The sequence below is a fragment of the Zingiber officinale genome, chromosome 6B (genome assembly GCF_018446385.1).
Source record: "Zingiber officinale cultivar Zhangliang chromosome 6B, Zo_v1.1, whole genome shotgun sequence".
In the NCBI taxonomy this organism is placed as follows: Eukaryota; Viridiplantae; Streptophyta; class Magnoliopsida; order Zingiberales; family Zingiberaceae; genus Zingiber; species Zingiber officinale.
This window is the reverse complement of record NC_055996.1, coordinates 60,503,510-60,575,598: the sequence shown is the minus strand read 5'-3', so window position 1 is coordinate 60,575,598 and position 72,089 is coordinate 60,503,510. Positions and strand designations below refer to the sequence as shown.

The 72,089-nt window shown below is 38.1% G+C and overlaps 4 protein-coding genes and 1 pseudogene across 4 annotated transcripts; all 5 read left to right on the top strand.

Annotated features, from left to right (window-relative positions):
• The first annotated feature begins 19,065 nt into the window (after positions 1-19,065).
• Positions 19,066-24,985, top strand: LOC121992517 (O-fucosyltransferase 10-like). The gene is made up of 10 exons (XM_042546962.1): positions 19,066-19,547; positions 20,753-20,831; positions 21,489-21,556; positions 21,659-21,747; positions 22,954-23,151; positions 23,430-23,634; positions 23,715-23,879; positions 24,118-24,285; positions 24,387-24,577; positions 24,669-24,985. The coding sequence occupies exons 1-10, from the start codon at positions 19,233-19,235 to the stop codon at positions 24,814-24,816; spliced, it is 1,626 nt and encodes a 541-aa protein (XP_042402896.1). The 5' UTR covers positions 19,066-19,232; the 3' UTR covers positions 24,817-24,985.
• A 1,859-nt stretch (positions 24,986-26,844) lies between these two features.
• Positions 26,845-27,917, top strand: LOC121990220 (myb-related protein 308-like). The gene is made up of 3 exons (XM_042544402.1): positions 26,845-27,030; positions 27,157-27,286; positions 27,483-27,917. The coding sequence occupies exons 1-3, from the start codon at positions 26,898-26,900 to the stop codon at positions 27,859-27,861; spliced, it is 642 nt and encodes a 213-aa protein (XP_042400336.1). The 5' UTR covers positions 26,845-26,897; the 3' UTR covers positions 27,862-27,917.
• Positions 27,918-29,235: 1,318 nt separating this feature from the next.
• LOC121991025 lies at positions 29,236-36,284 on the top strand (annotated as a pseudogene).
• Positions 36,285-59,822: 23,538 nt separating this feature from the next.
• LOC121991024 lies at positions 59,823-60,224 on the top strand. Its single transcript, XM_042545053.1, has one exon. It carries the CDS (start codon positions 59,823-59,825, stop codon positions 60,222-60,224), a length of 402 nt encoding a protein of 133 aa, XP_042400987.1.
• Positions 60,225-60,521: 297 nt separating this feature from the next.
• Positions 60,522-62,227, top strand: LOC121991023. Its single transcript, XM_042545052.1, has 4 exons — positions 60,522-60,745; positions 61,231-61,689; positions 61,738-61,874; positions 62,031-62,227. Exons 1-4 carry the CDS (start codon positions 60,522-60,524, stop codon positions 62,225-62,227), a joined length of 1,017 nt encoding a protein of 338 aa, XP_042400986.1.
• The last annotated feature ends 9,862 nt before the right edge of the window (positions 62,228-72,089 follow it).

The following is a 72,089-nucleotide window of genomic DNA, read 5'->3' as shown; positions in this document are numbered from 1 at the left end:
TCACGTGCCTGGCTTCACTCACCAGGACTTCCCTTCTGCCTAGCTTCACTCACTAGGACTTCCCATCTGCCTAGCTTCACTCACTAGGACTTCCCATCTGCCTAGCTTCACTCACCAGGACTTTCACCTAGCTTCACTCACTAGGGTTTCCCATTTGCCTGGCTTCACTCACTATGATTTTCATACTGCCTAGCTTCACTCACTAGGTCTTTTCACCTGGCTTCACTCACCAGGACTTTTCAGTCAAGTATTCAGTCAGTTTTGACTTGCATGACTCTTCTTCACATCTAACTGGCCAACTTTGACCAACGAAGAATTATACCAACAATCTCCCCAAATAAAGGATTGCACCTGCAATCTCCATGTATTGTCAAATACCAAAACTCAAACATCAAGACTCAAGCTTGAGCCAACTCAAGCTTAGTCAACCAGATCAACCTTGACCTAGGGAATATTGCACCAACAGATTCTTTCTTAAAAATTTTCTAAAAAGAATTATATTAATTCTTTCTTAAAAAGTTTTTTTAAAAAGAATTATGTTAATTCTTTTCTAGAGATTTTTCTAAATAAAAATCTATTACTTTTTCTCCTTTTTTATCTAGCGCAAAGGGCTATAAAAGGAGAGGAGGTTGGGCCACAATCAACAATTCAATTAAGAATTGATAAGTTTCTCTCCTTTCCCTTAAGGTCGACACCCATTTTTTCTTTTCTTTCCGCTAGGGTCAGCACCCCACTTCTTTTCTTCTTCCCTCTTCTTCCCTCTAGGGTCGGCGCCCCATCTTCTCTTGGTGGTCGGAGCTTGGAGGAAAAGAAAATGAATAGACGAAGCAACATGGTGGCCGGCGGTTTAGAGGAGAAGAAGAAGGAGGAGGCATTCCTTTCTTTGCATCTTTTGGTGGTAGGCGGCTTGGAAACAAAAGGGGTTCAGGTGTTTTTGTCTTGGTAGATCGTCGCCCACACGACGTCCAAGAAGAGGAGAGGAATACAATAGAAGATCAAGAGGTCTTTGTCTACGAAGAAAGGTACAACTAGTTATTTTTCCGTAGCACAACTAGTTTTGTTTTCTTTGTATGGATCTTGAAATACCAACACAAGAGGCTAGCGATTTCGTGTTTTCATTTTTGTGCTTCGATTTTGTGTTTCGATCTTGTGCTTTGATTGAGGTCTCTGTAGTTAACCTAAGGTTACTGTGAGAAGTTTAAATATCCAATTTATTTGAAAGGCTTTGTCTAGGAAATGGTGGATGATCCCATAACCAAGAAGGCCTAGTGCCTCGCCAATGACCTGGAAGCCAATCCTTGAAATAAATATTTAATCAACTTCTGTAATATGGTTTAACTTCTGAATAACATAAGGGTTGAACTTGGAGTAAAAATGTTAAGTTTCGTTTCCAATCCAAGTTTAACTTTGAAGAACGAACATGGAGTAAAAATGTTATGTTTCGTTTCCAATCCAAGTTTAACTTCTAAAGAGCACATGGGTTGCTAGGAAAAGTTCTGTGTTTGTACAAATTTTTGTACAGGGGAAACATAACGGTATTCCGAGTAGCACCCAACAATCATAGGTAGCACTTTTCCATCCTAAGAATGAGAGGGGAACTAGTCCAAGTGCTCACGCAAACTTTCATAATTTCGTTGTCCCATTGAACTACGATCTTGGGATCTCAATCAACAAGGTTGGGTTAACACTATGAATGTTCTTGTTTGTAGATGTTTAATCTCATTGCTCTTGATGTGCGGTATATTTGATCTCTATTCAAACATTTTGTAAATGGATTCACCAAGTTATCTTTTGATTTGACATAATCGATAGAGATAACTCCGTTAAAGATCAACTGCCTAATGGTATTGTGTCATCGGCGAATATGTCGTGACTTACCATTATACAAGCTAGTTTGTGCCCTTGCAATTGTTAGGATCTTGGATGGCTAGAGGGGGGTGAATAGCCTCTTCAAAAGCTAAAACTTAAAGATAAAACTCACACGAGTGGTTAGCGCAGCGGAAAACAAGTTAAGAACAGAATAAGAATAAGAGAAGAAACAAAGCAAACCACAGTGACTCAAGTGTTTACGAGGTTCGGGGATAACTTGCCCCTACTCCTCGGTGTCCGTAAGGTGGACAAGCCGATCTTCGGTAGATCAACCCCGGTGAACACCCGGCTATGAACTTTCTCCTTCTCGGTGGAGTGACCTCTCAACAAAGTCTCAACAGGTATGTAGAATATAGCACAAGACTTACTGAGCTTGGTGACTTAGGAGAATGAAAATTAAGCTTACAGTCACGCGAAGGTCAGTGAAACAGAGAGCAAGTCGAGACAGCCGCTTCTCAGCCCCGAGCGTCAAAGCTTTTGCACTGATCGACAGAGAGTGTTTTTTTTCTTCCCCAAGAGAACTTCTTCTTAACCCTCTCTTCAACCAGCCTTTTATGTCTCTGCCATCTCTGCCTTTCGCCCGCAACGGATCCCTGCCAAACTACAGCAAATCTCTGCATCCAGCCATAGCATCGCCAATCACGCTTCTTTCTCATCTGATCATCTGAGCTCACACCAATGGAATTCTGGTCTTCACTGGTGTCTCTGAGCTCCACCCAATCACCATGAGTTGAGCTGATCGATGCCAGATCACCGCCAGATCGCAGCCACGACTTTGCTGCTTTAACAGGTTTACAGTGGAACATAGCAAAAGTTTCTCTGGTATCCTCTACTAATGAAGCTCAATTTGAAATCAACCAATTGCAAATTACCAGTAACCTGCACCTCAAAATCTTGCAGCAGATGGTTAGAAATATTTAGGCAAAAGCAACTTTGAATCAGAAAGAAACAGAGAAAGTGCATGCAAAACAGACTATAGTATGGATCGGTCTGCAGACCGATCCATACGTTCAAATTTCTTTTTCGATCGTTACTGATCGGTCTGCGGACCGATCAGGAACTAACCTGATCGGTCCTCAGACCGATCAGGTGTCGCGATCAAGCCGATCGGTCTCCGGACCGATCGGGCATCAATCGACCGGTCCCGAGACCGGTCGACGATCTGATAACATCTTGCGGTATGCTCGAGTTCTCACCGATCGGTCGGCGGACCGATCAGTATACTGAGTGTTTCTTGATCGGTCCGTAGACCGATCAGAACAGAAACTGAGCTTTGGATCGGTCTGCCGACCGATCACCCGTGCCACCTGGATCGGTCATCGGACCGATCCAGGTGATTTAAGAGGCAAGCTTCCAAGCTTGCTACCCTTAATCCTGACGGTCTAGACCGAGCTACCGAGCTCTTCTCCGACTATACATGCCAAGTTTCCATACTTGGACTTTATACCGGATGTCCGATCACCCTTGATCCATCTGGATTTTCCTGGCTTCACTCACCAGGACTTTCCAATTGCCTGGCTTCACTCACCAGGACTTTCCAATTGCCTGGCTTCACTCACCAGGACTTTCCAATTGCCTGGCTTCACTCACCAGGACTTTCCAATTGCCTGGCTTCACTCACCAGGACTTCTCCAATTGCCTGGCTTCACTCACCAGGACTTCTCCAATGCCAAGCTCCTTGCTCGGACTTTTCCCAATCAGATTAATCAGGTCAACCAAGTCAACCCTGATTTGTCTGAGTTAATTCAATATCTGATTGAAACTTAAATCAGTGTCAACATCAAAACAACATCCAGGTCAGACTGTATCAACAATCTCCCCCTTTTTGTTGTTTGACAACACGATTTAAGTTTAGATCAGAAATGCTTTCATATCCATAATTTAGGGAAATCGGGATCCTCCCCCTAAGACGGATATATCTCAAATATCTTCTCCCCCTTTTTCATATTGAGTTTACAATTCGTCTCTAAACTTCAAATACTCTCTCCCCCTTTGTCAAACACCGAAAAGGTATATATATAAAAAAAAATATGAGGACTGACAAACACCTCCCCCTTAAACCCATATCATAATCCACAAAAAGAAGTAAGATATGATAGAACTCAAGCAATGTCATATACATAGCATGAAAAAGATATCATAGGAGTACAAAACGCATGAAAATAAACATAATGTCTAAAGTAGCAACCATCCAGGACAGGCAATCAACATCGTATCTAGAACAAAGTAGCACAATCAACAATCAATCACATAATCAAAATCAACTCGCATCCTCATCATGAGGAGCAGTGTCATCAGCAACAGGATAAGAGAATCCCTGAGGGGGCACGCCGCTGCCTGAAGATGGATCGTCTGTAGAAGGCTGAGGTGGTGGGTGGCTGGCCATCCATCCCATAAACGCCTGATGAGTAGCCAGCTGATGTCTCTGTAGGGTCTCAAAGCGTCGGTCAATGTGGAGACGTAGACCAACGAACTCAGCAGCCACCATCTCCTCGTGGCGATCAAATCGGTCCTCCAACTCCGCGATCTGCCAGCGCAGATCAGGGTCCGCCTCGCCAATGTCAGCAGGAGGAGCAGCTGCAACCTGTCGTGGTAACTCACCTAAAGCTCTCCCATCCTTCCACTGAACCTCCCCATTTCGCCCTATGATTCCAGACTTGGAAAATGCTCGTTTCCCAAGTCGGCAATCCTGCCTGATCATTTTGATTATTCTACCCTTAGAGACATCAACCTGAAGGGTCTCAAGCCAATCAGTAATTATATGCCCATAAGGCATATAAATAGTGAAGCCGCTAGGCTGAGAATATGATATGATCGAGGAGTAGATGCTTGACATGATATCAAAATCGAGACGCCGACGCAAACCATAAAGCATAAGACAATGATATGGTCGGATCTCAGATAGTGGTTTAGATGTGATAGGTAGAAGGCAGTTCGTGACAATTTTAAAAAGAATGTAGTCTTGAGGAGATAATCTCAAGGCTGCAAAAGTAGGGAAGTCAACATCTAGCTCATCTAGCCCTAGTCTAGGCTGTCTGAAGAAGTACTCATAGATTTCGTCAGATGAGATATCAAACGGTGGAGGTAACTCTTCTGGTAAGTCAGGAAATATCGAAAAGACATCACCGGAACACCTCCGACAATCGAGATACTCAAAGAAAGATGAGATACTGAAATCAAGAGTCCGCCTAGCAACTCTTGTTTTAAAACCTTGATCATTAGTCTCATGAAGGTTATTATAGAACTCAGAGACCAAGTCATAGTTGATATCCCGTTCCAAGTAGACTAGAGTATCGAGTTTGTAGTATGCTAAGATTTCGGACACTTGTGGGCAAAATTCGTCCATGAATTTTCTATCCACGGACCTACAAGGGAGTAATTTGAATGTCCTTTGTTGAAAAGCTTCCTCAGTCCGGCGGTTTGGGAATCTACTGGAACTAGCCGGTTGGGGTCGGGAAGAAGCAGCAGGAGTTTTGGATTTGGATGTCTTAGTTGGTTCCTTAGAGGTTCCCTCACCATCAGTGGGTTTCTTCCTAAGGGGACACAATGGGGTGAAATGGGGAGCACCGGAGCCACCGACAATTAAGAACCGAGACAACAAAATAACAAATTAGTGAGAAACATAATGCTGCCAAGTTTTAGAAAGGTAAGAAGTTACCTTGGGGCCATTTGAACCTTAGTATAGGGCGAGGGCTGGAGCTTCGGCGTGCAAAGAGAAGAGAAGGAGTGAACTGGTGGGAAGAGTCGGCTAGGGTTCGTGTGAATGAGGGAAAGAAGAATCGGGGGTTTTAAGGGTTAAGATGGGTGTACAGTGAAGAAAAGATCGGACGGTTGTCCGATCAGAAGGTTTCGGAAGCCCACAGATCGGTCACCAGACCGATCAGGGAACCTCCTGATCGGTCAGTAGACCGATCAGGAAGTGCGAAGCTGATCGATCCTCGGACCGATCAGGGAACTACCTGATCGGTCCGTAGACCGATCAGAGATCGAACAGTAAGCCCAAGTTAGAACCACTGATCGGTCCATGGACCGATCAGAAGAACCCTATGCGTATCAGATTATCCTGATCGGTCCCTGGACCGATCAGTGAGCCGCACAAACATACCCTGATCGGTCCCTGGACCGATCAGATTACAGACAGTAAGATTGGGAAGTTTTTGGATCGGTCTGTCGACCGATCCATCTTCTCCTGATCGGGCTGTAGCCCGATCAGTGTCTGATACTGAAATTTTCAGTGATTCCAGTAACCGAAATCCTTAGATATGTTTGATAGGTCGTAGAAGTTTCTCCAGTAAAACTGTCAAACTCAATATCTAGAACCCTGAGAATCTACAATCATAACTATGTCCTAACGATGGGCTCTTATGGTGTGAATTTGTTTATAATTTGAGACTTTCATATTCTGACTACAAACACTGAGATTTCAGACAAGTTTCAAGTTTGTCAAAATAGGTCTTAGTTCCTAATACTTCTTTATTAACTTGTCCTAACATCAATCAAAGTCATGAAATGTATCAAGCAAAAAGTATCAACCAAACACATTAACTATGTTAGACAATTTCTAGACAAAAGTCCAACCAAGATTTCTTGGTTGGAATGTATGAGTAAGATCTAGGAACCAAATACACATGAATTGTGTAATGGTGTTCCCCAAACTCAATTAATGTCTCTTCAACCTAATTATTCAAGGGATGCATGATACATTTTGAATAATTTGGTTGATCCTAGCATCTCACCCCATTTCTAGCAAACAAAAACATTTTGTTAAACCTTATAGTGTATGTGAGATGTTCCCAAGTTGCCCAAATTTTTGTCCCAATTACTCTTGTCATTTTAATAGTCCTTATTGTTCATGGTGAAACTCTAATGACCTAAGGGGCCAAACACATTCCCAACTCCCTCCTTAAATGACTAAATTCATTTTCCGGAAGGGGTTTGGTGAAAATATCAGCTAGGTTTGACTTTGACTCAACATATGTGAGTGCAATGTCTCCCCTAGCTACATGATCTCTAATGAAGTGATGACGCACTTCAATGTGTTTTGTCCTTGAATGATGGACTGGATTTTTAGTTAGGTTAATCGTGCTAATGTTATCACATAGCACTTGTACACCCTTGTAAGAAAATCCATAATCCTCTAAGGTGTGTATCATCCACAACAATTGCGATACACTCTCTCCCATGGCAATATATTCAGCCTCGGTCGTGGAGAGAGCAACACAATGTTGCTTCCGACTTGACCAACTAACTAAAGATGACCCTAAAAATTGGCAACCCCCACTCGTACTTTTCCGATCCAATTTGCACCCAGCATAATCGGAATCGGTATAACCTATCAAGTCAAAAGACTCGGTACGAGGATACCAAAGACCTACTCTTATTGTGCCCTTAAGATATCTCAAAATTCTTTTGACTGCAATTAAATGAGATTCCTTTGCACAGACTTGATACCTAGCGCACATGCCCACAGCAAAAAGTATATCGGGTCTACTGGCTGTGAGATATAGAAGACTAATCATGCTTCTATATTGCGTTAGATCAACTGGTTTTCCACTCTCATCATTGTCAAGGCGAGTGTTTGTCGCCATTGGAGTGGACACTTCCTTAGAGTCACTCATATTGAATTTTCTGAGCATCTCTTGAGTGTATTTTGCTTGATGGACATAAATACCATCTCTAGTTTGTTTGATTTCGAGTCCAAGGAAGAAAGTCAATTCTCCCACTAGACTCATCTCAAACTCACTCTCCATGTGAGTGATGAACTCATTTAAATAGCCCTTGTTGTTTGAGCCACAAATTATGTCATCGACATATACTTGGGCTACAAAAATATTTTCACCATCTCTACGTAGAAATAGTGTTGGGTCTATTTGTCCTCTAACAAAGCCCTTCTCTAGTAGATATGTTGACAACCTTTCGTACCAAGCTCGTGGTGCTTGTTTAAGCCCATAAAGTGCTTTCTTGAGCTTGTACACGTGATTTGGAGATTCGGTATTCACAAATCCCGGTGGTTGTTCAACATAAACTTCTTCCTTAATGAGACCATTTAAGAAGGCCGATTTTACATCCATTTGATAGAGCTTGAAACCTCTATGTGCAGCAAAAGCTAGCATTAAGCGAATGGACTCTAATCGGGCCACTGGAGCATATGTCTCATCATAATCAAGGCCTTCAACTTGACTATAGCCCTTGGCTACAAGTCTTGCCTTGTTCCTAACTACATCTCCCTTTTGGTTCAATTTGTTCTTGAAGACCCATTTGGTTCCAATAATGGTGGTCTTCTTAGGTCTGGGAACCAAGTCCCATACTTGGCTCCTTTCAAATTGACCTAATTCGTCTTGCATAGCTATGATCCACTCAGGATCATGCAATGCCTCATCAATTAATCTAGGTTCAATTTCTGAGATCAAAGCGACCTCATTGGACTCATTTCTAAAGAATGACCTAGTCCTAACCCCTTGATGGATGTCTCCCACAATCTGGTCTTGGGGGTGACTAATGTCTAACCTAGACTGCCTTGGTGCTGATGGTGCCTCATGAGTGGTCTCACTTGGCACAGACAAGGACTCAATATCAGGCAATGGATCCACCTGAGTTCTTTGTTGTCCTTGCTCATCATTATCAGAGTCAATTTCGACTCTTTCGATGTTTTGGTCATTCAAACTTAGCCTTCTAAGTTCGAATTGAATTTGTTCTACATCCCTTGATTGATCATTTAAATTAGGGATTTCTTCAACAGCTACATCAGAGGACTCTTCAATCAATTTAGTCCTACTGTTGTAGACTCGATAGGCTTTGCTGGTGAGTGAATACCCGACCAGTATCCCTTCATCAGCCTTAGCCGTGAACTTCCCAAGATGATCCTTTGTGTTCAAGATAAACACCTTACAACCAAACACCCTAAGATGTTTAATTGTAGGTGGTTTCCCAAACCAAAGTTCATGAGGGGTCTTTCCTAAAAATCTGTGTATTAGGACTCGATTTTGCACATAGCAAGTTGTACTCACACATAAGTAGCTCGGCAAAGAGTACTCATTGAGCATGCTTCGTGCAGCCTCCTGAGGACTCGGTTCTTTCTCTCCACAACCCCATTTTGCTGTGGGGTCCTTGGAGTAGAGAACTCATGTCTATAACCCTTCTCTTGACAAAAATCTAAAAACCTATGGTTTTGGAATTCACCACCATGATCACTCCTAATGGTTTTAATTGTGGTTGATTTTTCATTTTCCGTTCTTCTACAAAAAGAAATGAAAATATCTATGATTTGGTCCTTATGTTTCAAAAAGAAGGTCCAAGTATATCTAGTGAAATCATCAATAATCACAAGACAATATCTACTTCCATTCAAAGATATTACACTACTGCAATCAAATAGGTCCATGTGCAATAAGTCTAACGGAGTAGAAGTACTTACAATGCTTTTACCTTTATGAACCGCTTTTGTTTGCTTACCCTTTTGACATGCATCACATAGTTTGTTCTTTTGATATTTGATGCTTGGTAAGCCTCGCACTAATCCTTTGTTTGCTAGCTTCCGGATGTTCTTCATGTTTACATGTGCCAACCTTCTATGCCATAGCCAAGACTCTTCTTCTTTTGACATGAAACACTTAATCAAAGCATTAGTAGCACTTTTAAATGATACTTGATAAATATTGTCTACCCTTGTGCCTACTAGTACTGTGTCAAGTGTGTCAATGTTTTTAACCAAACATTGACTTGAATGAAATTCAATTGTGTAACCCGTATCACACAATTGACTGACACTTAGGAGATTAAAAGTCATTCCCTTGACTAGAAGGACATTCTTGATATGAAGACATTCGGATATATGAATGTCTCCAACTCCTATTACCTTAAGACTACCATTGTTACCAAAGGACACATTACCTCTACTTTTGTTTTGAAGAGAAGCAAATAGAGATTTGTCCCCGGTCATGTGCTTGGAGCATCCACTATCAACAAACCAAGTTGATAGGTGCTCCCCCTCGATCAATGCCTACAAGATACGAAAGATAGATGTTTTAGGTACCCAAATCTTGGGACCTAATGCATCTACAAGAAGTGACCTAGGAACCCATGCTTTGGTTATACCCTTCCTAGTTCCATGAACCCTAGAATCATTTGATCTATGGTATTGGGTCCTAGACACTAATGAGATAAAACTCGATTCTTTGGGTTGATAACCTATCCCGGCTTTGTTGTAGACTGCCCTTTGGGCATTTAAGATCATGTCTAATGTCTTAGAGCTAGTTGAGAATTTCTCAAGCATTTTCTTGAGCTTCTCAACCTCACTCTTCAAAGCCTTGTTCTCATCTTCAAGAAGCTCTAGATGGAGGTCATCAACCTCATCTTCCCTAAGAGCCTTTAGCATTTCTACTTCTTCTTTTAACAATTTATTTTCTGTTTTCGACTTTTTAAGCAATGTAGATAAATGAGTAATAGTCTTATAACATTTTTCTACATGAGAAGAGGTTACCTCTTCATCATCCGAGGATGATGAGGCCGCGTTTGAAGCATCACTTGAGTTGCCATCGCTTCCGGAGTCCTCCCTTGCCATGAGTGCTAAATGGCGAGTGCTCTTCTCCTTCTTCTCTTCTTCCTCGGATGAGCTTGAAGATGACTCATCCCAAGTGGCCTTAAGGGCCTTCTTCTTTTTGCTTCTTTCTTCTTTCTTCTTGGCTCGTTCTTCCTTCTTCTTGGCTCGTTCTTCCTTCTTGAGCTTAGGACACTCACTTCGGTAGTGCCCTTTCTTACTACATTCATAGCACGTAACGTTAGATTTATCAATGTTCGGATCATTAGGTTTACCTTTGTATCTTCGGCTTCTTCTCATGATCCTCCTCACGAAATTCGCCATTTCGCTTGATGACGATGATTCGCCTTCGTCATCGGACTCGGAGGAAGAGGTGGATGAGGAGATCTCCTTTTCTTTCTTCTTTTCCTTCTTCCTTCTCCCATCCTTGCTCCTTTCTCCTGCAACAAGAGCAATACCTTTCTCCTTTTGGCCTTTGTTAGCAAGTTCATGTAATTCCATTTCACAGAAAAATTCATCTAACTTGACAATTGAAAGATCCTTGGATACCTTGTAGGCATCTACCATAGATGACCACAAGGCATTCCTAGGAAAAGCTTTAAGTGCATACCTTACAAGATCGCGGTTTTCTACATTTTCATCTATGGAATGGAGACCGTTAATGATCTCTTTAAACCTACCATGAAGTTCACTTACATTCTCATTTTCCTTCATGGTGAGGTTCTGGAGTTGGTTGAGGAACAAGTCTCTCTTGGCAATTCGAGAGTCCCGAGTCCCTTCTTGAAGCTCAATGAGCTTGTTCCATAGATCTCTTGCACTAGTAAAAGGACCTACCTTGACTAGTTGGTCCTTGGCGATTCCACATTGCAAGGTGACCATGGCCTTGGCATCGGCTTGTGCTTTGCGGAGTTGTTCGGTAGACCACCTTGACGATTCGAGCTCCTTACCTTCCTCATCTCTTGGTGGTGTGTAGCCTTCCTTGACTGAGAACCACATGGCAATGTCCGTCTTTAGGTAATACTCCATGCGTCCCTTCCAGTACTGGAAATCTGCCCCTTCAAAGTAAGGTGGTCGATTTGTGCTAAAACCTTCCCTCATGGCCATCTCTTTGCTCTTAGGTTGTTAAGCCGGATGAAGAGCTCCAAGCTCTGATACCACTTGTTAGGATCCTGGATGGCTAGAGGGGGGTGAATAGCCTCTTCAAAAGCTAAAACTCAAAGATAAAACTCACACGAGTGGTTAGCGCAGCGGAAAACAAGTTAAGAACAGAATAAGAATAAGAGAAGAAACAAAGCAAACCACAGTGACTCAAGTGTTTACGAGGTTCGGGGATAACTTGCCCCTACTCCTCGGTGTCCGTAAGGTGGACAAGCCGATCTTCGGTAGATCAACCCCGGTGAACACCCGGCTATGAACTTTCTCCTTCTCGGTGGAGTGACCTCTCAACAAAGTCTCAACAGGTATGTAGAATATAGCACAAGACTTACTGAGCTTGGTGACTTAGGAGAATGAAAATTAAGCTTACAGTCACGCGAAGGTCAGTGAAACAGAGAGCAAGTCGAGACAGCCGCTTCTCAGCCCCGAGCGTCAAAGCTTTTGCACCGATCGACAGAGAGTTTCTTTTCTCCAGAAAAACTTCTTCTTAACCCTCTCTTCAACCAGCCTTTTATGTCTCTGCCATCTCTGCCTTTCGCCCGCAACGGATCCCTGCCAAACTACAGCAAATCTCTGCATCCAGCCATAGCATCGCCAATCACGCTTCTTTCTCATCTGATCATCTGAGCTCACACCAATGGAATTCTGGTCTTCACTGGTGTCTCTGAGCTCCACCCAATCACCATGAGTTGAGCTGATCGATGCCAGATCACCGCCAGATCGCAGCCACGACTTTGCTGCTTTAACAGGTTTACAGTGGAACATAGCAAAAGTTTCTCTGGTATCCTCTACTAATGAAGCTCAATTTGAAATCAACCAATTGCAAATTACCAGTAACCTGCACCTCAAAATCTTGCAGCAGATGGTTAGAAATATTTAGGCAAAAGCAACTTTGAATCAGAAAGAAACAGAGAAAGTGCATGCAAAACAGACTATAGTATGGATCGGTCTGCAGACCGATCCATACGTTCAAATTTCTTTTTCGATCGTTACTGATCGGTCTGCGGACCGATCAGGAACTAACCTGATCGGTCCTCGGACCGATCAGGTGTCGCGCGCACAAGCCTGATCGGTCTCCGGACCGATCAGGCATCAATCTGACCGGTCCCGAGACCGGTCAGTATCGATACAGTAGCATACTGAGTATTCGCAGTATGCTACTGAGTTCTCACTGATCGGTCGGCGGACCGATCAGTAACAACACAGTATGCTACTGAGTGTTTACTGATCGGTCCGTAGACCGATCAGGGCACACTTAGTGTCACTGGATCGGTCTGCCGACCGATCACCCGTGCCACTTGTGCCACTGGATCGGTCTGATGATTTAAGAGGCAAGCTTCCAAGCTTGCTACCCTTAATCCTGACAGTCCAGAGACCGAGCTACCGAGCTCTTCTCCGACTATACATGCCAAGTTTCCATACTTGGACTTCCCAATACCAGATGTCCGATCACCCTTGATCCATCTGGATTTTCCCTTGCCTGGCTTCACTCACCAGGACTTTCCAATTGCCTGGCTTCACTCACCAGGACTTTCCAATTGCCTGGTTTCACTCACCAGGACTTTCCAATTGCCTGGCTTCACTCACCAGGACTTTCCAATTGCCTGGCTTCACTCACCAGGACTTCTCCAATTGCCTGGCTTCACTCACCAGGACTTCTCCCGTGCCAAGCTCCTTGCTCGGACTTTTCCCAATCAGATTAATCAGGTCAACCAAGTCAACCCTGATTTGTCTGAGTTAATTCAATATCTGATTGAAACTTAAATCAGTGTCAACATCAAAACAACATCCAGGTCAGACTGTATCAACAGCAATTACCGATTGATTATCTCAATGTATCATTATGGCAGGCACTGGTTTTTCTATCCACTGGTGGATTTAGAGTCTTTTGTATTAGATATCCAATTTGTATCACAATAGCCTTCTAGTACCGCTGGATATCTTGTATAATGTAATCCATACTCTAAGGTATATCCTAAATATTTAAGAACCCTTATTAATGCATTCCAATGGTCATCATCTGAATTACTTGTAAATCTACTTAATTTGTTGACCGCGTATGCAATATCCGGACGTGTGCAGTTAGTGATATACATTAAACTACCAATTATCCTCGAATATTCCAATTGGGATACAAGTTTACCATGGTTCTTAGCCAAATGCAAGCTTAAGTCCATCAGTGTTTTCACAGGGAAAAGATCATATACATTAAATTTCCTTAGCACTATCTCAATATAATGAGATCGTGAAAAGATAATTCCATCTAATGTCCTATTGATCTTAATCCTGAGTATAACATCCGCTATACCCATATCTTTCATATCAAAAGTTTTAGTCAACATCTTCTTGTTGGGGTTGCAAGGTTGCAAACATAGTTCTACATTGAAACACATGGGAAAGATCATGGGTTTATAAGAGAAAAGATATCTTCATTGGCATGAGGCCTTTTAGGGAGAGCCCAAGAACAAAACCATGAGGGCTTAGACCCAAAGTGGACAATATCATACCATTGTAGAGATATCTAAATTTTTTTTGATCCTACAATTGGTATCAGAGACATGATACTTACGGAGAGGCAAGTAGGTCAGGGTGACCGGATGCTTAAAGGGAGGCCCGAAATATGTCAGGGTGACTAGATGCTCGCGGATAGGCCCGAACAGGTCAAGATTGACCGGATCCAACTACTTGCGGGGAGGCCCGAAACAGGTCAAGATAACTGAATGCTCACGGGAAGGCCTGGACCATGAGAGTAATTATGGTCCTTTGTTTGAGGGAAGGATTATTGGGGTTCAATCAAAGTCCCACATTGAAAAGATTTGGGAAAAATGATGGGGTTAAAAGGATGTAGGATATCTCCATTGACATGAGGTCTTTTGGGGAGAGCCCAAGAGCAAAGCCATGAGGGCCTAGGGTCAAAGTGGACAATATCATACCATTGTGGAGATATGTGGACATCCTTCATCCCAACAATTGATATTAGAGCCCGGACTGCCAGAAGATTTAATCGCCGACTGTGCACAAGAGCTATGGTCTGATTGAGCCATGTGGGTAAAATATTGACCTTGAACAAAGAAAGTGAGGGCTCCTATGTTCGAATCACGAGGACCAAACACCAGGCAGGAAGTCCTAGTTGTGGCTAGGCAAGGAAGTCCTAGTAGGTCGGGTGGACCGAGGGGCAAGAAGACCTGGTCGGGCAAGGATGGGACGTGGGAAGCCTGTGGTCCTTTGTTTGAAGGGGGATTGTTGGGGTTACAAATATAGTCCCACATTGAAAACACATGGGAAATATCATGGCTTTATAAGAGAAAAGATATCTCGATTGGCATGAGGCCTTTTAGGGAGAGCCCAAGAATAAAATCATAAGGATTTAGGCCTAAAATGGACAATATCATACCATTATGAAGATATCTAAATTCTTTTCGATCCTACACTTCTTAATAGTCATGATTATATCATGATTACTACTCATGATGAGCATATCATCTATATATAAACAGATAATGACAAACGATTTAAATCCATTTGACAACATAGTTTTGTCAAATTTCTCATGTCACTATTTTGGTACTTGTTTTAGCCCATATAGTGACTTCACAAGTCTACACACTTTATTTTCTTGTTTGAAGCCACAAAACCCTTTAGGTTGCTCCATATATATTTCTTCTTCTAATTCACCATTTAATAAGGTTGTTTTCACATCCATTTGATATATCTCAAGGTTATGTATTGCAGCAATAGCAATGAGTATTTGAATGGATGTGATCCTTGTTACGGTGAATATGTATCAAAGAAGTCAAGGCCTTCCTTTTGTTTGAATCCCTTTGCCACTAGTCTTCCCTTATATTTTTCAATAGTTCCATCAGCCTTATATTTCTTCTTTAGGATCCATTTACATCCTAAAGGCTTGATTCCAGGTGGAATATCCACCAATTCTCAAGTATGATTTTGCATGATGGAATTTATTTCACTATTGATGGCTTCTTTCCAAAAGGGAGCCTCGTGACTTGATAAGGCTTCACTTATTATTCTTGGTTCATTTTCCAACATACAAGTCATGAAATCAAGACCAAATGAATTTACTATTTTGGCTCTCTTACTACGTCTTGGTTCTTCATTATTTCCAAGATTATTTTTACTCGCAGTTTCATAAGTTCTTTTATTTGAACTTTCCTCTTTCCTATCTTTGCAAGGAAAGATATCTTCAAAAAATACAGCATTCCTTGATTTAATTGTTATTCTAACATGTACATCAAGGAGTGTTGATTTATGCACCAAAAATCGATATGCAATGCTATTATTGACATATCCAATAAAAATGCAATCGATTGTTTTTGGTCCTATTTTAGTTTGCTTTGGTTTAGGCACTTCCACCTTAGCCAAACACCCCCATACTTTCAGATATTTATAAGAAGGATTATGACCCTTCCATAACTCATAAGGAGTTTTATCTTTACTTGTGAGGGATTTTATTGAGAATATGGTTTGCCAATAAAATAACTTCCCTCCACAAATTCTGGGGTAAGCCGAACTTATCAGCATAGCATTCATCATTTCCTTAAGAGTTTGATTCTTACGCTCGACAATCCCATTTGATTGAAGAGAATAAGGAGCTATCGTTTGATGAATAATGTCAGATTATGCATAAAATTCATTAAATGGACCATCATATTCTCCTCCTCGATCACTTCCAATTCTTTTAATTCATTGACCAATTTGATTCTCAACTTCATTCTTATAATTTTTGAATGCTTCTAAGGCTTCATCTTTGCCTTTCAATAGATACACATAACAGTATCTAGTGTAATCATCAATGAAAGTAACAAAGTACTTTTTGCCTCCTCTAGTTTGCACAAATTTTAAGTAACATATGTCACTGTGAATTAATTCTAGAGGAGTTGTGCTTCTTTCCACTAAATGGAAAGACAACTTTGTCATTTTAACTTCAACACATATTTTATATTTATGTGTTGGATCAACATTAAATGTTGGCAATAAGTTTAAATTAATAAGTTGTCGCAAAGTGTTATAATTTACACGTTCAAGTCGAACATGCCAATTGGAACACTCGACCAAATAAGCAGCATTTATCATTTTATTGCTATTAAATTCACGGTGTAGAACCATTACATTCATTTTAAATAGACCGTTCTCCATGAATCCTCTACCTATGAATTGATCATTTTTTGTCAATACATATTTATTTAACTCAAACACTAGCCTGAATCCAGCTTTGACAAGAGCCGACCCTGACACTAAATTCTTTCGAATGTTGGGAACATAAAGCACATCAATTAGAGTCACTTCTTTGCCTGATGTCATCTTTAGAACCACCTTGCTAAGACCAACAATGTTGGAAGTTGCAGAATTGCCCATAATTAGTTTTCTCCCATTAATAGGGGTATAAGTTGAAAACTAGGTCTAGTCAGAGGAAATGTGTCGTGTGGCATCAGTATCGACCCATCACTGCCTTGGATTGTCCACCAAGTTAGTTTCAAATACAATGGCAGTCGGATCTAATTCTAACATATCTATCGACACTGACTTATCTTCAATCATGTGCACGTGAGTGACTTTCTTTGGATGTCGATAATCTTTGCCCTTGCGATTCAGTTTGCCACAGTTGTGGCATGTTCCTTAGAACTTCTTGGCCCTCCCTTGACTCTATCCTTTGTCGGGATACTTTCTTTTCTTACCATTGTTTGGTTCCAGCAGATTTGCCTTTGCAAATATAAGCATTTTTATTGATTCTGATTGCTTGTGATTGTCTTCTTCAATTCGCAGTTTTACAATCATATCCTCAAGTCTCATTTCATTTCGCTTGTGCTTTAGATAATTTTTGAATTCCCTCCACGAAGGTGGAAGTTTCTCGATTATCGCAGCAACTTGAAAGGACTCATTCGTTGTCATGCCCTCGGTGTGCAGATTATGTAGGATCAACTGTAATTCTTGGACTTAAGTTGTTATAGTCTTGGAATCAATCATTTTGAAGTCTAATAATTTGCCGACAATGAATTTCTTTAGTTCGACATCATCTATTTTGTACTTCCTTTCGAGATATTCCCATAACTCCTTTGCAGTTGTCATTAGAATATACATGTAATATAACGTGTTATCCAAGCTATTGAGGATATAGTTTCGACATAAGAAGTCACTATGTCCCCAACATCATATACCGCCCTCTTATCTTCATCAGTCTCGCCTTGAGATATGGAGGGTGCATCTTCACGTATGAACCTTGCAAGATTCAACATGGTTAGATAAAACAACATTTTTTGCTGCCACCTCTTAAAATCCGTACCTATAAACTTCTGTGGCTTCTCGCCAAGCGCTAGTAGAACAGGAGTCGTCGATGATGAATCCATTAAGATTGCACGAATAAAATTCGTCTTAAAATTATTGGGATTTTGTAGTGGTGGTGCAATCTGAGTGCGGGCAGAATGATGGTATACCATCGTTTTAGCAAAGTCGAGGCTAGAATTAGATTTTATCTCTTTAAGACTAATTTGCCCTGCACACTGTGCTCACAAAATACGCCAATCGTCTCCCAAGATACAACGACTTTATCTAGCGATAGCAGCACTGCAAATCGCAAGACCTCTAAATCAAAGAAACTTCTCGAACTCTCTAATACAAGTATGGAATGCAATGCTTATTTTTCTTAAAAGGAATTGAGTGAGTGAAATGAGGATGTGAGGGATCTTATTTATACTAAATGAAGGGGTATAAAAATCTTTTAGTTTAATTAGATCTCATCCATCCATTTTAAATTGGATGATATAGATCGTATCCTTTCCTAAGAGATACAATATTTCTTCATTAGATGTCACCCTTTAGGAATCAATGAATGAGATTAGGTCATCCAAAAGACACTAAAACCTTTCAAGTTGGATGAATAAGATTTATCAATTTTGATCTTATGATCTAGATTTAATTTTTCATTCAATTTAAATTTCTAATAATTTTTAAATAAAAAATTCATTCGTCTAATTTTTTTTATAGTCGATTGATTAAGGGTATTTTTTTTTTATAATCGATTGATTAGGGGTGTAAAAAAAAAGAACTTGATTTGAAGGGGACAAAAATTAGAAAATGCCCCTCGTGGCCTCGTCATTCAAACGACGTCCTTTTTTTTAAAGTAAAATAGTTTTTGAACAGATTATTTATTCAAAAATACTTTTATTTCCGAACTGTTGTAGCTAAATTATAATTACTATATTAAAGAACAAAATTATTTCAATATAACAAAAATTATTTATATAGATAATTATTTTATTAAAATTATTTAAACTTAATTAAAATCATATCCAAACTATTGAAATTCACCTTTGCCACCGGAATATATTTCGGTGTTATTTTAGTATTTTTAAAGAGACACTTTTTTAATTTTTAATTTTAAATTTGTATTTTTGTAAATGTCAAAATAGGCTGATTTAATCGAGAACGCCTATAAATCCTATGAAGGCTTAGCCCACCGCCTCATGCAATTAATTTAAAGTCGCCTCAAATTCTTGTCCCCTCCCTTCTTCCTCTTCTTCCTCGGAGCGAGCAAGACGAAGACGAAGACGACGACGGCTCAAAGAGATTTCCATGTGAACTCGATTCAATCTTTGCTTGCTCAAGAATCCTCCCCAAATCCAATCTCCATGGATTCTTCTCCGAGCGCCAGCAACAAATGAAGCCGACCAAGAGCCGCGCCTTGAGCCCTCCCGCCGCTGGCCGGCCCTGGCATTGCCGACGCGGAGGAAAGCCTCGCGATGACCATCCCGATGGCGGTCCCTCCGTCCTCTGCCGTCTCATTCCGTCGCTTCTTTTCCTCGCGGCTCTCGTTGCCTATCTTCTTGGTCTCTGGTACTGCGCCTCCTTCTTCTCCGCCTTGGGTTCGACGTCTCCGACACCTCCTCCTCCGCTCGGGTCGGTGTATCGGAGCAACGAGCTGTTTCAGAAGCTATTGCCGGAAATGCTCTCGGATAATTCTTCAGCTGCTCAGGTTTGTCCATTAATCAACCCTCTGAAGCTGCTTGGTAACTTAGGGATTCGTAAAATATTCTAATATGATTAGAGATGTTGGGTATTTGAAAGAAAAAGAAAACTTCTTGAAGAAATCGTTTGAGAAAAACGTAACGAAATGAATGACGAAGATTTATTTTTCATAAAGATCCCTGAAATGGAGCCTTCGAAGAATCGAATGATCCTCTACCAAAAGGGAAAAGCGAGAGAGAAAAACCCCAACAATCCGTTTATTCCTTTTTTTTAAAAAAAAAAAATAAGGAAAGAAAGAGGTCTAGACTTGTTGCTAACGTTGTTGGCACTAGGATTTGTGAAACTCTGTGGTTGCACAACTTGTTAGTTTGTGATCTTTAAACAATCTAACAACTTGCTTTGGTATATCGACTGTGAGATGAACGAATCCCCATGGTTGCAACTCTATGAAATTTATACAATATTTTATTGCACATTCGATCTCCTCTATTGGTTCTGTATGTCATCTTGTATTTTATATTATTCAAGCCTTGTCTTTCCAGGTTAACAATGTCAACTTATGCTTCCTCAAAAAGAAAAATGTAAATTACATTTCTTGATCATATGTTGCCTACCTGCTTAGACTAATTAATCTGAAGAAAAAATTTTCTCCTTACAATATTTGATATTAGTTTACCAAAGCCTTGCTTCATGAGTGCACCAGTGCTATTCATGTCTATGATTCATCTGCACGGGCAATCATTGTGTATCATGAATAAAGGTGGTTTTCCTATTTTCGTCATGATGTTCACATTCATGCTTGTCCAAAAGCTACTACAATTTGTTTTAGTTCAAACTATTAATGGTTAAAACTAAGTGGCTCATATCAAGAACTGCGGATTTGCTAGTAGGTGAAGATGGAGAAGAATAATTGAACCACCACCTCTTTTTCCTATTTCATTGCTTGGTTGACTTGTAAAATTAACAAGCTTGCCACCATTTTTTCATAGTTTTCTGTGTGCTTTACTAGCTTTGATCTGCTAATGACCTTCAGTTGGTACTGCAAGTTATGATGTCCCATTTACTTGTGAAATATGCTTTGGGACTTCCCATTTACTTGTGAAATATGCCTTGGGACTTTGTAAAATATTGTCCATTGCATTGTTTTAGCTTGATTTTTTTTTTCATTACCTAAATATGTAATGGTTAATTGGGATCAGCTTTTGTTTGCAGATAAACAAGATTTGGACAAACAGAAGGAAACTCAAACAGTCAAAGCATTGCACAATCCATAAGACACAGTATTCTTCTGGTACAATCCTAATTAAACATGTTTTCTGTCCACTATAAATTTGTCCCATTTATTGTTTCCATAGGAGGTTTTATTGTCCCTTAGATTTTATGATAAGCTCCTCAGGTTTGTTTTCTTTAGTTACGTTGTTCAACACCATGCCCTTCAGTTCACCCTTGCAGGAATTCCCTACTATTTCCCACATTACAAAAAAGTGCCTCCAAATAGGAAAATTTCAATTTGATCCAAGTATAAAATAAAACTAAAGGTATTACAACATGACTGACAAAGATGCATATATGTAAAGTAAAAAAAGTTCCATACAACACCACATTGCAACTAATGCACCTATGTGCGCCAATACATGCCTATTAGGCACATGCATAAATTGAGTTCTTGCCCAATGCGGTACACTGGATGACTCATGTGTGTTACACACGATCTCACCATCTGCTAAACACATGAATTGGAGCGCTTTGTTCGAGCTACATGTACTTCTAATTAACTAGACCATCTAATTTTTCCACATTGGTAAAGGACTCACATGAGAATCTGCACTCAGCTTATCCCAGGCAAATCAGTATCTGATTTAAACTAGGATATCAGTATGCTTGCTTATGGATGATATAATTTTGATTGATAAACGTTTGATGATGCTTCTTTGCTTCTACACTTCAGGGTCAATAGAACCATCAGGTTATCTGATAGTTGATGCAAATGGTGGTCTAAATCAACAACGCTCATCGGTACATCATTCGTCTATATGTGATGTTATTTAACATCTAAGGCTTCTTGAGTTTTAAATTAGCATCACCTTATGGTTACTTTCGATGTGCTATTGTTTCCAGATATGCAATGCTGTTGCATTGGCTGGACTGCTAAATGCTATTCTCGTTATTCCCAAGTTCCATGTTCACAACATTTGGATGGATCCAAGGCAAGTAAACATTTCTCATTTGGTACATGCAATATCATTTTTGATATGTCTTCAATTAAATTCTTAAAAATAGGGCAACAAATTTCTCATTTCTTTCTTCTTATGCGGGAGCCACTTTTGGTGTTTTCTTCTGTATGCTGCTTGGTTGTATTTATTTAATTGCATAAGGTAACAGGTATTTATTTATTTATTTGCATAAGGTAGTGTCTCTGCTTCCCTATTGCTCAGTGACTTGTTAAATGTTCTAAATATATTCTATGCTATCCTCTTAGCTTCTATGATGCTGTAATGAGTTACTCTTTCTCAACCTTTCTCTTCTCACTCCTTGAATAGTATTTTATTTCTGCTACTTAGTGTAGTTTCCAGCTCTTGTATGGAAAATTTCTAAAAAACTTATATCTTGACTCTGCTATATCTTTGGATAATATGCATCAAAAGTCATGACTTACATTTTAAAATCACATTCTAAGTTAGTTTTGAGGATTTAACTGACATGACTTGCATCTGAGTTAACATGATATCAGAACATCAATATTTTCATGTAATGGGATACATTGGTACAAGTTACCATCTAACCTTTGGTACAAACACTAACAGTGGATGATGAGTTAAGTGACTTCAGAGTACAATTTGATTTTCATAAGGCCTTGACCATCAAGGGATATATGGAGAAGTAATATTATCATTCACCAATATAGTTTTATGGTTTTGGGCTTTTGGATACTACTTTTTAAATAACTTGCTAGAATTTTATGGTATACTATTATCATCCATCAATATTATATATCATAACCTGCTAGAATTTTTTATGAGAATCCTTTGGGTCTTAACATGCAATTTGGAATAACTCCACCAAGTTTACTGGATAAGGAGCTAAAAATATCTGCATCTTGTAAATTGAGATACGACTTCTTTTTCAGCAATGTAAAATAGATTAAATGGAGATGCTGTCTCCATTTAATCTATTTGGTACTTGTTCCAAGACAGTCACAAAGAAACTCAATAGCTTCAAATTTGGTTAATTAGTTGATGATATAGGAACTCATTTAATTCAGATACTGGCCATATGTAGCTTACAATAATTTATATCTTGAATTTCCTTCTTGTGAAATAATGGATTTACATTATTAGTGTACAATCAAAAAGTACTTGTTAATGAAATTCAAACTCTGTATAACTTTAGAAGTGCTCTAACACTTTTGGCAGCAAATTTAAGGATATTTATGATGAAGATCACTTCATAAACACTCTTAAAGGATATGTGAAAGTGGTGAAAGAACTCCCTGAGATGATTGTTGAAAGATTTGGCTACAATACCAGCAGTATACCAAACTTGAAAGCTAAAGCTTGGGCAACAGCAAGATTTTATTCAGATGTTGCACTACCATTATTGCAGGAGCACGGGTATGCCTTGTTACTAGATTAAGATTGGTCCAAAGTGCCAAAAATTGATTTGTATAGAGTTTTTTTTCCCCAACTGCATACATTTTCATACTACTTCACTATTATTACATAAATGCTAATGCATTCACAAACATAAAATTAATGGCATAAAAAACTCTTATTTGGAAGAAAATAAAATTCTGTGTTATAACGACTGCTCATTGATCTACATTTTAGATGTGAGTAGGATAAAAATTCTGATGCCATGCTTAATAAAATGCCCCTCATATGTGTTTCAGTGTTATTCGCATTGCCCCTTTTGCAAATAGACTGGAAGTTGAAGTTCCATCAGACATGCAAAGACTTAGGTGCTTAGCTAATTTCAAGGCAATCAGCTTCTCACCTTCCATAGCAACAATGGCAACGAAGCTAATTTATCACATGAAAGAGAAAAGTTCATTATCTGAGGGGAATTATGTTGCTGTCCACCTACGCTTTGAGGCGGTATTGGATCTGAACCTGTGCATGTTCCATGTACCACATACTGTTGTTACTGGGTTCATTCTTTGTCACTGCAATTGCAGGACATGGTAGCCTTCTCGTGCTGCATTTTTGATGGAGGAATGGATGAAAAAGTAGAAATGGATTCAGCTCGCCAAAGAGGTTGGAAGAAGTTTAAACTCCAAAGTCACTGTTTGAGACCTGATCTAAACAGAATGCAAGGCAAATGCCCTTTGACTCCTTTGGAGGTAACTAATTACCTCTAGAAGCTCAATACAATTCTGGAGCTAATCAGCCAACTATCTATCTGAAGCATGTTCTGCACATACAATTCTGGAATCAATTTCCAAAGATTAGTATTTTCCTTAAACCAACGGATCATCTGAGGCATGCATGCATTGACCTTAGATATACTATCTAGTAGTTAGCTTATTTTCACACCACATTGTGTATAATTTTTTTTTTAGTTTTTCCTTGTCAGAATAGGTGGGAATGATGTTAAGAGGCATGGGCTTCAATAACAACACTCCAATTTATTTGGCATCTGGCAAAATATACAAGGAAGAAACACACTTGGCGCCGCTGTTGCAACTATTTCCACTTCTACAGACAAAACAATCTCTTGCTACTCCAGAGGAGCTTGTTCCATTTCAGGTGCACTTTAATTTATTTGCTCGTTCTTCTACTAATTTACTTCCTTATGTGCTTTGTCCGAGTATATTGACAGCCAAAAGGATCGGAAAATACTCTTGTAGGATTACTCATCGAGGTTGGCTGCCTTAGACTATTCTGTGTGTCTTCACAGTGAAGTTTTTGTGACCACCCAGGGTGGCAACTTTCCACAGTTCATGATAGGCCATCGTCGATTCCTCTATGGAGGGCATTCTAAGACCATTAAGCCAAACAAGCGAAAGTTGGTCATGTTGTTTCAAGATGCTAATATCAAGTACAACTACCTAGATAGCTTGGTTTCTCTGTGTTTCTCTGATGTTTGCTAATATCACTTATAATGTTTAGTTGTGTTTCGATAACTACAGTTGGAAGTCTTTTAAGGAAGAAATGGAAGGAATATTTCGTGAGAGCGAAAGAAAGGGAATGGCACAACGGAAGAACGATCAGTCTGTGTACTCCTCCCCTTTGCCAGATTGTACTTGTCTCCAAGATCAAATAATTCAACATCCTTGATCACGTAGTAGCAACATCAACTTTTTAATTTATTTATAAACTTATCTGTATAAATCTTGATTGTGATCGTATTTTTTGTTTTTTTTGTTTTTTAATTTCAATACATATATTCAGATGGAAATTAACTAAGTACTCCTTTGTTTCATTACAAAAAGGAACAATTATTTGTTGGGATGGAAATTGACTAATTACTGCTATGTTTGATTACAAAAAGGAACGTTTTATTTCTTATGGCTTTGAACAAACTCTTCTTCTAGAACTAATTTGTTGGGTGGTCCTTTAATTATTATTTTTTATGTATACAGCTCCAACGGGGTGCTTTCACGTTCCTAAGGCCTAAGTTTTAACCTCGCTGCCAACTATAATATGCAGGTTGAACCCACAACATTAATCCACTTCTCTCTAGAAGCACATCAACTTCATCAATGCTTCATTGTAAGTTTGAGAGCGCCATGAATATTGGGGGTAGGTAACCTTTTGCTATCTATGCTTGTTTTTTGCCAAAAGTGTCTTGTTTCTTGAAAGATGGAAGAGGAATTGACAAGAAGTAAACGACACCCTATGAAGTTCTAGGCCTACTAATCATATTCAATCGGCTGTTCTGAGAGATTGATACTTACATCTTTAGCTTATTTCTTAAATTTGGTGTGTAAAATCATGTTATATTCAAGCTAGCGATTAAGTTTGAGCTTGATTTTATAATGAAATTCGAGCGAGCTTAAGTGTGCATTGTATGAATGTGATGGAGTTTGAGCTCGACTTGTTTATTTGCTAAAAAAAAAGGGGTTAAAACTATATGGTAGACTATTCATGTATATGCAAGGACTAAATTTTAAATTTGACTTGCGACTCAAGTTGAAATTTAATCAAAAGGTCAATTTGTTTGGAATATTGGATAAGTCAAAGGATGGATGGAGATAAAGGTTGCATTTTGACAAATTGGATGAAATAGTTCATCTTTTATTCAGTCACTTGTTCAATTAGAAAGAAATTGAAGTATGGATAACCATAAATAATGATTTCATAATTTGTTTATTGCATGTATAATGAGTTTTATGATTGAATATTTGCCCTCTATGATGACAACTACTGAATTATTGATAGGGGAAGCAAGTTGACTCATAATAGGGATGGGAAATATATAGGAATATACAGATAACATAAGGATAAATATAAAGAAATAGTTGATTTAATTATCAGCATCCATTCTTCGTCCCATCACTTCATTGGCAAGGACTAAAATGAGGAGTTTATGAGAATCTTTATCCTTGACTTATCTCCTCTAATTCATCTATCCTTTCAATCTTCTAACTTATCTTCCAAATGAATATGCCATGATATTTTATCACACTTTGTCATGATATTCATAGACGATTAATGATCATTTTACCAATAAAAACACAGATGCCAAAATACTTAAATCTTAAATTGTCAATAAGAGGAGAGGATATATATATATATATATATATATATATATTCATCACTAATCAACCATTGATGAATACGCATAGTAAGATTATCGATTTTTATTCTCATCGAAACAGAGAGCATTGCATTTATGATATTTTTCACAAAATTTCAATGACAAAATAATGAGAAGAGCATATAAGGAAAAGAAGGTAGGTGAGCAAATTAATGGATTCTACATCACTTCTCTTGTTTTCTTCCAACCCACACAACACAACTACCACACAAGTTAGGGTTTCTAGAACCCTGAAAGGCTAGGGCCACTAGGCCCTTAAAAGAATGTTAGGGGAAAGAGAGAAAAAAATGTACATGAGATGGCGATCATTAAAGATGAGTCAAACGACACAAGTAAAAAAAACAAACAAATTAAATAAACAAGAAAACATTCACTCAAAACTAAACCTAGCTACCTACCAAATCCAACTCCCTCCCCACCAACTCACTCTAGTGGGTCCTCACAATTTACTCCAAAACTTAAATTTTTTTGACCATGATGTACTCATCCTTTGGCCAATCATTCAATATATATTCAAACGTATCCTCTTTCTTCCTCATATCTTCTCCTCAAACTTGAAGAGAACTCTCTAGTTGTTCAATAAATAATATAGCTAGCCATGGGGAGGTCTCCATGTTGTGAGAAGGCTCATACAAATAAGGGAGCTTGGACTAAGGAGGAGGATGAGAAGCTAGTTTCTTACATCAAAGCTCATGGCGAGGGCCGTTGGAGATCACTCCCTAAAGATGCAGGTATTTAGGGTTTCAGTATCGATATCTAACTTCCTCTACTTCAAAAAATGATATATAGTACTTTGGTTTTTGAGTGCATGTGTTTAGTGATATATATTCCAACTCGATCCCTTCTCCTTGAATTAGGTTTGCTTAGATGTGGCAAGAGTTGCAGGCTTAGGTGGATAAACTACCTCAGACCCGACCTCAAGCGCGGTAACTTTTCGCCCGAAGAGGATGAGCTCATCATCAAGCTCCATGGCATGTTTGGAAATAAGTACGTATGTATTTCGATCATACATATTCAATTTCTTTTTCTTTCTTTAAGTTTCAACCAAATTTGACCTATTTCATGGTTAGTTAGATTTTTTTAAGAATAAAACTAGCTAGCAAATCTTCCATATTAATTCCTACCTACATATCTAATTAATTAATTATTAGAATAATTAATTGTAATTTAATCTTATTTTTAGGTGGTCTCTGATAGCAGGACAGTTGCCGGGTAGGACAGACAACGAGATCAAAAACTACTGGAACACACACATCAAAAGAAAGCTCCTTCCTGCTGCTAGCCAGTGCAAAACCACCCTCACAACCCTAAAACAAAAAAAGGAAATTATCACGGATGCGAACTCACCGGAGGTCACCGGCAGAGAAGACGATAAAGAGAAGGAGTGCTGCCATCTAGACCTAAACCTCAGCCTCTCCATTAGCAGCCCTCCTCACTGCTCACTGACCCCAACAGGAGGTAGTAAGCCATTAACAGTGCCCTTGTGTAGTCATCTTGGACTTCAAGCTAGTGCTGAAACTTGTAGCTGCCAACACTTCAAGAAACCATTTGCCTTTAGGTAATGAATTAATTTTTGCCCTTGGAAGAAGAGTGACAACATCTAGCTTGATGATTATAGTTAGTTGCATATGATCTTGTGTTGTATGTCTTCCATTAATAATAATTATTATTATTATTATTATTATTGTTTAATATATATAGGATTTAATGCTCTTGTTTGTATGATCATACTCAAAATGATTATTTTTCTTCTTTTTGTGTATGGAGAAGTATAAACAAACAAGTGAGCTTTGGGTAGGTAAGAGATTAGAAAATTGAAATTGGAAAAGAGAAAGGTAGCAATTAATGATTGATGCCTTGGATTTGGTTTTAGGTATATGTATATAGTTTCAATAAGGGCAATTAAAGGACTTTAAGAGGCATACAAATTAGCTCTTATTTCGTGTAACTATTGTTTCTAAAATAAAAAATAGTTTATGAGTGGACTAAGCCTTAAATAGTTCAATACTAAGGCACTTAAAAAATTAATATCAAGGGGACTCCCAATTGAGCCGATGCAATATGATCTAACTTTGAAACAACAACTTACTAAAGTTTGATTAATTGATACTTCTTTTCATTAGGTTAAAGTAGGCATGTTAATTTATAGTAGGCAATTATGAGTTGTGATTAATTAAGTCCAACAATAATTAGTAACTCAAAATCATAATACATTGATAAATGACCATGAAAGTGGTTGTTGAAAAATAATCTTTGATTGCATATTTAAAAATTCAATCATCTATGACAGTCTTTCAAAGACGAAAATTATCGAAAACTATTATAACTAAAATGCTATGTTGTTATCATAAACTATCGAGAAAATAAATTTGCTTAAAATTATTTAGTTTCCGTATGTAAGTTATGAGTTAGGTAGCATTTAGTTACTAATCTGTTTGGGAATGCCAACAAACAAATTACCGGTAAGTTGGCATGGATATCAATTTGTCGCCAATAGCCTAGCAACAACGAGGATCGATGAGAGTATTAGGGTTAGAATGATGGTCAGGGGTTCTCTAGTACAGTCACACCAACGCTGAAGTTAGTTTTCAATGATGATGGTGGAAGAAGAAGAACGAAGGAGGGTATTAGGGTTTTGATGCATATGTGTGTGTACCTACAGCTGTCATAGAGAACTACCTTTTATAGGGAAAGGGCTAATCCTTATGTCCTCCACGTATCCTCTCCTCCTACAAGATTGTTATTTATTTCGTGAAACATTCCAAATTCCCGCAATCCACACAAGCATTATCTTCTTCCTACAATAATCCTGAATCCCAAAATTCACACAAGCGTTATCTTCTTCTTAAAATAGTTCTAAATCCCGAAATCTACATGAGTGTTGAAATAATCCTGAATTTTGAGTTGAGTCGCCAAGAAAATGGGACGTCAAAGAGATGGGGCGCCAAGTAGATGAGGGCACCTCGAAGTTGGGGCTCCATGGAGACGAGGCATCTAAGAGACAGGGCGACAAGGAGTTGAGGGTGCAAGGAGATAGGGCGCTAAGGAGACGAGGACAACTCAGAGTCGGGGCGCCATGGAGACGAGGTGTCCAAGCGACGGGGCACTAAGGAGTCGAGGGCGGCAAAGAGACGGGGTGTTAGGAAAGAAAATCGTAACCCATGATTATTGCTCTAAATATGTTAGGGAAGTAAATGATATTTAATGATTCTTGCTGTAAATATGGTAATTATCCTATGAGAATTACTGAATTATAGGAGAGGAAGATATATACACTTGTATATATATTACTTCTTGTTAATGAGAAAAGTAGAACAAATTATTATTTTCTTCTTCTATTTTTACATGGTATCAGAGCAGTGACGATCTGCTCTATTTTTACATGGATTCTAATAATTCTTATTCTCTACATCCTTCGGATCATCCCAGAATGATTCTTGTTTCTAAATCTCTTGATGGTGACAACTATTCAACTTGGCGCAGAGCAATCACCATCTCTTTAAATGCAAAATCCAAATTTTGCTTTGTTGATGGAACCCTCGAGGCACCATCTGCGCAAAACAAACCAGAGGACTACGCGACATGGAAAAAAATGCAATGATATGGTATTATCCTAGATTCTTAATTCTTTGATACCTGATATTACATATATCATCATTTTTTATGACACTGCTCATGAAGTTTGGGAAGATCTTCAAAATCGCTTTTCTCAAAGCAACGCACCACGAATTTTCCAGATTGAGAAAGAGATTGTTTGTCTTGCTCAAGATCAGATGACAGTTGCTTCTTATTATACAAAGTTAAAAAAATTATGGGATGAGTTAGGATCCTATAATGATGTCGCTTGCACTTGTGGTGTAAACAATAAAAGACATAAGTTGATGCAATTCCTCATGGGATTGAATGAGTCTTATAATGCTATTCGTGGTCAACTCCTTCTCATGAACCCATTACCTGATGTTTCACAAGCTTATTCTTCCATTATTCAAGAAGAAAAGCAACGAAATTGAGTTGCAAGATGGGAGACAATAGAAGCTTCTGCCATGGTCGTTCAAAAAAGTGGACCAGTAGCCCTTGCTGTTCGACACAAATCTAGTCCCTCTGTTCGCCCTAATTCCAATAACCGCAAGCCGCTGCATTGTTCTTATTGTGATAGAGATCATCATACGAGAGAGACATGTTGGAAACTACATGATTATCCACCTGGACATCCCAAGCATTCAACGGCCAAAAATAATCATTTCAAGCACAATGATAGCAATCAATCTTCAATTCATAATATCAGAGAGACTCCAGCGATGCAACAACTTCAACCAATTATGACTGGATTGACTGAATTACAACTACAACAACTTTTATCCATTATACAGAACAATGGAACATCTCAAACAACTACTCCCAAGGCAAATAATGTCACTACTTCTTCAGGTTTGTCCTCACCTGAACTGATAATCAATAGTGGTGCAATAGATCACATTACTTCTTCTCCAGCTTTGCTTGTCAACAGTAAGGAGAACACTTCTTTACCACCAGTTGTTATGCCAAATGGAGATCAGGCTCCAATTATCTCTACTGAAAATTTACCTTTGAGTCCTATTATTTATTTAAAGAATGTTCTTGGCGTGCCATCTTGTAAGGTGGATTTGATGTCGATGAGTTGAGTCACAAGAGATTTAAATTGCTCAGTAACATTCTTTCCTTATTGGTGTATTTTGCAGAATTTGATGACGGGGAGGATGATTGGTTTGGGTAAACAACGAGATGGACTATATTACTTGATTGCAATATCAGAAAATAAGTCACACTATCCTGTCCAATCTATCCATACCATCAAAGCTTCCTCTTCTCAAAACACTACTACCTTATGGCATCGACGTCTAGGACAGTTATCCTCTTCTAGATTAGACTTTATGTCTAAAACCTTGTTACATTTTCCTTTGGAACCACATAATAATTGTGATGTTTGTGCGTCTGCAAAACAAACAAGGCTTCCTTTTTCAACTAGTTCTATTTCTTCCGTTAAACCATTTGAATTAATCCATTGTGATATTTGGGGCCCCTTCAAAGTTCCTTCTTTTTCTAGTGCTAAATATTTTTTGACTATTGTGGATGATTTTTCTCGCTTTACTTGGGTTTTTTTTATGCATCATAAAAATTAGACGAAAAATCTCCTAATCAATTTTTTCTCTTTTGTGAAAACCCAATTCAATACTCCTATAGCAAATATTAGGGTTGACAATGGAGGAAAGTTCTTTTCTATGCGAGATGTTTTTAAACAACAAGGCACTACTTACCAGCATACTTGCGTTTACACACCTCAACAAAATGGGATGGTCGAGCGCAAACATAGACATATCCTTACATCAGCTAGAGCCTTTCATTTTTAAGCTCATCTCCCTTTACATTTTTGGGCAGAATGTGTCTCTACTGCTGTTCATATAATTAATAGGCTACCCACGCCTATACTTTCTCACCAAACTCCATTTGAGAAACTCTATGGAAAAGTTGCTACTTATTCCCATCTTAGAGTTTTTGGTTGTCTAGCTAATGCCACTAATGTTCATGTTTCACATAAGTTTGCTCCTCGTGCCACAAAATGTGTTTTTCTTGGGTATCTTGTTGGTCAGAAAGCTTACAAATTATATGATATTGAAACTCATCAAGTCTCCACTAGTCGTGATGTTATTTTTCATGAAGATATTTTTCCCTATGAGTTCATATCCGCTGAGCCTCAATCAGATTCTGTCATACATGTTGCAATCCCAGATTCCTCTTCCGTTCAATCAACACCTACAGAATACATCCTTGTCGATTCTACTACTTCACCAATAGCCCCCTTACGTCGTTCTCAACGATCTCATGTTCCCCCTCCAGCCTTGAGTGACTATTTTTGTAATCAAGAAAGTTCACCTGAATCATTGTCATCCTCGCCATCTTTTCCAAGTAAAGGTACACATTATCCTCTCAGTAATTTTATCTCTTATGGTCGTTACTCACCACAACAAAGGTCTTTTATTGCTACTGTTACTAATGATGTTGAGCCTACATGTTATGACCAAGATGCCTCCCAATCTCATTGGCAAATAGCAATGCAATCAGAATTGGCTGCTTTAGAGGCCAACAATACATGGTCTCTCACACCCCTTCCTCCTGGAAAACAAGCTATCGGTTGTCGTTGGGTATACAAAATCAAGCATAAATCAGATGGTTCCCTTGAACGCTATAAAGCAATGCTCGTAGCAAAAGGTTACACGCAACTTGAAGGTGTTGATTATCATGACACTTTTTCACCTAGTGCTAAAATGGTTACAATACGCTGTTTATTAGCTTTGGTAGCTGCTCAAAATTGGTCTCTTTCTCAACTTGATATCCATAATGCTTTTCTTCATGGAGATCTTTCAGAGAAAATTTATATGTCTCTTCTGTTGGTTGCTACTCGGAAAACCTATAGGTTCCACTGTACAAAAATTTTGTACAAAGGTCTGAACCTTTTCCTAGCTACCATGTGTTCTTTTAAATTAAATTTTGGATCGCCTGCGGAACTTAACACGTTTGATCCAAAACTTAATCTATTTGTTCTTTTAGGTTTTGACTTGGATCTCCTGCGGAACTTAACACGTTCGACCTAAGTCTCCTTAAGTTATTAATTCCATTAAATATTAATTTCCATAATTGGTTCCCAGTACTGACGTGGCGAGGCACATGGCCTTCTTGGATATGGGAGCAATCACCACCGACTAGACAAAACCTTTTATAGAAAGATAATATTTAATTTCCTAAAATAACTTTAGGTTAACCAAAGAGAACAATCAAATCACAAGGAAAAGAAAAAATAAAAGAACACAACATCGAAAAACATATTCGAAATTCTAGAATGTAAGCCTCTTGTATTTGGTATTATTTCCATAAATAACTAGCATGATGCGGAAATAGAAATTACTAGTTATACCTTGTAGAAAAACCTCTTGATCTTCTACCGTATTCCTCTTCTAACCTCGGACGTTGTGTGGGCAACGATCTTCCGAGACGAGAAACCACCAATCACCTTCTTCTCCTCCTAGCTAGGTTCGGCCAACAAAGAGGAAGCTTCACCAAGGAAGAAAATCAAAACACTAACCAAGCTCCAAGAGATGCTAGCTTTCTCTCCTTCTTCTTCTTCTTCTCCGAGTAGTATCCGGCCACCACAAGAGCTCCAATGGAAGAGAAGGGTTCGGCCACCACAAGAGGAAGAGAGGGAGAGGATGGCCGGCCACACCAAGGAACAAAAGAGGGAGAGAAATAATAGATGTTGTGTCTCATGAAGGCACCCCTACCCCTTCTTTTATATTCCTTGGCCTAGGTAAATTAGGAAATTTAATTACAATAAAATTTCCTTAATTTTATTGATATGATTTAATTGAGAAAAATAAAATAAAATTTCCCAAATTAAAACCAATGGCCGGCCACATCAATGAAGGAAAAAAATTAGACAAGTTTTAATCAACAATTAAAACTTCCTAATTTGTTTCCGGAAATTTTAAAAATAAAATTTCTCTTTAAAAATCTCTTCATGGTTGATAAAAGGAAATTTCTATAATTTTAATTTTATCAACATGTGAATAATTTTAAAGAGAAAATAAAATATCTCACCAATCTACAAATAAGGAAAGAGATCTAATCTCTTTCTTTAATCTTTTGTAGATCTTTTACAAGAGAGATATTTTAATTTTAATTCTCTTTAATAAATTATTTCTTCCACATAATAAAAATTAAAATTAAAATCCCTTTTTAATTTAATTTGGCCGGCCCCCACTAGCTTGGGTTCAAGCTAGGGTTGGCCACCCAATATTATACCTAGGCCGGCCCTAGCTTGTTCCCAAGCTAGCTTGGCCGGCCCCTATTGGGTGGGTATAGAAGGTGGGTATAGGTGGGTATAGAACTCTATAAATAAGAGGCTACGATAGGGACCGAGAGGAGGAATTGGTTTTGGTCTCCCGATAAAATTAAGCATCCCGTGTTCGCCCCGAACACACAACTTAATTTTATCAATGATAATTCATTCCACTAGAGAACTATCATTGAACTACCGCACCAATCCCAAATTACATTTTTTGGGCTCCTTCTTATTATGAGTGCGTTAGTCTCCCTGTGTTTAAGATATCGAATGTCCACTAATTAAGTGAGTTACTGACAACTCATTTAATTAATATCAAAGTCTAAGAGTAGTACCACTCAACCTTATTATCATGTCGGACTAAGTCCACCTGCAGGGTTTAACATGACAATCTTTATGAGCTCCTCTTGAGGACATTATCAACCTAGTATCTCTAGGACACAGTTTCCTTCTATAATCAACAACACACACTATAAGTGATATCATTTCCCAACTTATCGGGTTTATTGATTCATCGAACTAAATCTCACCCATTGATAAATTAAAGAAATAAATATCAAACATATGTGCTTGTTATTATATTAGGATTAAGAGCACACACTTCCATAATAACTGAGGTCTTTGTTCCTTTACAAAGTCAGTATAAAAGAAACGACCTCTTATGGTCCTACTCAATACACTCTGAGTGTACTAGTGTAATTATATAGTCAAGATAAACTAATACCTAATTACACTACGACCTTCTAATGGTTTGTTCCTTTCCATTTTAGTCGTGAGCTACTGTTTATAATTTATAAGGTACTGATAACATCATCTTCTGCATGTGACACCACATACTATGTTATCTACAATATAAATTATATGAACAACTACAAACAAATGTAGACAATTCGACCAAATGTGATTCTTTATTCATAATGAATGTTTACAAAGCTTAGGCTTTCAGTATACACTCCAACATCTTCCTCCTGGTTTTTAGCGACAGGGGGAGAACCTTGTGTGTCGCCTAAACAAGTCCATATATGGATTAAAACAAGCTTGTCGTCAATGGTTTACGAAATTTTCTACAGCTATTCAAGATGCTGGTTTTGTTCAATCCAAAGCAGATTACTCTTTGTTTACATGTAAGAAAGGCAAATCATTTACTGTCTTATTGATATATGTTGATGATATCCTCATAACCGACAATGATCCAATTGCTATAATTGTTCTTAAACAGTTTTTACATAATCATTTTCGGATTAAAGATTTGGGTGACTTAAAGTATTTTTGGGTATGGAAGTCTCTCGTTCAAAGAAAGGTATTTTCATTTCACAGAGAAAATACACTTTGGAAATTCTAAAAGATGGAGGATATTTTGGAGCCAAACCTATGGATTTTCCCATGGAGCAAAATTCAAAACTATCGGATGAAGGAGAATTGTTAAAAGATCCTTTTTTATATAAGCGGCTTGTCGGACGCCTGATTTATTTGACCATTACTCGTTCGGATATCACCTACGCAGTGCACATATTAAGCAGATTCATGCATGCTCCACGAAAACCTCATATGGAAGCTGCCATGCGTGTATTACGATATCTAAAGAACAATCGGGTCAAGGTTTATTTTTTTCCTTCCCAAAATATTTTATCTTTGCGCGCTTTTTGTGATTCAGATTGGGGAAGTTGCCCAATATCTAGAAAATCAACTACAGGATATTGTATTTTTTTTGGATCTTCTCTAATTTCCTAGCGAACAAAGAGACAAAAAATAGTTTCTCTATCCTCAGCGGAGGCTGAATATTGAGCTATGACTGGTACATGTTGTGAGTTATCTTGGCTACAATCATTGTTGAAAGATCTGCAAATATTGCACTCAAAACCAACATTATTGTACTGTGACAACCAAGCAACACTTCATATTGCAGCCAACCCAGTATTTCATGAAATAACCCGACATATAGAAATAGATTGTCATTTTATCCGTGATAAGATTCAAGATGGTTCAATTACTACTGAATATATCCCTTCAGAAGAACAACTTGCAGATGTGTTTACTAAACCATTGGGAAAGGAAGTTTTTTCTACAATGAAGCGCAAGTTGGGAGTTCTTGACATTCATTCTTCATCTTGAGGGGGAGTGTTAGGAAAGAAAATCGTATCCCATGATTATTGCTCTAAAAATGTTAGGGAAGTAAATGATATTTAATAATTCTTACTGTAAATATGGTAACTATCCTATGAGAATTACTGAATTATAGGAGAGAAAGATATGTACACTTGTATATATATTACGTCTTGTTAATGAGAAAAGTAGAACAGATTATTATTTTCTTTTTCTATTTTTACATGGGTGCCAAGGAAACGAGGGCACCTCAAAGTCGGAGCGCCATGGAGATCGGGCGTTTAGAAGATGGAGCGACAAGGAGTCGAGGGCGCCAAGAAGACGGGGCGCTAAGGAGTTGGGGCATCATGGAGATAGAGTGCCTAGAAGACGGGGTGTCAAGGAGAAGGGGCACCATGAAGACGAGGCACCAAGAAGACAAGGGTACCTTGGAGTCAGAGTGCCAAGGAGATGGGGCACCAAGGAGATCATGACACCTCAGAGTCAGGATGCCATGGAGACGGAGCATCAAGGAGACATAAGCACCAAGGAGACGGGCGCTAAGGAGATAAGGGCACCTCGGAATTGGGGCGCCATGAAGACGGAGCATCTAGGAGACGGGATGCCAAGGAGTCAAGAGCACCATGAAAACCATGGCATATCAGAGTTGGAGGCACTATGGAGATAGAGTGTCAAGGAGACAGGGCGCAAAGGACGCCCCAATATCGGATTGATTTAGATTTTTTCTGACTACTTGAGTCAAACTACAATTCTCTTTTATCCGCATGATATTCTTATATTACCTCCTGTATACTAACAAATAGGATATGAACTGATAAATAAAGAAGACCTAATGCCACTTTTCTAACAAAGAAATTACTATTTTATTAAAGATATACTCATTCAATAAGATCAATTAAATAAAAAGGAATTTAATCAATAATAAAATATTTTTTAACAAATATAATTAAAATAATTATTTTAAACAAAATCTTTGTCACAACCATAAGAAACTAGCCAGCATGACTATTTCTACTTGCATGCCTTGCAACATGTGCACCCTTCGATACAAATTTTCTCAATATGGCCCCTACACTTGCATATGTGGTTAATCAAGTCAATTTATACATATTTACATCTACATTCGTACATCATATAAAAAGAGTTGTAGGGGTACCTTATAAACTTCTTTGTTTTCTTTAATTTTGCAGAGACAAGGCTCCCAATCTATCACTGATCGACCCAATATTGATTGGCCCAGTATCGGCCAAACTTATGGGGCTCAGCTCTCCACTTCTCAAATATAAGGTTCTCAATGCAAACCCGATCGGTTCCAGTGTCAGTCGGACTTATGGGGCCCAGCTCCCCACTTCTCCAATGCAAGGTTCTCAATGCAAATCTGATCAGCCCCAGCGCCGGTCGGACTTGTGGGGTCTAACTCCCCACTTCTCCAATGCAAGGTTCTTAATGCAAACCTGGTCTGCCACAGCGTCAGTAGGATTTACGGGGCCCAGCTCCCCACTTTTCATATGCATGACTTCCAGCATACAACAGGTCGGCTCTAGTGTCAGTCAAACCTACAGGACCTAGCTCCCTACTTCTTCAATATAAGGCTCTCAGTATAAACCTGGCCGATTCAAAAGCCGGTTGAACCTCAAGGGCTCAACTCCCCACTACTCTGGAGCATAGCTCCTAGTATATTCCCGGTCGTCTAAAGAGTCAGTCAGACTCCTTTTAGGAGATAACATTGTCAAAGAATTATAACAACCTGTTAGAGAATAACAGCTACTCGTCAAAAAATATTCCATCATTTTGACATATACATGCAATGGAACCTTCTTCCAACCATAGGGAAGCTATCGTACATCCTCCACCACCCGACATACTCTAACACCAGACATTCTCTGCCACCTCATTAATTGTAGAGGTTATAATGGGCAGTATAAAAAGGGGTTCCTCTCTGTTGGCCAAATATGCTCACTCATGCAAAAACACACATAACTATACTGCTATTCTATTATTCATCTTCTTCTCTATTTGACTTAGCTACTGTTCTGACTTGAGCGTCAGAGTATCTGCGGCTGAGATCCCCTCCCTAGTTCTCGCTCTAATGTTCCTATTGGCTCTGTCAGTGGTGTGCATAGATCCACAGCTCCTAGCTCCAGGTTCGCTCAACCACATTTCTCGAATTCACAGTCGTCGCTCGGTCAACATCAAAGCCACCTCGATGCCTCGTGCCTAGCGTGACATCTCCCTCACTTTTAGATAGAATCAAATTTGACTTTGTTTATGGGAACTTCGTCTGAATCTGAAACGTAGAGATGGAAGAGGTTGGATGACTCACCATAGTTACTTTGTCCCAAGAAGACTTAGAGCTGCTAATAACTGCCCGAGCACAAAAGTTAGTGTAGCAACAACAAGTAGTAGATGAGGGTCCTTTGCTGCATGACCCGACTGCGTCAATGATAAGCCTTCACAGTGAGCGAGGGACCTGAGTGGAGGCCCCGACTGGGTTCCAACTAGTTCCTCCTCCTCTGGTAGGCTTCATGCAAGTACCTGCAAAACCAATCTACTTGCCACCCATGCCCTCCTCCCCGATCGCGTATCACAAGGCATTGTTCTGCACCCCATCTAACAATATGGGAGGAACAAAAAGGTCCCAAGTATCATCTTCTAGAGATGTGATAGCTCGGGATCTTCAAAAGTAGAAAGCTCCGATAACCAACATTTCCCCCGAGTGAATAAGTGTCTTGTTCTCCCAAAAACTTTTGGAGGACAAACTATCAAACCGCTTCCGATCTATAGCGATCAGAGAATATGGAGGAGCAACTGACCCGAAAGATCATCTACTTAAATTTAAAAATGCAGTCATCCTTCATCAATACAGGATGACGTTAAGTGTCGAGTGTTCCTTATTACTCTCTGGCTCGGCACAAAGATAGTTCAACCGGCCCCCTACCGAGTCCATTTGCTGCTTTAGAAATTTTCACAAAGCCTTCCTGCACCACTTTGCCAGCAATAGGAGGTATCAAAAAACTAGCATGAATCTGTTCACTTTCAAGCAAAAGGCCAAGGAATTCTTGCGAATATACATTAAGTGATTCAATCAAATGGTGTTAAATGTTTCGTTTACTACTCTCCAGCTCGGCACAAAGATGATTCAATCGGCTCTCTATCGAGTCCATTTGCTGCTTTAGAGATTTTCGCAAAGCCTTCCTACACCACTTTGCCAGCAGCATGAGGTATCAATAAACTAGCATGAATCTGTTCATGTTCAAGCAAGAGGCTAAGGAATTCCTACGAATATGCATCAAGTGATTCAATCAAGTGGTGCTAAATGTTCCATCCGCCACTTTCAAAATATTAATAAGTGTCTTCTCCCAATGCCTTTTAAAAGGAGAGTTTGTTTGAGCCCTCGTCAAAAAGCACGCAAGGACTTTGATGACCTATTGGGGAAAGCTGGCAAATACATTAATATAAAGGAAGCCCAAGCCACTTGAAAAAAGGAGGCAGTTGTCTCAGCTCCGATTGGCCAAGCTGATCGGAAACCGCCACTACCTCCAAAACGACCCAATGACTCTCACTCGGATCTTCCACCAGTTCGAAAAGAGAGAGCAATGCAGGAAGGGGATCAATAATCGCTTGAAATACGTAGACATTTTTGTGACTACCATCAATCTTCTCATCATGCTATCAGTGAATGTCATCAATATGCCAAGAGGCTATGTCGAATGTTAGAGTCAGGAGAAGTGAATAAAAGATTATCCTCGCTCTCCTCTTAACGATCTCCTTCAAGGACATAGTATGAAGAGCCTAGCAGACGCTCAAACCAAACAGCCAATCAGCAAATTCGAGGATCAAAACATTTGATTGGCATCTTCACGTGAAGTTCGACCTGCATCCCCAAACAAACGTCAATCGACAGTTAAAATGGGCAACATCCAACTGGCAAGTCAAGTCCGATCTGTTAGTTAGAGCCCTAGAGCCAATCATATGATGATTATTGTATGGACTCGATGTATCATATTCCTATATATTAATAAAGGTATTTCTTTATGGTTATTATACTTACTTGTATTGGTGTCAAATAACTAAGTATAATAGTGTCCTTGAGTAGAAGATTCTTATCTATATCAATCGATTGGTTGAATCGATAGTGAGATAATATAAAGAGCACTGCTCTTAATCATTCCTAATCAAGTATTAACATTCAGGAACAATGTTAATGCGATGAGACTAGCATGTAGGTCAACACAATGACTTGATCTCACAAGTCATGGATATAGAGGTATCAAGTTGACACATGGGTATGCATTGGAAAATGTATACTGAATGACCCGCCATGAGAAAGTATCATGGATCGTTATATGAGTGTCATATACATTCATGTGACTATTAGTATGACTATGAGTCCTTGGACCTGAAGTCACCATGGTTCCCTACATAAGGAGTTGCATACTTTAGCTTCATCAAACATCACTCATAACTGGGTGGACTATAAAGGCGATTACTGGGTATGTAACAAATTATGCGGAGGGAAGTGAGTGATGTAGATGGAATCTATCCATCCTATATGATGGGAGTGACATCATCATTCTTGATAGAGTGAGACCACTAAGTGCATGTCCATGCCCAAATAAGTCAATATGAGATATTGAGCTCATTTGTTTAGAGTGAGTCTACTTGGAGTTCAAGATATAGATTGATTAGAGGATGACACGGTCTATGTCTCATTTGATCAATCTAAATATCAAGGATGGAAGGACATTGTCACATATTGTGAGAGTCACAATTAGTAGTCACAAGATGATGTTGGATCTCAACATTCTTGTAACTTGGGTAGTAATGATGTGTTGCTAGATACCGCCATTACTTATGCTTCTAAATGGGTTTAGGAGCATTGCCAACATTACAAGAACCTATAAGGTCACACACAAAGGGCAATTAGATGGAGAATAGGTTCATATGATGAACCAAGAGGATTAGGTTCATGTGATGAACCAAATTGGATTAAGAGTAATCCAAATTAGACTAATTGAGTTGGACTCAATTTGATTCATGTGTCCAATGAGTTTAATTTAGATTATGACTCATTGAATCAATTTAATCTAACGGATAGAGATTCACTAAATCAAATTGACTTGAATTAATGGTTAGATTTGATCAACCATGAGAGATAAATGGGTCAAGTTTGACTTGACTTGAGAGGGAAGATGAAGGGTCAAGTTTGACTTGACCAATTGCCACCTCATTGTGACTTGGCATAGGGTCGGCCAATTATGGTGTTCCACATCATCAAGGCCACATCATTGTGTGCCACCTCATGAGGGAGACCAAGAGTCATGACTCTTGGTATTACATGGAGATATAAGAATCTCTAAATGTGGCCGGCCACATTAGTGATGTGATTTACATTTTGTGTACTTATTCAAGAGGTCATCTTCTTCCTCCTCTCTTCTCTCCTCTCCCTCTCATCCTCTATTGTCGTGACCACCAAGTGTGCTAGCACACTCTAAGTGGTTCTTCTCCACCTTTTGTCCGTGTGGATACTTGTAGAGGAGTATTCACTTGACACTCTACGAGATCCGGCATCTTTTTGGACGAGCGGGATAAGCGAAGGGCTTCGCTACAAAGGTATACTCTTTTTTCATATAGATCTAAGGTAGATCTAGTGTAGAAACATGTACATGATTTAATTTTAAATATATCTTCGCACGGATCCGTGGCAAGAATTCGGGGTTTTCGCAACGCATTAAAAGAAGATCGAACCAGAGGATCGGTTGACTGATCCAATCAGCATTAAACAACATTAAAAGAAGATCTCTTGTAGATTTCAATGAATAAGGAAAAGACTTGTTCAGTCGACCGAAAAGATGGTTATGTCGACCGAACCATTAAAGACCAGTAAATGCAAAAGATCGAGCCAGCTTCGGACTTCAGCCAGGAAGGAAGGGAGTGGGTTCGGTCGACCGAACCTCCAGTACACCTATAAAAAGTGCTCGAAGTCAGAAGCTCGAAAAGAAGAATTCTGATTGACTCAAGTTCGTTTCTGCCTTATTACTCGTGCTACAAGTCTTCATCAGCTCAGCAAGCTACTTCGTCCAAAAGCACCGACCGAGCCTCAACCTTCATTTACTACTGTCGGTATATTTTGTTTTGCACTTAAATTCATATAAGATAGTAGAGTTGTTACTATCTTATATCTTTGTATCTGTACGATCTGCTTCTTTCCGAAGGATTTCGGAAAGAATGGTTTTACTGCTTTGCCCATTGGTGCGGTCAAGGACCGCGGGCCTTCGAGTAAGAGTCGAGCTAGGATCCGAACGAAGTAAACAATCTGTCTCCCTTTTACTTTCAGCTGTGCACGACTTTGATTTAAAAGATAAAGAAAAGTTTTAAAAAACACGATATTCACCCCCCCCCCTCCTCTATCGCTCTAAATCGATCTATCAATTGGTATCATAGCCTCGTTAGCTCTGAAATAACTTAATCGTTTTTCGAGCAACTTTTAAAACTTTTTTCTTTTCCTTAATTTTTTTAAGTAATATTTTTTACTCTTAATCTCGCACTACTAATCCCAAGACGAAAGTCTTGGAAATTTATTTTCTATTATCTTCTTGCAAGAATGTCAACATCCTATCAAGAAGGAAGAAGTATCTATGAACCTCCACCATACGATCAAGTTTATTCCAATATCTGGAGGCGAATGATGGAATCTTTCATAGGAAGTGAGAGTTTTGATAGCTGGATCGCACTGAGACAATCTTCTCAAAACTCAGAAGCAAACACAAAGGTAATAGATTTATTAATTAGTGTTTTGCCTAACAAAATTTTGTGTCAATTAGAAGATTACAAGAATACATTCGAGATGTGGACCAACTTGATCGAACTTCACGAGACCCCGTCGAGGCTAGAAGATCAAGATGAAAGTGGGTCTGAATCCAAATCCGAAGAGCTATCCTCAGAATCAGACCTAGAAGAACAAGACCAAATCAGCTTCATTGCACTAGTGGCTGAGGAGGAGGCTGTTGGATCTGAACCCGAGTCCTACCAAACAATCGAGTTTGAATCTGAAACGGCAATGGTCAAGGGGGAGAATTCTAATAAGGATTCAGAAGGTAATGTTGTAAATTCAAAATTTAAAGAACATATAACATGTTTTAATTGCAGAGAAAAAGGGCACTACAAAAATAAATGCCCGATGAACCAATCCGCACAACCGGAGGCAAAGGAGGAACCGATGCCTAGAGTCCGGAAAAGGAAGGACCACATTGAATGCTTTAAGTGCAAACAGATGGGACACTACAAATCTCAATATCCGGAGAGAAGACCCAAGGATTCAGGGGGAGCAATTAAGGTAAAACAATTTATATTACATGAAAAATTATATGATTTAGATCCTTCTTGTTTGAATTGTACTATGAATCTAAAAATGCATGAAAATCCTACCTTACTTAACAAAACTAATTTAATTAATAAAAAATTAAATAATTCAAATATAATTAAATTAATCAAATCAACTCAAACCTTAATCAAGACCCCGATTCAGTTAATCAAAGTTTATTTATTCAAGATAATTTGAATTTAAATCAAAATAATAATTATCTAGAATTAAATAACAATAAACATAATTTAACAAAAAATTTAAATAAAAATAAGAAACTAAACTATAAATCAAAGTTTAGAAAATTAGAAAAACAAAATAATGTTTTGAAAAATAAAATTAATAAATTAGAAAACATTATTAATAATTTTATCAACTCACAAAATCTAGATTTCAGTTATAAATCAAAACCAAATCTGAAACAAAACTTTCATAAACTTAATTATAATCATGTACCCTTTAATTATGAAACTAATCAATATTGATAATAATAATAATATAAAAACAATAATAATAAATAATATAATAACAATAATAATAAATAATATAATAACAATAATAATAAATAATAATATAATAACAATAATAATAAATAATAATAATATAAAAACAATAATAATAAATAATAATAATATAAAAACAATAATAATAAATAATATAATAACAATAATAATAAATAATGATATAACAACAATAAAAATAAAACAACTATAACAGAGTAATAATAAACAATACTAAACAATAATAAATAAAAACAATAATAATAATATGACTTGTTTGAATTGTCATGATCATGCATACTTAACTGTTGTATAACATGTTATGCATCTTTTCTTAATTTAGAATGGTTAGATTAAAAAGGTTTACCAAACCCTAACAACATAGCACTGGAATGGATTGGGATGATAGTACGTCAAGGAAACTTTGCCGAAGGCATGTCTAGGCTGAATATGAAATTCTACCTGGTGCACTAGACTTAATGGATCTGACCGAAGCTACCACAGTCAAACATGGGCTTGTTAGACCAAAATTTAGTATTAAGTTCTTTGAGCAGGAACTGTTTGAAAAGTCTTCAGCAAATGGTCCACCGTTGATACACAAGAAGGCCATAAGCCTTGCCACTGAACTGAAAGCTTATCCTTAGGAAGTCTGCTTGATTAACCCAAAGCTAAGTTTGAATCTAACATGGGTTCAATAACCTTTTTCAAACTCAATTAATTTCAAATCTAAATTAAATTTCAAACCTAATAAATTCCAACCCTAATTAAATTGCAAACTTAATTAAATTCCAAACCTAATTAATTTTTAAAACTTAATTAAAAAAATAAATTAAAAAAAAAACTTATTTATTTTAAAACTTAATTAAAATTATTTTAAAACTTAATTAAAATTATTTTAAAACTTTATTAAAATTATTTTAAAACTTTATTAAAATTATTTTAAAATTTATTAAAATTATTTTAAAACTTAATTTACAATTATTTTAAAACTTAATTAAAATTATTTTAAAACTTAATTTAAAATTATTTTAAAACTTAATTTAAAAATATTTTAAAACTTTATTAATATTATTTTAAAACTTAATTTAAAATTATTTTAAAACATAATTAAAATTATTTTAAAACTTAATTAAAATTATTTTAAAAACTTAATTAAAACTTAATTAAAACCTAATTTAAAACTTAATTGAAACTTATTTTAAAACTTAATTATTTTTAAAAAAAACTTAATTAATATTATTTAAAACTTAAATTATTTTAAAACTTAATAAACTAAATTAATTAATTTACCCTAATCATTAACTAGTTTAACTTAATTAAATTAATACACTTAATTAATTCTTAATCTCAACTTGAAATCTTAAATCAACAAATAAAGTAATTTAACATTAAACAAAATTAAAATTTCAAAACTAATTCTAAAATCTTTCTCTAATTAATTCCTAAGAAACTAATTAAATTCATAGTCAATTAATCTATAACTATTAATTATGACACTTATAATCAACCTTATTTGAAATAAGTAATAATTAATTATAAATCAACTTTTTAATCCTTAATTAAAAATAAATAATCATACTAAATTAAACTAAATTGAAACTAAATTTTAAATTAAGTTTAAATTAATCAATAAACAAATCAACCTATAACCAAAATATTTTTTAAAAAAATAAAAAATAATAATAATAATAAAACAAATTCTTAACCAAGTCAACTTATGTAATCCTTTATTAATTAGCTAATTATCTTTAACAAATAACTTTGCAATTCCTAAATTAAACGTTACCATCAACTTAAATACTAATCAATTTTAACCTAAAATTAATTTAATCAAAGTTCAACTATAACTAAATTTTAACTTAATTACAACGAAACTCACAATCAATAAAGTCATCTTACACAATTATAGGATTGTCATACTTGAAAATTTGGAATGGGTGAGATGCTAAGAAAATTAAAATTAATTTTTTTAAAAAAAAATATTTTTGAAAACTTATAATTCTATTTTCTAAAGAAATATTTTTCAAATCGTGATTGATGATTGATTGGGTGTATTATATATATAAATTATTATTATTCACCGGCTAGGTCTTTAGAACCTTAAGTCAATCGTGACCCTTAGACACACATAGAAAAATCTTCCATGTGGGTAACAAGGATTCTAAAAGGAGTGTCTGATTAAGGGGCAGAGACTTGACTGAAGGACATATTTTTTATATATATCATTCAAAATCTTGCTTTTGAAAACATATTTTGAATAAATGTTTTAAAACATTTTTTTTGAAAAAAAAAATTCTTGATAAAACTTCTTTACAAATACTTTTTGAAAATTATCTTTACATACTTATTTAAAGAAATCTGATTTTGAAATTAACTTAAAAAATATTTTTGAAAAATTGCTTACAAAACTCAAAATACTATCTTTTAAACCTAGCTCAAGCATTATCTTTTCAAAATCACTCTTCAAACTTTTTAAAAACTTTTTGAAAATTCCTTGAAAATCAAATTTTACTTAGAGAATTTCTTTAAGAATTTCCTTGAAAATTACTTGAAAATATTTTTTGAACTCAGCTTTAACAAGGATGCTTGATAAAAACTCTTTACAAATATTTTTGAAAAGTATTCTATAAAAATATCTTTCAAAGAAATTTTGCAAGCATTAAGTCTTCTATATCATGGTTTTGTAAAAATACTTTAAGTCTTGAAATACTTTTTGAAACATATTCTTGAGAGATTTTACTTAGTGCATTCTTCAAAATTATTTTGAAAAAGATACTGCAAATTTACTCAATTTTTTCATGGAATGAGGCTTTTTCAAAATCTCTATGAATCATTTTTGAAAACTCTATTATACATCAAATGGGTGAGGGAATACCTTAGGCATATCTTGAAAATATTTAAAAGTATTCCATCATTGTTGGTGCAAAACTTAGGGATCCTTAGCAATTAAAGCCATTTATGAAGAGTTCTTTTTGTTGTATGACAAAAGGGGGAGAAGAAGGGTTTAAGTTATAAATCTAAATCTTTTTGAATTGACCTAACTTAAACATATTTGTCAAACATCAAAAAGGGGGAGATTGTTGGTGCAATCGACCTCCAAGGTTTTAATGTCAGACAAATATATTTAAGTATGTTTAAGTATGGAGCTTGATCTAGGGAAGTCCTAGTGTAGGCTAGGCAAGGGAAGTCCTAGTTGGAGGCTAGGCAAGGAGAGAAATCTCGGTATATCGTGGAAGTCAGGTGGATAGGTCTGGAGGACTTGATCCCTGGGTAGCCGAATACTGAGTCCTAGTTGTAGGCTAGGTAAGGGAAATCTTGATATATCGTGGAAGCCAGGTGGATAGGTCTGGAGGACTTGATCCCTGGGTAGCCGAATACTGAGTCTTGGTGAGTGAAGCCAAGTGGATAAAATCCTAGGGGGTGGTAACCTTAGGTAACGAGAAGTCTTGGAGGAGTGAACTCCAAGCAAGGTTGATCGGATGGTTTCTGGTCGACCGCGCGCGGTCGACCGAACCAGCGGATCTCGGTAAATCTAGGTTTAGGTTTACCATTGTTTTCTGTATTATTATTGTTGTTTGCTAATATAATATTGCAGGAAAAGTCTTAGTGGATCAGGCGATCAAACACTGAGCAGACAAAAGTCCAAACAGGTCTGGAGGACCATGTTTGGCAGGTAAGTTGAGGTAAGTAACTGGAGGAGCACAGTGAGGTCGAGTTCCTGAAGGGAACAACCTAAGGTCGCTGATCCAACTGAAGAAACCGGGTAGGTTTCTAAGTTGAGATCAAGACCGTTCTACTGTCTTATATTATTACTCATGTATTTTATATTACTATGTTGATCTCTATTTTGCAGGATTATTATCTAACACTGTTTTGTAGGTTCGACCTGATCGGTCGACCGAACAAGAGGATCGGTCGACCGAACCAGGTCAACTCAAAGCAGGTATCAGTTCAGACCAAAACAGAGTACAGTCCGGTCAAAGCTTGATCGATCGACCGAACAAAAGGATCGGTCGACCGAACCATGGTGACTCAGCACAGAACAGACCATCAGCATTGATCAGCAGAAAAAGGCAAAAGGTTGATCGGTCGATCGTACCAGAGGATCGGTCGACCGATCCAATCAGCATTAAACAACATTAAAAGAAGATCTCTTGCAGATTTCGACGAACAAGGAAAAGGCTTGTTCGGTCTACCGAAAAGATGGTTCAGTCGACCGAACCATTAAAGACCAATAAATGCGAAAGATCGAGCCAGCTTCGGACTTCAGCCAGGAAGGAAGGGAGCGGGTTCGGTCGACCGAACAGTGGGATCGGTCGACCGAAGCTCCAGTACACCTATAAAAAGTGCTCGAAGTCAGAAGCTCGTAAAGAAGAATTCTGATTGACTCAAGTTCATTTCTGCCTTGCTACTTATGCTACAAGTCTTCATGAGCTCAGCAAGCTACTTCGTCCAAAAGCACCGACCGAGCCTCAACCTTCATTTACTACTGTCGGTATATTTTGTTTTGCACTTAAATTCATATAAGATAGTAGGGTTGTTACTATCTTATATCTTTGTATCTGTACGATCTGCTTCTTTCCGAAGGATTTCGGAAAGAAGGGTTTTAGTGTTTTGCCCATCGGTGCGGTCAAGGACCACAGGCCTTCGAGTAGGAGTCGAGCTAGGCTCCGAACAAAGTAAACAATCTGTCTTCCTTTTACTTTCCGCTGTGCACGACTTTGATTTAAAAGATAAAGAAAAGTTTTAAAAAGACGCGATATTCACCACCCCCCCCCCCCCTCTGTCGCTCTAAATCGATCTATCACTACATTCCCAGTCAACACAAAGTGTTTGTGGCTAAGACTGGGGTATTTCTAGAAAGGGACTTTGTTTCTAGAAAAATTAGTAGGAGTACGTTCAATCTTGAAGAAGTTCAAGATATGGACCATAGCACTGAAGCCTTGATGGAAGTTGAACTGGAACCACAAAGTGTTGTGGATGATGAGATTGTTGCTCAAGAAGTTGAGGAACAACAATCAGTTCAAGTAGACCTACATCTTCGCAGGTCTGATAGGGTACGTCGTCAGCCTGAGAGATACTCATTTCTCTTGTCTAACCATGATGGTGTTGTGCTCGTTGAGAATGAGCCTATCTCCTATCAGGAAGCTGTGATGAGACCAGATTCTGAGTCATGGCTAGAGGCCATGAGATCCGAGATGGAATCTATGTACACCAACCCAAGTATGGACTTTGGTTGATCCACCTGAAGGCGTCAAACCCATTGGGTGTAAGTGGGTCTTTAAGAGAAAGACTGACATAGATGGACTTATTATCTATAAGGGTCGCTTGGTAGCTAAAGGTTTCAAGCAAATTCATGGTATTGACTATGATGAAATCTTTTCTCCAGTAGCGATATTTAAGTCCATTCGGATCATGCTTGCTATTGTAGCATACCACGATTATGAGATCTGGCAGATGGATGTCAAAACCGTATTTCTGAATGGAAACTTGCTTGAGGATGTGTACATGACACAACCTAGGGTTTTGTAGATCCACAGCATATTAGTAGAGTATGCAAACTGCATAAGTCCATATATGGACTAAAGCAAGCTTCTCAGAGTTGGAATCTTCGATTCGATGATGCGATCAAACAGTTTGGTTTCATCAAGAATGAAGATGAACCCTGTGTCTACAAGAAGGTTGTTGGGAACACAGTTGTCTTCCTTGTATTGTATGTGGATGACATACTACTCATTGGAAATGACATCCCTTTGCTGCAGTCTGTAAAAACTTGGCTAGGGAATTGTTTCTCAATGAAGGACTTGGGTAAAGCAACTTGTATTTGAGGCATAAAGATCTATAGAGATAGATCTAAGAGATTGCTTGGCCTAAGTCAAAGTACATATATTGACACGGTATTACTACAGTTTGCCATACAGAATTCCAAGAAAGGATTTCTGTCGATGTCACATGGTTTGAGTCTTTCGAAGACTCAAAGTCCCTCTTCTAGAGAGGAGAGAGACCGCATGGATAAGATCCCTTATGCCTCAGCCATAAGATCTATCATGTACGTCATGCTATGTACTCGTCCTGATGTTTCGTATGCTTTGAGCATGACGAGCAGATACCAGTCAGATCCAGGTGAGCGTCACTGGATAGTGGTCAAGAATATTCTTAAGTACCTGAGAAGGACTAAAGATTATTTCTTGATATTTGGAGGCGATGACGAGCTAGCTGTAAAGGGTTACAGTGATGCCAGCTTCCAAACTAACCAGGGTGATTATACATTGCAGTCTGGGTTTGTGTTTTGCTTGAATGGTGATGCTGTGAGCTGGAAGAGTTCGAAGCAGGACACAGTTGCTGATTCTACAACAGAAGCCGAGTATATTGCTGCATCAGAAGCAGCAAAGGAGGCAGTTTGGATACACAAGTTCATTATTGAGCTTGGGGTGGTTCCTAGCATAGCCGATCCTATAGAGCTCTATTATGACAACAATGGAGCAATTGCATAGGCTAAGGAACCCCGCTCACACTAGCGGACAAAACACATACTACGGTGCTTCCATCTCATTCGAGAGATCATCGATAGAGGAGATGTGAAGATTTGTAGAGTACCCACAGAGGCTAACGTCGTTGATCCCTTGACTAAGGCTTTGGCACAGAGAAAGCATGATGGTCACACTAGGTCATTAGGTCTTAGAGCCTACACTGATTGGCACTAGTGCTGGTGGGAGATTATTAGTTAGAGCCCTAGAGCCAATCATATGATGATTGTTGTATGGACTCAATGTATCATATTCCTATATATTAATAAAGACATTTCTTTATGGTTATTATACTTACTTGTATTGGTGTCAAATAACTAAGTATAATAGCGTCTTTGAGTAGAAGGTTCTTATCTATATCAATCGATTGGTTGAATCGATAGTGAGATGATATAAAGAACACTACTCTTCATCATTCCTAGTCAAGTATTAACATTCAGGGACAATATTAATGCGATGAGACTAGCATGTAGGTCAACACGATGACTTGATCTCACAAGTCATGGATATAGAGGTATCAAGTTGACACATGGGTATGCATTGGAGAATGTATACTGAATGACCCACCATGAGAAAGTATCATGGATCATTATATGAGTGTCATATATTTTCTCATGTGACTATTAGTATGACTATGAGTCCTTGGACTTGAAGTCACCATGGTTCCCTACATAAGGAGTTGCATACTTTGGCTTCGTCAAACGTCACCCGTAACTGGGTGGACTATAAAGGCGATTACTGGTATATAACAAATTATGCGGAGGGATATGAGTGATGTAGATGGGATCTATTCCTCCTATATGATGGGAGTGACATCATCATTCTTGATAGAGTGAGACCACTAAGTGCATGACCATGCCCAAATAAGTCAATATGAGATATTGAGCTCATTTATTTAGAGTGAGTCTACTTGGAGTTCAAGATATAGATTGATTAGAGGATGACACGGTCTATGCCTTATTTGATCAATTTAGATGTCAAGGATAGAAGGACATTGTCACATATTGTGAGAGTTACAATTAGTAGTCACAAGGTGATGTTGGATCTCAACATTCTTGTAACTTGGGTAGTAATGATGTGTTGCTAGATACCGCTCATTACTTATGCTTCTAAATGGGTTTATGAGCATTGCCAAGGTTACAAGAACCTATAGGGTCACACATAAAGGGCAATTAGATGGAGAATAAGTTCATATGATGAACCAAGAGAATTAGGTTCATATGATGAACCAAATTAGATTAAGAGTAATCCAAATTAGACTAATTGAGTTGACTCAATTTGATTTATGTGTCTAATGAGTCTAATTTAGATTATGACTCATTGAATCAATTTAATTTAACGGATAGAGATTCACTAAATCAAACTGACTTGAATCAATGGTTAGATTTGATCAACCATGGGAGATAAATGGGTCAAGTTTGACTTGACTTGAGAGAGAAGATGAAGGGTCAAGTTTGACTTGACCAATTGCCACCTTATTGTGACTTGGCATAGGGCTAGCCAATGATGGTGTTCTACATCATCAAGGCCACATCATTGTGTGCCACCTCATGAGAGAGACCAAGAGTCATGACTCTTGGTATTACATGGAGGTATAAGAACCTCTAAATATGGTCGGCCACATTAGTGATGTGAGTTACATTTTGTGTACTCATTCAAGAGGTCATCTTCTTCCTCCTCTCATCTCTCCTCTCCCTCTCATCCTCCATTGTCATGACTACCATGAGTGCTAGCACACTCTAAGTGGTTGTTCTCCACCTTTTGTCCGTGTGGATACTTATAGAGGAGTGTTCACTTGACACTCTACGAGATCCGACATCTTTTTGGATGAGCGGGATAAGCGAAGACCTTCGCTACAAAGGTATACTCTTTTTTCATGTAGATCCAAGGTAGATCTAGTGTAGAAACATGTACATGATTTAATTTTAAATATATCTTCGCACGGATCCGTGGCTAGAATTCAGGGTTTTCGCAACGCAAAAAGCGATTTTTGCGGCTCGAATTCCTAACACAATCGACTAAAGTCAAAATGAGCATCCAATCAGAAATCCCATAGGACCAAAATTTCAATCCGACCAGCAGCTTGGCCATACCAATCAACTCATCCATCCCCATATGGCGATTTGAGATTATTGACCCAAGCCATCTCAAGATAAGTATAAACTTGAATTTTAAAATTCAAATTCTAAAATATCTCTTTATCAAATAGGAAGTTCAAATCGAAAAGGCATTCGGGTCATACACTATGCCTTCATCTCTCCAAGATATTCGGGTCATACACCGCACCTCCAGATCTCCAAGGCATTTGGGTCATACACCGTGCCTCCAATTCTCTAAGGAATTCGAGTCATACACTATGCCTCTAGCTCTCCAAGGCATTCGAGTCATACACCATGCCTCTAACACTCCATGCCTCCAGCTCTCCAAGGCATTCGAGTCATACACCGTGCCTCCAGCTCTCCAAGGCATTCAGATCATACATCATGCCTCTATCTCACCAAGGCATTCGGGTCATAACTGTACTTCTAGTTCTCCAAGGCATTCGAGTCATACACCATGCCTCCAAGTCTCCAAGGAATTCAGATCATATATTGTGCCTCCAACTCTCCAAGGCATTTAGGTCATATACCGTACCTTCAGCTCTCCAAGGCATTTGAATTATACATCGTGTCTCCAACTCTCTAAGGCATTTGGGTCATACACCGTGCCTCCAACACCAAGTTCTAGACTCTCGTGTCGACCGGCTGAATTATAAGCAAGCTTGTCATGGTGCCCAAATCACATATTCTTGTGTCGATCGGCGAGTTATAAGCAAGTCTGCCCTCATGCCTGTCGCAGACTCTCATGCCAACCGGCCGAGTTATAAGCGAGTCTGCTCTTGCGTCTATCCCAGACTATTGTGCCACTCGACCGAGTTATAGGCAAGCCTTCTCTCATGTCACTCAGCCGAGTTATAAGTGAACATGCTCTCACGCCTATGCTCTAAACTCTCATGTCACTTAGCAAAGTTATGGGCGAGCTTACCCTCGCACCTATTATAGACTCTCGTGTTGTTCAGCTGAGTTATAAGCAAGTCTATCCTCACGCTTGTCCTAGACTCTCGGGTCGCTCGGCAAAGTTATAAGCTAGCCTACCCTTGCATCTATTCCAGACTCTTGTGCCGCTCGACTTAGTTATAAGCGAGCCTGCCCTCGCGCCTGCTCCAAACTCTTATGCCGATCGGCCAAGTTATAAGGCAGCATACCCTCACGCCCAAGTCCTAGACTCTAGACCGAGTTATAATCGAGCTTGCTCTTATGCCTATTCCAGACTCTCGTGTCGCTTGGCCAAGTTATAAGAGAGTCGACCATCGCGCCTGTTCTAGACTTTTGTGCCGCTCAGCTGAGTTATAAGCGAGTTTGCCCTCGCGTCTGTTCTAGACTCTAATGCCACTCAGTCGAGTATAAGCGAGTCTGCCCTCACGCCCATTCTAGACTCTTGTGTCGCTCGACCGAGTTATAAGCAAGTCTTGCCTTGTGCCTATTCCAGACTCTTGTACCACTCGACCGAGTTATAAGCGAGTCTGCTCTCACACCTACTCCAGACTCTCATGTCGCTCGACCGAGTTATAACCGAGCCTACCCTCGCACCTGTTCTAAACTCTCATGTCGCTTGATCGAGTTATAAACGAGCATGGTCTCGTGCCTATGTTCCAAGCTCTCGGGCCTCTCGGTCGAGTTATAAGTGATCCTAGCCTTGTACCTATTCCAGACTCTCATGTTCCTCGGCCGAGTTATAAATGAGTCTATCCTCACATATGTTCTAGACTCTCGTGCTACCCAGCCAAGTTATAAGCGAGTCTACCCTTGCGCCTGTTTCAGACTCTTGTGTTAATTGGCTAAGTTATAAACGAGTATGTCCTCGTGCCTATTCTAGACTCTTGCGTCACTCGGCCGAGTTATAAGCAAGCTTGCTCTCTCACCTATTCTCAACTCTTACCACAATTGTGAACTATTTGAATGGGTAATTCTCCCAGCATAAACTCAAACGGCATAAGTAGGACTGAGCGTCTAAGCGAATGACACTAAAGAACACAAGTGTCTAGTCAATCGAGCTTATAGCCTCTTTCGACTAAACTTGAAGAGGAGGCTAGTGATAAGGCGAGTAAGGTGGGACCCCTAAAGTTGGGTTCGACATTAAGAAAGTCAGCTGATGTGACAATCAAAGTCAAGAAAGGATCAACTCTTAGGTCGTATCAATGTAATACTGAAATAAGTCAAGTGTCACCGCCGAGTGCTTTGGCCGATCAAACACACTGGGCACATCACTCAGCTAGACCGAACTCTATATTCAAGTGTAGCAACCGAGTGCAAGATGAATCCCCAATATAAAGTCTGACCAAACATCTTGTCCGAGCGGATGACGAATCCCTAACATAAATCCAAGCAGACTTAGCATCAATCTGACCCACGGGGCTTAGCTCCCCACTTCGTCGAGGCAGGGTTCCCAGTCTATAGCCGATCGACCCCAGGGTTGGTTAAACTTATGGGGCCCAACTCCCTACTTCTCCAATGTAAGGTTCTTATGCAAACCTAGTCAGCCCCAGCGCTAGCCGGACTTACGGGGCCCAGCTCTCCGCTTCTTAAATGCAAGGTTCTCAATGCAAACCCGATTGGCCCCAACGCTAGTCAGACTTATGGGACCCAGCTCCCCACTTCTCATGAGCATGACTCCAAGCATACAGCTGGTCGGTCCTAGTGTTGGTCGGACCTACGGGGCCTAGCTCCCTACTTCTTCAATGTAAGGTTCTCAGCATAAACTCGGTCGTCTCAAAGGTCGGTCGGACCTCAATGGCTCAGGTCCCCACTTCTCCGGAGCATGGCTCCCAGTATATTCCTGGTCGGCTAAGGAGCCAGTCAAACTCTTTTTAGGAGACAACATTATCAGATAATTGCAACAACCTGTCAAAGAATAACAACTACTTGTCAGAAAATATTTCATCATTCTGATATATACATGCAACAGAACCTTCTTCCAACCATAGGGAAGCTATCGTACATCCTCCACCATCTGACATACTCTGACACTAAATATTTTCTGTTGCCTCATTAATTATAGAGGTTATGAAGGGCAGTATAAAAAGGGGGTCTTCTTCGTTGGCCAAGTACGCTCACTCACACAAGAGCACACATGCATCTATATAACTATTCTACTATTCATCTTTTCGCTCGGCTACTGTTCTGACTTGAGCGTCGGAGTGCTTATGCTAAAACCCCCTCCCTAGTTCTCTCCCTAACATTCTCATTGGCTTTGTCTGTTATGTGTGTAGATCCGCAGCTCCTAGCTCCAGGTTCGCTCAATCACATTCATATCTGCATGCTAGAACACGTTTCATAAACATGTGTAGCAAAAAAAAAATAATACTAATTCCTAATTATTACATCACACACACCATTCGCATATAAGGATACAACATGCTAAACATTATCGCATAATTAAAATTTTACGGGAAGTAAATTTATGGTAGGTATACCTTACGGATGACCTGTAATGAGAAGGGCATCAACCATAGTGATGTTGTCAAACCTCGCCTCTATTCGTTTCCACTCCAAGCTCCTCAAGACAACTCCATGAGTACAAGCCTCTCCTTTAGAAGTTACTAGCCACGAGCAAAGAAGAAGGATTAGGAGGAAGAAGAAGAGAAGCACACAAGAGGGAGTTTTACTCCCTTGTGGTGGTCACGACAACAAGAGGGAGCACCCCCTTGTTGGCGGCGGGAGAGAGAGAAGAGGGAGAGGAGGATTGGATTTCCAAAAGTCAAATCAACCAAATAATGAAACTTTTATCTAATTCTCTCATAATTACATCTATATATAATCCTCTTTAATAAGTTGGATTAGAAAGTACAAATCTAACTCATTATCCCTTAACTAAAAATTAGCTCATTAACCCCTTGGTTTGATTCACAACTAAATCAAGTTAGTTCATGACTAATTTATGATTAAACCAAATATGGTCCAACTGTGTCATAAGAGATGTAACTCATTCATGCTTCCATTATGACAAATATTTTCATATTTATCTTATGTATGGTCCAACCAAATATTTATCTCTTGATCTAAGAATTCTATTCTTTAACTTGTTTTACATCTTTTAGAGACTCGTTAGTGTGTGTGACCCAATAGGTTCCCGGTTCATCTTGGTCGTCCATAATTAACTATTTAATTATAGAATAATCATGAGTGACACCTAGTAGTACATCATGATCCCCAATTAGCCGAAAAATCATAGTTGCTCTTAGAACTAATTCTAAACTCTTCAGCAGCTACAGTGAGTCATGTCTTGTTCCTTTCACTCGTCTTATACCCACTTGGTTCAAGACATGGTCTATATGTCTGTCCCCACTAGACTGACTATATCACACCTAGCCCAAGTAATATTTTCTCGTTCTATGGATTCAAATTACTCGTACATATGTCTAAGAGTCTCACACTTTTAACATGTGATGCTTTGGCCAAATATTTTAAGTAATAATTCTAACGAGTAGCTATAGGGTATACGTCTCCTCGCAAGGAGCGGTGAATCTTCTGTGGGCTATCCAAACATCATCGGACATTTCGACTTATACTCAATCATCTCGGGTCTATACCTCAATGAGGTGTTTGCATAAGATATCAAAGTATAAGTCTTTATGACCAAAATGACTTGTGTACCTCAAGTCGAAGAAAACTTGTACTCGTTCTATAGTAAGAACTCACAGACATATCTATATATATGAAGAACCATATGAAGTCTTACAGCTAGTCACTCCAATGAACTATTTATCATAACTAGCATCCACGTTTGACTTTCGATATCCCAATGTCTCCAGCTAGTTAGAAAATAGCTGTTTGGCGAACCAAGGAGTATAACTCGTATTAATCTTACAGAATTGATGATGTCCGAATGCATCAATTCGATGACTAGAAAAATTCTAATACGTTCATAATTGCATATATAGAGATAATTTATTATGAATTGTATTGTGAACATTCAGTAAATTAGTTTAAGACAATTAAACATATAATATACACTCAAATAGTGAATCTATATTTAATAAAAATCGTAAGACGATTGTCTTAGGATATCTTTTAAAATCTAACAGCATTTTTTCTGTTTTTAGACAGGATCATATACACACTTACATTAATGACTAAAGACACTATTAAATTGAGTTATTTTGTATGAAAAAACCAGTCAGTTTTATCGGAATAACATTTAGTGAGCAAAGTTGTTGCCCCATCTCATCTATCTCATCTCATGAGCACTTTGCTTGCTCACTAGGGCACGTTTTGATTTGCTGCATGCCAATGCGTTTTATTTGGGGTGCTTTGTAGTTGGTGGTTGGTAGCCAAACCACAATTTGACATGTAACTAGCCAAACCCAACTTAATTTTATGCGTTAACAAGATAATCAAGGTTTTGAAAACAACATCAGTTGTTTTTGTTCATCCAGTGTATATCCACACTTTAAAGGTGTTGAAAGAGACTGATCAGGCCCTCAGGCACGATGCAACAGTAAGATGTTTAATATATTAATCAAATATTCAGGTTCGAATCTCAATTACAATGACAATACATTTGCATGACATTTTTCTCGAACGACATAAAAATTTTATTACGGGAGGAGCCGTTTACGTTTCCCACTTCCAGAATTAGTTAGATCTATAAATGTCTAAATACTTGGATTAAAAAAATAAAAAAAAACATAACATAACACGAGCTCGTTGGCCCATTTATGTGCTAGGCCAAGCCTAACACGACATGGTTGTTCACACGCCATGTCGGGCACTACCAAATATTAATTAGATGTGGTCGGTAAAATGGCCTGACCCAATTAGTGCATTTATGAGTTGGGCCTCATATATCAGTTTTTTTAAATAAAATAGTAAAAATAAAAAATTAGACAAATAATAATAATAGAAAATAACAAAATATATAATTTAAAAAATATATTTCTAATTTATTTTTTTTTTATAATTTTAATATTTTAATTTAGTGCATTAATATAAAATCAATTACTAAATATACTAATTATACACATAATATATATTATCAATTAATAATCTATATTTAATTAAAACGTGATCATAGAAAAACAATATTTGTTTTGCCAATTGCAACTTTAAGACACACATAAATATAAAATCAATTTAATTTGCATTTTGCTAGCACGGATTATTATTATTATTATTATATTTGTTTTTAATAATTCAAGTTTTCAACATCCGACTAATTTTAAAAGTAACTGGATTTATTTTAAAAAAAATTTGTCGACCATCAAAATAAATTAAAATGCACATATGAGTCCAATGGATGATATAATGTATTATAAATGAAATTTAAATATATATTATCCAGTGAATCCGTCTCATTTCTTACCATCATATTATGATCCGGAGTTTAATGAAACTTTTTTTAACAAAAGTGAATAGAGCATCTGTAACGCGGCGTTAATGCCGCATTATAACGCGACTATTCATTTAACGCCGCGTTGCAGATACCAACGCGGCGTTAAAGCGCTTGAACGCGTTCAAGCGTTCATGGGGTGGGCCATGGCGGGCCCACCCCATGTGTAAACTTTTTTTTTTTAATAACGGTTTTTTTTTAAATAACGGCTAGTTATTTAAATAAACGCATTCAAGTGTTCAGTGAAGCGTTCATGCCGTTTAAGTTTTTTTAAATGTAAATTTTTAAATTAAAAATTAAATAACGGCTAATTATTTAACGGTTATTTTTTAACGGCTAATTAACGGTTAGTTCGAAATTTCATCTATAAATAACCATCAATATGCACACATATTTTCATTCCAACTGATTACTCTTTCAATTCTATTCTCTAAATTTTCTCCCCATCTATTTTTTTCAAGTTCCTACCATTTTATTTTCTATCCGAAATGGATGAAAATAATAGGGCATTTTTTACAAATTTCTTGAATTCTACAAACAACTCGCAAGAATATTCATCTTCACAAAATCCACAAATTCCACCAAATTATCAATACCCACATCAATTTCCCAATATGTCGTTCCTCTACAAAATCTTCAAAATTTCCAAGGTTTTGGAAATTCTATGAATAATCTGAATTATGCCCCTCGAGGTCCATATCAACCGCTTCCAGCCGAATATTGGCAAAACATGAGTCATCCGTATTTCACGCCGTCGGTTGTTCATGGATATGATACCCCGCACACAACTGGTATGTCTTTGACTCCTTCGATGTCGAATGAACCTGCAACTCCGACTTTTGTCCCGGAGAATCAACTTTCCGACCGTGAATCCCCAATTGAGGTGGTCAATTTAGAAAAGGTGGTTTCAAATGCTGAGGGTACAAGAAAGCGTTCAAGTTGGACAAAGGTTGAAGATGAGGTCTTAGCGAGAAGTTTTGTCACTATCAGTGATAATCCAATAATCAGCAATGATCAAAAGGCGGATGCTTTTTGGGGACGGGTTGCAAGCTACTACAATGCAAATCTTCCCCTAGGTTCAAACACCAGAAGTGCAAATGTTATACGATCACATTGGCACAATACAATCTAAAAGAAGGTATATCGATTCAACGCAAATTACAATAGTATTTATAGTTCATATCGAAGTGGTCACAGTAATGAAGATATATTGAGGTTTGTGTACGAAAAATATCTATCCGAAAATAATGGTGTTGCATTCAATTTCAAACATGTGTGGAGAATTGTCAAAGACCGTCCAATGTTTACTCTACAGTCCGCTGATCACTTTGTGGCCACAAAGAAGACGAGGACCTCAGAGTCGGGAGCAAGCAACACCTCCTCAAACCAAGATGTGAGTATAGACCTGGATTATGAAGATACTCGTTCAATGGGGCAAAAGGCAGCAAAAAGAAAGGGAAAAGACAAAGTAAAATCGACCATGGAGGATCTAACAATAAACTATAACAATATTATCACAAAGTTCACTGAGTACACAAGCGTGAAGAAGTCCGAAGTCGATTTGAAACAAAAACAACTTGAAGTAGAAGAGATTAAGACAAAAGCTGCATTGTCCAAATCTGAAGCTAAGAATCGTCGCTTGAAGTTGAAGGAGTATGAAATATTGAACAAAGACACCTCGCAGATGACAAAGGAGCAATTTATCATACATGAATGTTTATGTAAGAATATTAGGTCGAGATGGAATATCTAAATTATTTACTTAACGTTCATTTTCTAATATTATTATATTTTCGAGTGATTGTATTTTTTAATTATTGTATTTCTCATTTCGATTAATGTGATTTTTAATTATTATAATTTTGTAAAATAGTCGTTATAAACAAGTCATTGGAAACTAACTGTTACAACTAGTCGTTGGAAACTAGCTGTTACATCTAGTCGTAGGAAACTAGCCGTTGCAAACTAGGCGTTACAAACTTACCGTTGCAAATTAGCCGTTGCAACGCGACGTTGCATACTAGTCATTGCAAACTAGCCATTGCATGAGAAAAACAATATATATAGACCATCATACCATTTCTTAAACACATATACTAAAACGTGTTTCCTCCAAAAATGTCTCATTCTACATGCAGCTCTAGCTCAAGTTCCAGCTCGATAAGCGAAGACGAAGTCCATGTTGAAATCGATGAGCAAGCTTATGATTCAGGTGAAGAACTGATGTTATTGGTTCTTCAACAACACAAACAACTTATGGAAGCATATCAGAGGAGGGACACGTGCAGAAGAAGGTTCGTCCAAAGAAATCGTGAAGTCGGGCATGAGAGACTCGTCAATGATTATTTCTCTATAACCCCGGTGTATCACGATGAAATATTTCGAAGACGATTTCGAATGCGAAGAGAGTTATTCCTCCGCATAGTGAATGCATTAGAGAATCATTCAGCATTTTTTCAACAAAGGGACGATGTTGTACGAAGAAAAGGGTTGTCATCACTACAAAAATGCACCGCTACGATTCGTCAACTGGCTTACGGAGTCCCCGCCGATCATCTTGACGAGTACCTACGTATGGGTGAATCAACTACTATCAGGTGCCTTTTCAAGTTCTGTGAATACGTTGTTGAAATATTTGGTGATAGGTACTTGAGAATGCCAAATGCTGATGATGTTCAACGTCTTCTTCAAATGCATGATGAGAGACATGACTTTCCTGGCATGTTAGGTAGCCTTGATTGTATGCACTGGAAATGGAAAAATTGTCCAGTTGCTTGGAAAGGTCAATTTACAAGGGGACATGGGTCACCAACAATCGTACTTGAAGCGGTCGCGTCTCATGACTTGTGGATATGACATGCATTTTTTGGGGTCGCCGGTTCACATAACGATATTAACGTGTTATATGAATCTCCCATATTCAACAACGTCTTGCAAGGAAATATGCCGGAGATTAATTTCACGGTGAACGACACTGCATATACGAAGAACTATTATCTAACAGATGGAATATATCTCGAGTGGGCTACTTTTGTTAAGGCTTTTCCTTGCCCGGAGGATCCCAAGAGGAAGTTGTTTAAGGAAAGACAGAAGTCTGCAAGAAAAAATGCTGAACAGGCATTTGGGGTGCTCTAATCTCGATGGGCGATTGTCAGAAGTCCAGCTTGGTATTGCTATAGGAAAAAGTTAAAACAAATCATGTTAGCATGCATTATTTTGCATAATATGATTGTTGAGGATGAGGGAGGCCACGTGACAAATTGGTACAACGAAGAAGGTGACGAACCCGCACAACCTATCCATGGCTCAAACCAAGGATTTCAGGATTATCTTCGAACAAATTCTGAGCTACGTGACACTCAAGTTCATCACCAACTTCGTGCCGACTTAGTTGAGCATATCTGGGAGCAATACAACAATAATCCGTGAATTAATATTTCATATATTATTTTTAATGACATAATAGTATGGTTTATTTAAGTTATTATTGCATTTCAATTTCATAATTACATGGTAATTTAAAATAAATTTTGTTTTTCCAACTTTGTAATTTTAGCCGCTCAGTTGTAATTTAGTTTTCCCAACTTTATAATTTTAGGTGTTCAATTGTAATTTCATTTTCCCAACTTTATAATTTCGTTTTCCTAATATTGTAATTTCGTTTTCTCACAAACATCTATTTTATTTAATAAATATATTTAAAAAATTAATATTATTTTTGAAAAATAATAAAATTATATTTTTAAACGTAAGATTATTATTAAAAAAATAATAATAATTTAAATATTTTAAAACATATTTTAAATATATTTATTTAATATGATATAATTTTAAGATGAGTGAGTGGACGGTGAGACCCATGAATAATGAGTATTAACGTTAAAAGGGATGTGAGTGAAAGAAGAATGTTATTATAACGAGTATGTGACAGTGAGCCCCATGCTTTTTGATTAGGTGATGGGTGTTATAACATTAGAGCATTATGGATACTCTTATGCTTACTCTAAGATTTTTTTATAATCCGTCTTCAGGTTATATGAAAGAAGATAAATTAACTTCAAGTTATATGAAAAAAGATAAATTACGAAGTTAATTTATAATAGACCGTTAAATCGATTAAATAAGAAGAATTTTGTTTCTAAAAATACGTGTCCCATCCGAATTAATCTCCTGTCCCATTTTATTTAATGAAATCTTTTACCTCTCCGCTCTGGTGGCTATGATAACACAAATAAATGGAAATTGAGATGACTTAAATGAGGAAGCAAGGGATGCAAGGGATGATGAACTCTTTAAGTGAAATCACACTTGTAAATTCTGACCTCAGAAATGGAGTTATTATACCATATTGATGGGTCCGAAATTCAACTCGATGCTAGACGTTCGATGCATCCTCCAATTATTTGGGTGAACTTGCATGGATTTACATGCATCATAGGGCTGAGAAGTAAAGTAAAACTCCTATAATACTTAAGTTAACATGTGATGGTTGAAGGGGCGGAGCCATCTTTTTACTTGGACTATCTAAAAAAAAATATGTTTTTTTTCAGCTTCAACACAAACCTAAGTTTTCAATTAAACCTAAAATTTCCTCTTATGATGCCTGTCTTGCTCACCTCCCTGCACATGACTGATTACTCATGGTATGTCGTGTGAGCAGTCGACGTCAGTATTGGTGCTGGCTTCCTTGTCCCTCCTAGCAGGAGTCCGGTTGTGACTAGACGAGTACAACTGCTACCCTCCTTCTCCATAACAACGTACGATATCTGTGCGACCATTGCTGCAGCTGTTGCCCCCAACCCATTTGTTGCTACCTTTCTCCCTAACCATCACCGCATCACATTCACTGCTCTCCCTGTCAAGAATTTCATTGTTGCTACTCTCCTTACCACAAGCGACGTCGACTCTGCCCTATCGTCGTGACTCAGTCATGACTGCCGTCATCAGAACACCTATTAGGCCCGTGCAAGATATAGAGAGTGAATAGCTTCTATCGCTTTGTCTCGATTGCGAGCTCATCGTTTGAATGCGTAGTGGAATACTTAATCAAACTTGACACCACATGCACAACACCTGAATTTTTACTTGATATCTGCCTCTTAAAGCGACTAATCCAAGATCTAATCCTAGTGATTTACCACTACTATATCTTCTCTTTCTCGAATACCTTTTGAAAGTGGAGAAACCTCTTACAATAAGTTTTCACAACAATATAACAAGAATATGAAATACAAAAGCAAATACACGAAAGTAAATTACTTTACAAGAATTTTACTTTGGATGCTTTCTTGATTGGATTGCTTCTTAATGGTCAGGAAATGCAGTAGCACTTCATACTCTCTAAGTGTTAGAGTGTATACTAAAAACCTAGTTTTTGTAAACATTTATTTTAAAAATAAAAGAATCACATTGGTCAAATGTCTACATTTATTTGTTAAGTGTAGTTGTTCAATTAATTTATATTGTAGATAACATGATGTGTGGTGTCATATACAGAAGATCATGTTATCAGTTCTTTATAAATTATAAACAGTTGCTCATGACTAAGATAGAAAGGAACAAACCATTGAAATAGTCATAGTGTAATTAGGTATTAACTTATCTTGACTAATAAATTACACTAGTACACTCTAAGGGTGCGTTTGGTTCAAGTCATCATGTATAACCTTGGTTATGTGATTACCAGGTAATCACATAACCAAGGTTATAAGGAATAAAACATAACCAAATGTTGTTTGGTTCAACTTAGGTAATGCAACAAAAACTTGTTTGTTTGAAGGTTTTAATGAATACCCTACTTTAATATTTTACCGTATTACCCTCAGTTACAAAACTAACTATACATAATATTATTATTATTATTATTATTATTATTATTATTTATTTTTTAATGTTTTTTTACTTTTATTTTTCTTGTATATTTTTTTACTTTTTTATGTGCTTTTTTATTTTTTAAATGTTTTTATATTTTTATATTATTTATATTTATATTATTTATTTTTTTACATTTTTTTAATTTTAATTTTTATTTATTTATTTTATTTTTAAAATTTTTAAATTTTTATTTATTTATTTATTTTTAAAATTTTTAAAAAATTTTAAATTTATAAAAAAAATTTAAATTTTATAATTTTTTTAAAATTTTATAATTTTTTTAAAATTTTTTTTAAATTTTTTTAACATTTTTTAAATTTTTAAAATTTTTATTTTTTAAAAAAATAAATTTTTAAAACATTTTTTTATTTTTTTACATTTTTTCATGTTTTTTCTTATCGGAGGGTATTTTTGGTAAAAAAAATTCGTTAACCCCGGAATCAAGAAAAACCTTAGTTTTCTGAGGTTTTCTGATTCCCGACCACATGACCCTTTTGCTGACGTGTCGGGCATGGAACATTACTTGGGAATCATCGAATACCTAAACCAAACAAGGTTTTTGTTGATAACCTTGGATGGATAACTAAGGTTATCAAGAATAACCCCGAACCAAACGCACCCTAAGTGTATTAAGTAGGACCATTTTAGGTAAGTTCTTTTTATACTGACTTAATAAAAGAACTAGACCTTAGTTATTATGGAAGTGTGTGCTCTTAATCCTAATATAATAACAAGCACATATATTTAGTATTTATTTCTTTAACTTATCAAAGGGTGAGATTTAGCTCGATAAATCAATAGGCCTGATAAGTTGGGAAATGATATTACTTATAGTGTGTGTTGTTGATTATAGAAGGAATCTGTGTCCTAGTAATCTAGGTTGAGAATGTCCCCAAGAGGAGCTCATAAGGATTGTCATGTTAAACCCTGCAGGTGGACTTAGTCTGACATGAGGATGAAGTTGAGTGGTACTACTCTTGGAGCTAGATATTAATTAAATGAGTTGTCAGTAACTCATTAAATTAATGGACATTCGATATCTTAAACACAGGGAGACTAACACACTCATGATAAGAAGGAGTCCATAATATAATTTGGGATTGGTGCGGTAGTGCAATAATAACTCTATAGTGGAATGAGTTATTATTGATGAACTTGAGTTGCGTGTTCGGGGCGAACACGGGATACTCAAGCTCGTCGGAAGGCCAAAACCAATTTCTCCTCTAGGTCCCTGTCGTAGTCTCATTAATGCCTCTAATCCACTCATGAAAAACCCATCTTGGTGTCTAAGAAGGGGTCGGCCCATGGCTTGGTGACCAAGCCAAAGGGGCCGACCATAATCGCCTTAAGGTGGTCGGCCACAAGAAGTTTGAAGGCTGTCGGACACATATTTCAAATAAGGAGGGGTGTTTTAAATTTTTAAAATCTTCTCTTTGTAGATATCTACAAGTTTTAAAAGAGAGATTTTAAAATATAAAACTTTCCTTATTAGGCCACATGGTTTAAAAGAAAATTTAAAAGTTTTAAAACTTTCCTTTTTTAACCATCCTCATGGTTTTAAGGAAAAAGGAAGAGAAGTTTTAAAATTGTAAATTTCTATAACCATGTTAAAAAAGGAAATTTTAGAAGAGAAGTTTTAAATTTTAAAACTTGGTTTTAATTTTTAAAAACTTTCCTTTTTTTAACATCCACATTGGGAAATTAAAAAGAGAGCTTGTAAAATTTTATAAGAGCTTTTCTTCTTTGCTTATAAAATTTTTACAAAGTTATTTCCTTCCTTTTAAGGGGCCGGCCACCCTTGCTTGGTGCCCAAGCAAGGGGCCGGCCAAATCAAATCATCCAATCAATGATTTCTGAAGACGAACGACCATATTTCTGAAGCTCTGTCCGACAAGGACGTCGACCGCGCCCAGCTCCTCGAGTCCATTCCCGACGAAGCCTTTGATTATATTGAGTGAGTGAGGGACTTGTAGAGAGCATATTTTTGTAAGCTTTGAATGTACTCCTGCCGTTCGACAGTGTTTAACCTATTATCAATAAAACCTTTTTGTGCCCTTTCTTTATATGCTGTCTTTCTATTGGTATTCGATTATGTAGTTCCAATCGGCTATTATAACCGTACTTTCAGTATTGAAAGATTCGCTAGGATCATACCTCCGGGGGTTATAGTCGCCACTCGACTCTAGGTTTTAATGTCTTCGCTAGATGATCTTCTAAGGCAGGAGTTTAAGGTCGCCGCTCGACTGTCGATGGAGACATGGGTTTAACGTCGCCGCTCGACGTTTTGGTGAAGACAGGGGTTTAAGGTCGCCACTCGACCGTCGATGGAGACATGAGTTTAACGTTGTCGCTCGACGATTTAGTGAAGACCGGGGTTTAAGGTCACCGCTCGACCATTGATGGAGACATGAGTTTAACGTCGCCGCTCGACGATTTGGTGAAGACCGAGGTTTAAGGTCGCCGCTCAACCCTCGATGGAGACATGGATTTAACGTCGCCGCTCGATGATTTGGTGAAGACCGGGGTTTAAGGTCGCCACTCGACCGTCGATGGAGATGTGGGTTTAACGTCGTCGCTTGACGATTTGGTGAAACCGGGGTTTAAGGTCGCCGCTCGACCGTCGATGGAGACATGGATTTAATGTCGCCGCTAGACGATTTAGTGAAGACTGGGGTTTAAGGTCGTCGCTCGACCGTTGATGGAGACATGGGTTTAACGTTGCCGCTCAACGATTTGGTGAAGACCGGGGTTTAAGGTCGTCGCTAGACCGTCGATGGAGACGTGAGTTTAAGGTCGTTGCTTGACGATTTGGTGAAGACCGGGGTTTAAGGTCGCCACTCGACTGTCGATGGAGACGTGGGTTTAACGTCGCCGCTCGACGAGAATTTTGATAACCTTTTCGTTTTTCATTCTAATCCTGCGCTCAAAGGAAACATGCAAAATGGAGAGTACACATTAATTACATTGGCGCACCTTTCATCCAGCTCGGTACGATTGTAGATGGTTCGTGCTCCAAGGATGTTCTAGTTGCCGCCCGTCTTCATCCTCTAGGTAGTAGGTGTTAGGACCGAAAAGTAGCTAGAGGGGGGGTGAATAGCTTCGCGTGTGCTCGTCGTGATTCGTTGCTTGTTTCTTCAAAGTGATGCGCAGCGGAATACAAAGAAACAAACTACAACAATGCTAACAATAGGATTTTACTTGGTATCCACCTCATAAGAGGTGACTAGTCCAAGGATCCACGCACACACACACACCTCCACTAATAAACACTCTTTTTCGGTAACTACCGAAGGCGGAGAAGCCCTACAAGACTCTCAATACAAGTAGAAGAAAGGGTAGTAAAGAATAAGCAAAAGCTTACAAGAGATGCAGTAAAAACCCTAGCTTCTTCTTCTTCTCGTTGCAACTCGCCTCTTGACTTGGATGAACCTCCAAGAACCTTCAAGAACTGGTGGTGAGGAGCTTAGAAAGTGCTGGGGAGGAGCTGTGATGAATCTGGAATGAATCGGTGAAGTTGTACTGAAGGAAATGAGCGCCTGCGGCTTAAATCGACGCTAACGGTCAAATCCCGATCGATTGGAATGCTCCCAATCGATCGGGGAGGCTTTGGATCGATCCACGGATCGATCCAGAGCGCCTCTGTGCTCTGGAAAAACTTCTGGATCGATCCACAGATCGATCCAGCGCTTATCGCGCGAAGCAGCAACGTCCCAATCGATCCACTGATCGATTGGGACCTCTGGATCGATCCACTGATCGATTGGGACCTCTGGATCGATCCACCGATCGATCCAGAGGGGTTCTGTTCGCGGGGACTCACCGGATCGATCGGTGGATCGATCCAGATCTTCTGGATCGATCCACTGATCGATCCAGATCTGCTGGATCGATCCACTGATCGATCCAGATCTGCTGGATCGATCCACGGATCAATCCAAACCTGCTGGATCAATCCACGGATCAATCCAAACCTGCTGGATCAATCGGCTGATCAATCCAGATCTTGGTTTTTGCCCAAAACCAAGTCCAAAGCCCCCTAAACCAACATCTAGTCAACCATGACTTGTTGGTACATAAGACCTAGCATCCGGTCACCCTTGACCAGCTAGGACTCTCTCACCAAGTGTCTGGTCAATCCCTTTGACCCACTTGGACTTTTCTCTTCTTACCAAGTATCCGGTCACTCCCTAAGACCTACTTGGACTTTTCTTCCTCGTGCCAAGTATCCGGTCAATCCCTTTGACCTACTTGGACTCTCACCAGATGTCTGGTCAACCTTGACCCATCTGGATTTCTCTTGCCTGGCTTCACTCACCAGGACTTTCCCAATTGCCTAGCTTCACTCACTAGGTCTTTCACCTGGCTTCACTCACCAGGATTTTTCTCCTGCCTAGCTTCACTCACTAGGTCTTTCACCTGGCTTCACTCACCAGGATTTTCCTCCTGCCTAACATCCCAATTAGGACTTCCCAGTCAAGTATCCGGTCATCCTTGACCTACTTGACTCTTCTTCAATCAACCTTGCATTGTCAAACATCGAAATCCAAACCAAGACTCAAGCTTGGTCAACCAGGTCAACCTTGACCTGAGGAATGTTGCACCAACAATCTCCCCCTTTTTGATGTTTGACAATACCAACACTATCACTTACAATACCACATGTAAGTTAGGCTAATCCCATAGTCTAAACCTTCTTCATGCCACTAGGTAATGAATGAATAAGTTAAGCCCTTCATTCTCCCCCTAAGAGGGCAAACTCCCTCTAGGTGATAAAAGCCTAACTTACTCTCTTTCATTCTCCCCCTATTGGCACACATCAAACCATGCCCCATTTTTGGGCACACATCAACAGATTCACTTGTTGAAAACTCTCCCCCTGAAGAGTTGTTCATCGTCGTTTACAACTTCACTCGTTGTGATCAGCACGATAATGAAGGTCCCATACCCTTCATTAACATTAACCCTACATTCTCCCCCAATGTAGGCAAATGCCCATCCTTGAGCATTATCCACTTGAAACCACTTGAACAATGAGGATATCCACTCCCCATTAAAGTTCAAACGCTCAACCTTGAGCATGTTCTTAACGGAAGGTTAACCACCTTCCAAGGTTCATGAAAAATGAATTTTATGTCTTTAAAGAGTCCCTCCCCATAAAGACATGGTGGTAACTTCTGTCATTGCACCAACAATGACTTGGAATCCCCAAAACTTTAGGAAACCCAATTTTAGAAATTTTGAGGTTCAAATATTCAAAATTTGAAACAAACCTCAGCCTAAACTTCAACTTAGCCTTCCTTAACCAATCCATCCTTGTTTTCCACACGAAAACACCTTTTTTTTATGTATACAAATGTATTTTCAGGGGTTTGGAATGGTTACCTAGACTAAAATAGGTTCAAAATGCTGAAAATAAGCTTTCCTAGCCAAAATCAGCATCTTCAATTGATTGGAGTTGGGTTCCAATCGATTGAAACCTGCTGAATCGATCCACTGATCGATTCAATCTTCTTGGATCGATCGGCTGATCGATCCAGCGAGCTTCTGTTCGCGAGAAATGCCTTCTCAATCGATCGGCTGATCGATTGAGGCACTCCAATCGATCCACTGATCGATTGGAGGCCTGAAATTGCTGAAATTCAATTTCAGCCAATTTCAGAAACCCCTAGAAAATTCTACAAAATTCCAAAAATCGTAAAAATTTGTATAGACATTATTTAAGGTATAATTTATCATGGAAAAATAGTTTTCTATGAAAATACATCATATTTTCAAAGATTGACACAAACTTGAGAACTTGCAAAAACTTTAGTGTTTTCTTCAAGTTTGTGTCTAACTATTCAATGGTGATTACTATCAAAAGATAGCCTTCACCAAGGTTTTCCAAAATCATTTTAAAAACATTTTCAAAACCAATATCCCACCATGTTCCTTGGGCTTAATGCACATGACTTGTACATTAGCTTTCCCAATGATGGGAAAACACATAACTATGTGTTTTGATGAACTTAAAACTCAAGGAAATGCACTAACTCAGCATGTTGAGTTTTGTTCGTCTTCCTAACATCTCACTTGTATCTATTGTGCATAAAACACATACAAGTCATCTTATAGGTCTTTGTGAGATGTTAATTTTGGTTTTGCTCTAACCTAGGGTTCATGCATATTTATCTAGGCATCTTGTGGATATTGACCATCCACCTAGGATGTCATTTGGTATGCCACTTGATGATAACTGCCATTTGTCCTTAATTTTAAGGAAATAACATAATGCATGAAAATGTTATGGCATACATCAAAAAGAAATAATTTTCAGAAGAAAATTTCCTATAACTACATGATGTATGTATGTCATGACATGGTATTTTTGAGTTTTTCATAATAAGTCATGAATGCACAAATAAAACATGATGTCATGGCATATAATGGGCAACCAAACATGGCAAGATTTTGCATAATTAAAATATACCTAGATTATCTATCTAAGTATCCTTAACCCTTAGCTAATCCTAAAGCATACACCCTAGATTGCCCAATTTCCTTAAGAAAATGCCAAAACCCAACTTGACATTTCTTTAATCTCTTGAATTAATTATGCCAATTAAAAATTTAAAACATTCCTCAAATATTGGCATATTTCATTTTCCCATAAGAGTAATCACTTTAAATTAAGGCTTAGATTTGCCTTAAATTCCTAAGACAATACCAAAGTCCCAATTTGGTATTTCTTAACACTTGATTTCTTGTGCCATTCAAAGTCATCTCAAATTTCTTCCTTTATAGCACATTTTACTCTTTCCAAGATTAACAATAAATCCATTTCATTTTCAAAGGTTAACAAAAACCTTGAAAATGCTCCTTCAGTATCAATTTCTTCAAAGTTGGGTTAACTACCCTTCTTCTCAGAGTTGACACTCTCTAACCCATCTATGAGATAGAGAAAATGCTCCTAAGAACCCAAAACATATTGGTGCTCCTTGGATGCTCTAGGTATTCACTAGGGATAACTTCCCTAGATACCTTCCTAGTAACCTTGTTTGGTTTCTTAGAAGTCTTGGTCACTTTTTCTAGGTCAACTCTAGAGATTGCTTCCCTTGTAACCTTCTTTGTGACTTTCTTAGAC

Coding starts and splice junctions, on each gene's coding strand:
- LOC121990220 (XM_042544402.1), top strand. CDS start 26,898: ATGGGGAGGTCTCCATGTTGTGAGAAGGCTCATACAAATAAGGGAGCT. Junction 27,031..27,156: donor ATCACTCCCTAAAGATGCAG/GTATTTAGGGTT, acceptor TCCTTGAATTAG/GTTTGCTTAGATGTGGCAAG. Junction 27,287..27,482: donor CATGGCATGTTTGGAAATAA/GTACGTATGTAT, acceptor TCTTATTTTTAG/GTGGTCTCTGATAGCAGGAC.
- LOC121991023 (XM_042545052.1), top strand. CDS start 60,522: ATGGGGCAAAAGGCAGCAAAAAGAAAGGGAAAAGACAAAGTAAAATCG. Junction 61,690..61,737: donor GGTGAATCAACTACTATCAG/GTGCCTTTTCAA, acceptor ATTTGGTGATAG/GTACTTGAGAATGCCAAATG. Junction 61,875..62,030: donor TTGTCCAGTTGCTTGGAAAG/GTCAATTTACAA, acceptor ACGTCTTGCAAG/GAAATATGCCGGAGATTAAT.
- LOC121991024 (XM_042545053.1), top strand. CDS start 59,823: ATGAGTCATCCGTATTTCACGCCGTCGGTTGTTCATGGATATGATACC.
- LOC121992517 (XM_042546962.1), top strand. CDS start 19,233: ATGAAGCCGACCAAGAGCCGCGCCTTGAGCCCTCCCGCCGCTGGCCGG. Junction 21,557..21,658: donor TAAATCAACAACGCTCATCG/GTACATCATTCG, acceptor TATTGTTTCCAG/ATATGCAATGCTGTTGCATT. Junction 23,635..23,714: donor TCCACCTACGCTTTGAGGCG/GTATTGGATCTG, acceptor CTGCAATTGCAG/GACATGGTAGCCTTCTCGTG.